Source organism: Nelusetta ayraudi, unplaced genomic scaffold (assembly GCF_046127955.1).
Source record: "Nelusetta ayraudi isolate G7.1 ecotype Tasmania unplaced genomic scaffold, CSIRO-AGI_Nayr_v1 ptg000076l, whole genome shotgun sequence".
Classification (NCBI taxonomy): domain Eukaryota; kingdom Metazoa; phylum Chordata; class Actinopteri; order Tetraodontiformes; family Monacanthidae; genus Nelusetta; species Nelusetta ayraudi.
The window spans coordinates 1,537,938-1,609,232 of NW_027466126.1; the positions used below are offsets into that span (position 1 = coordinate 1,537,938).

General features: G+C 46.9%; 1 protein-coding gene across 1 annotated transcript; it reads left to right on the forward strand.

The window, feature by feature from the left end:
- The first annotated feature begins 409 nt into the window (after positions 1-409).
- Positions 410-45,389, forward strand: eng (endoglin). The gene is made up of 13 exons (XM_076043560.1): positions 410-560; positions 1,614-1,839; positions 16,102-16,253; positions 25,405-25,518; positions 29,725-29,902; positions 33,077-33,245; positions 33,346-33,448; positions 35,060-35,392; positions 36,332-36,562; positions 36,674-36,740; positions 41,304-41,414; positions 41,517-41,564; positions 41,674-45,389. Exons 2-13 carry the CDS (start codon positions 1,782-1,784, stop codon positions 41,793-41,795), a joined length of 1,686 nt encoding a protein of 561 aa, XP_075899675.1. The 5' UTR covers positions 410-560; positions 1,614-1,781; the 3' UTR covers positions 41,796-45,389.
- Positions 45,390-71,295: the final 25,906 nt, after the last annotated feature.

Consider the following 71,295-nt stretch of genomic DNA (forward strand, 5'->3'; position numbering starts at 1 on the left):
GACAAACTTTTTGTTTTACTTTGTGTACAATTCAACGTGGTTACAACAAAAACGGAAACCAAACAAATAATAAAAAATTCGACGTCTTTAATTTACACTCAATAAATCGCCTCCAGGCACCCGGTGTGGAACGGGAAGCGTTTCTTTCAAAACAAAAGCACATCTGCGCTCAACCGAAAATTTCGTCCCTTCAGCTTGGCGCGACCACGGATTGTACAATAAAATAGAACAGAATCGTGATGGACGTACCCACACGCACGATTTTCCAATCTTTTGTCATTTTCAAAAAAGGGACGATTGTTCTCTTGCAATGACGGAACTCGATGCCCGCCCTGTGTCGACATAACAACCTGGACACGCTGCATGGTGACGGCCGGGGGCAGGATGTAGCGGCGCTGGGTGGGAGTGGTGCTGAAGAAAGTGCGCGCCGCCCACAAAGAGCTCACAAAGTTTTTTGGAACTTGTTCGGGACTTTGACTTTTGCATCGCAGAGTGCCGCAACACGCCGCCCTGCTGTGGATTTACCGCGCCCGCCACGTTCCAGAAGACCGCGACCTCAAGTAAGTTTCTCTTTGTCCTCCAAACCACCAACTAACTTTCACTTTGTCATGACGAGTCGGAAGAGCGTGTTCTTTTATGTCCGTCCCGCCAACCAGCTAGCTTTACAATATAAATAAATAAATCTCAGGTTACGCTGTGTTTTCTCGTTATCTCGACGGATGTTTGAATCGAATTTCGAAAATCTGAATTGAGACCAGTCTGGTCTGAAACGGATTTAGGGTTGTGAAAGGGTTCTAATTCGGATTGATGCATATTTGTTCCATCACTTTGGTAGACACTCGGTACTGCGAGAAGCGAGTTAACCTCAAAAACATGTTTAAGTCTTTGTGCTGTACAGCAATGAAACATGTCATGTTGGAGGAAATAACGCGGCTGATTTCTCGTTTAGATCCGTATAAACAGTTTACACAGGCTCTTCCTCCTGCTGCCTCCATATGAATCGTGGAACAAGAATCCCCCTAACCACCCCCACCCCCCCCAAACGAAAAAAAGAAAACATCTTATCAGATGCCGGCATTGTGGGTTTTTTATTTAAAGAAAGCCATGCAGTAGTGCTTCCTGAGAGAGTGAGGCCAGCAGTGGAGTGACCAGCAGATAACCCCTGGGTTCAGACCCTCATTGTGCGCCAGGAAGAGGGGCCGAGACTCTGTGAAGGGGAATTGTCTGGGGAGCACAAATCCTGTCATCCCCGCTGCAGGAATTTCAGACTTGGAGGCAACATTCCTCCCCACCAGTCAGTCGGGAATACAGGTTGCGTAGGGCCAATTGTGTAGGAAAGTGTTGCTCGGTGAGGTAAGATGCTATCAAACTTGTTGTTTTTTTATTTATTTATTTTTAGTTATTTCAAAGAAAACTCGGCATCGTGCATGAAGTTACGCAACATCCCCCGAGCCGCACCGACGACTTCCTGCATTTTTTTTTTCTGTCCTTTTGCAAGTGAGCGAGCATGATGCGCTCGAGACTGATGGTCATGTCACCCGTTACATCCGCTGACTTCCTGCCACCCCTCGATCTCACTCCTCCCCTTTCCTTTACTTTTCCGACCTCCAAAGGCCGGAATCGCCGTCTCCTCTGCTGTCACGTCCAGTGCTGCTGCTCCAGCTACAAGACAAGGACACTTCAGACTCCAAACACCTCGCACTCCTGAGACGACGACCTCTCCGCTCCTCCACCACCTCCTCTAGACTCAGTCAGCACCAGTCAAGTCAGCCTTGGCAGACATGGAGGGTCACACGGCAAGGCTTGTCCTGCTTCTGTGGGTCGTCACTGCTGCTGCTGCTGCTGCTGCTACTGCTGCTGCTGCTGCCGCCTCTGGTGAGTGTCTTTTCGACATCTGTTTTTTTTCCTCTTTAAACCAGATGCCCTGCAAGACATTTGACTGCAGATGAACACCCGTTAAGAGGCTCCTTGGCGAACAGGTTTCTGTCCTGCTCTGTTTTCTGACATCCTTTTACTACCTAGAATGACATAAAAGAATATTCCGTCTTCTTTTATGTGTTCCCACATTCTCACTTTCTTTTGGCATTATTTTTATTTTTTATTTTTACCTTTTTGCAACTGGTCTGGAGAATGTGTGTTTTCTGTGCTAAATTGTTATGGCCAAGTCTTTTGACTGAAACTGTTTATCCCTACAGCAACTGAGAGATTACAGAGCATATTGTTTGAGTCGCTCGGGGGGAGATGAGTATCACAATGGGCTGAGATGAGCACCAAAACTCATGCAAGTCCAAATAGGATTCAGACTATTAAAGCAGTGAGTCATCATTATTGTCATTGTCGTCGGAAGGATTCTTTTGTTTGTGCGTGAGCTCTCCAAGTTTGGCTTGTTTGGAAAAATAAAGAGAGGACAGTTTTATTGAAACGCAGGCCAAAGGAAGGAGCTCCAGGACGTGGAGCTTTTATTGATCCTCCAGTCCCTCGAAACATCGCCTCCACCGACTACGCGTGGCTGCCCATATCGAATTCAGCCTGATAATCCGAAGGTGGCAGAGGGAGCTGAAGCCCCGTCTTTGCCCTCAGGCAATAATCTGGCCTCACAGACTCGGCGATGCTCTGCAACGCTGCTCTGGGGCTTCTGGGTCTCACTTCCCTGCAGCTATCTGGGCTGCATGTCTTTTCTTTTTAAATTAATAAGACATTGAAATGTAATTTGTTTGATTCTTTTCTTTTAAATAATTGGGTTGCTTGTGTGCTCAGCTTCCCTCCTGAATATTTTGTCCCTTTCCACAAAATAAGCAGCGTAGTTTAAATAACAAGCACAAAAAATGGTCAGAAAATGCAAATTTGAGTTCTTATTCTTTTTTTCTTTTTAATGGAACATTTTCCCAAATGCCACATCACGGTGCCCCCTGCTGGGATCTACTTCAGCCTCACTAAACTCCCAGCAGAGCCAGACACTGTCCGCCTTTCATTTCCCCTCCAGTGCATCTCGATATATAAACAAAGTATAAAAAAAAAAAGATGGCGGGGTGGCTGAAAAATGAAACCGCCTTTCCAGGCTGCCTCTCAAACGAGACAAAGACCGAACCCGGCAGCCATACATCAGCATTAGGAGTCGGAGCCGCAACATCGAGCCTGTCCGCTCAATGCTGACCCCAGTGAGCGACAAATCACAATATTGCCACCGGTTGTAAACACTCTCCCCGCAGGGCTGCTGCTGCATGCAGGGATCCAGGCGAGTCGTTTTCATTATTTTTATTTATTTCTCTTATTTATTTATTTTCGGGGCCAGACGGCAGACTCGCCTGCGAGTTGACCTCGCGTGTCTTGCCGCCGCGGGTGGGGGGAAGCGGGTGTGCGCGTCTGAGTGTGCGAGGAGCCGCTTGGCTCACACTTTTAATTGCCACCCAGTGACGCACAGTCACTGGATTCGTCTTTTTCTTTTTTTCCTCTCTCCCGTCTCCAAAAACGTTCTGAAGATTTTTTTTTTTTTGTCTTCTTTGCATGTCTGCTGCACGATGGATGCAGAGGAAGCTGCTGCGCTGTTGGCAGACAGCAGGGGGGGGGGGGGTCGGAGGTGGCGCCGAGGCGTTCATCGTGCAGCAGCTGTGACGTGTGAATTCCTCCATCTCCGAAGCCGCTCTTTGTCATTACTCAGTCCTGCACTTTTCAGACTAATTCGTCATTTCCTTTGTTTTGATCTCCTGAGGTTGCGACCGAGCGCGGCGCTCGCAGCGGGGCGGCGAGCCGCACCGCTGCAGACAATGGAAAATCTTGAATTTTGCACCGATTCAACGAGGAAACGAGACGGGCGCGCGTACATGCGTGCGTGCGTGCGTGCGTGCGTTCGTATGCCCGTCGAGGTTTATTGATATAACAATTTTTTTGCCGTCTGCGGCTTCTCCAGCGGCCTCCTCGCCAGCCTCGCTGCGGGGACGGGCGATGATGTTGGAAGATTCACAAACGTAAGAAAGTAAACTGAAAATGGAGGAAAAGTAAATCAAAAGTTGCCCGAAGCTTTCTGCAAATCCCGCGACGCCGTCGACTCGCAGTAGTCGGGCGAAGATTTTTTTTCATTTTCTTTTTATCATTGGGTTTCCTGTCACGGCTGGTTCTTCCTTGGTCTTTATTGAAACTTTTATACGTTTGACCTCCCGTCGCCTCCTTTTTCCCTGACATGGCGAAAAACGCCGGCGATGTTTGAATGAACGGCTGGAACGTGCGGCTGCTGTTCTTGTTTGAAGTCGTCCTCTGCCACGTCCGCCATGTGGATATTAAGGGAAAGTAATAAAGGACTCGACCGTAACACGGTGACTCCTGCGAGCCAGGCGGCGGCGGCGGCTCGGTCTGAGACGAACCCTGTTAATTTCCTAAACTGGAAATTTAATTATTCCCAACAGAACCCCCACCACACCCGGTGGTCCGTGTCAGGCGTTTATTATTTTCTCGGACAGATACAGAGTGGTGATTAGTGGATTAATAGACGACTCGGTGATATGAGCCTCCAGCGCTGTCATTTGGCAGCGGAGACTCTGGGATGCTCCGGAGTGGCCGCTGAGCTCACTGGTGGGAATATTAGTCGGAATAATTCAGTCCCTGCTGCCGCTGGATGCAAACTTTTCATTCAAACACATTCGTGAGATGAAAATTCGCCAACTATATTGTTCTGACTCTGCAGTGCCTTGCTTTGACCTTTGAAGCCTTCGTGATTAAACTCTGAGCTGTGTTTCCATCAATCAAGTTTGTCTTTTACCTTTTATCTGTTCCGGAGTTTATCTTTGAATCTGGCTTCTGTCCGGCTCCAATAAAGCAGATAAGATCACACCTTGGTTTCACGGCGCTGCTTCTTCCACCCCGCGAGGTTAATTGTGTTTAAAAAATGTTGCCGTTTGTTTGTTTTTTTTGAGTTCCTTGCTTGGTCGTCACGGTCTGCCGGATCACTCCAAGCCACCCCTCCCCCTTGGGGAAATAACCCGCCAACATCTGTTTTCTCTTATATTGATTGAAGGACAGAAAGAAAAGAGACATTTTCTTTTATGAACTTGTAAGAGTATTGCATCTTTGCAATAATCTGTTAGGACAGGAATCATTTTGGCAATTTTAGTTTGGTGGATGTAAAAAGACATGGAGGGATTTAAAAGTTCCATATTTAGTTTATTTAGAATCATTTTCTCACTATAATGTCTCCTACCTACTACTAAAATCCATCTTTGACTTCTTTTGTTTGCTATTTTTTTTTTTGGAAATGCGCCCTTTGTGATCTCACAAAGAGTGTAGATGCCCATCAAGGTGAGACTGCCTTTGTTCCTTAAAGCTCCCAAACAAATGTGGGAGTCCAACCCAAATGGGTCCAGCTTCTCCAGCCTCTGGTAGTGGGAGGGAAGTCGAACCAGTGACCTTCCAGTCTCGGAGTCTCAGACTCTCAACCACCGGGTGGCAACAGCTGATGACGATGTTGAGTCAAAGTCAGAAGCTGTGCACGTTTCCCTGGTCTGATGATCCATACCTGGATCGACGCTGTGTCAAAGTGTATCCTTGTCACAGTGGTGAACGACAAGAAACCAGGTGGAGCTGCTGGAATGCAGCCTGCACCTTCACTTTACATAAAACCTGTCAAATCCACCCGAGAGTTGGTAGCTGCAAAATGCAAAGTGAATTTAAAGTGACTGGACTTTGGAGTTGCATCACTTCCACGGACGCATGACTCAGCAGCCGCCTCTGTCACACGGCGGCGCCTCCTCTGAGGCGTTTTTTTTTTTTTTTTTTTTTAGCAATCGGCCAAAGTCCTACTGGGGACAAGTTAATCCGGCTGCACAGCACGCAAACAGAAACTCTCACATCCCAAACTCTTTCTAACGCCGCGCGCAATAATAATCGCTCCCCGCGTAAGCCGCCTGAAGCCGGAGGAGTCGCGGCAACAATTATCTACGCGTCTGGTCTCAGCCTTTGTATTTAGAGATTTTTATCCACCGTCTACGCCGCATTTCCTGGAAGGGAAACGGAAGAAAGCCTCCTGCAGCAGCGGTGGCGGCAGCAGCAGCAGCAGCTCCCCCTGCCCCTCCTCCCCCGGCCCCTGGTGGGAGCCAAGGCATCGCTGCGCTCAGCGCCGGACCTTCAGCCGCCTCGGCCACCGCCTCCTTACCCCAGAGTCTCCCTGCACGGGCTGGAGGAAAAGCACAAAAGTGATTAGTGAGCCTCAGAAGACGGAGGAGGGTCGAGGGGGGAGAAGGAGAAGGAGAGGGAGGGGCGGGCCTTCTGAAAATGAATCTTACAGAGGCGAGACAGACAGACAGACAGACAAACAGAGATAAGAGAATTCATAAAGATTTGTGGAGACAGCAAGGGAGGAGGAGGAGGAGGGGGCGTGAGGGGGGGGGGGGGGCAACTTTTTTTTTGCGACCGTCAAAGAGCAGATAAGTGGCTGAGAGGGAAGATGCAGGCAAAGAGAAGTAAATAAGGGATTAACACGCACGCACGCACGCACGCACGCACGCACACACACGCACAGATAGGGGGGGAAAGGACAAGGCGGAGATAAAGACGCGGTGGATGGAGACCCAATTAAATTACGCATTTTGAAAAGTGGTAATGGAGCGACTTGAGTAATTACACAGAGGAGGAGGACCAAGGAGGAGGAAGATGGGGTGTGTGTGTGTGTGTGTGTGTGTGTGTGTGTGTGTGTGTGTGTGTGTGTGTGTGTGTGTGTGTGTGTGTGTGTGTGGGGGGGGGGGGGCGCAGTTGCAACCAACAAATTAATTCATATTAAGAAAACAGCGTCAGGGATTTCACAGAGAGAGATTTTCCTTTTCCTTTTTTTTTTTTCTAAATCCTTGGAGGGGTTTTTACAGTAATAGAAGAAAGCCCAAACATAGAGAGAGAAAGGAAAAAAAAAAGGCCTGTGTTAAAAAAAAAAAAAAAAAAAAGCGCTGCCGAGAGTCAAAACAGTCGACTTCCCCTGTTTGACTGCGTCCAGCCAGCGCCGCTCGCCAGTCCGCAGCAGCAGACTGGGTGGCAGGGAGACGCGACCACTTGTCGCTGCCTCAGACCGATTTCAATCTGCTCCAGTGTTATGCCCCGCCCAAATAACAATCCATTTCTGACTGCCGGGCTTTTCCTCCGTTTGAATGCAGCGCCAGAGAGCCTCACTCACTAGCAGGCAGCATTCCTCCTGTTTTGTTCCCACATGGACCTTTTTTTTCTTTTCTTTTTTTTGTAGCGTTTATAATTTCTGGCTGTAGTCTGCTGGAGGAGGAGGAGGAGGAGGAGGAGGAGGAGGAGGAGGAGTGCATACAGATGCTGGTATTTGCATTCCACCCTGGCAATAAAAGGGAAGATTGTTTTGTTTATCTGATCATATGTGCACACGCACAATCAGATACACAAAGCGCACAATGTTGGATGGAAAGAGAGTAGGCGGAAGCTATGAAGCTCATATTTAAGGAAAAAATATCCTGCATCTGAAGTCTTACGTAACATGTATATGGGAGTAAAAGGCCACAGGTTTATATGAATATGGTTGATAAATGGAGGAGACGCTTTCAAAGGCTCAAACAGTTATTTATTTATTTGTTTTTGTTGCGTAACTGCGCCTGGCTTGAGAGGGTGACCGTCCAAAGACCCTCTTCAGGGCATCTTGTCTGAATTCCCTCTCCAATGGCCATCAGCTGGTGAATCTGACACATCAGAGGGCTCTTTCTTTTCCCTTTCTTTTTCGCAGTAGCATGAGTGCGGCGGAATGGCTCATTAGCAGCTGCTGAGATAAACGGCCGGGCAGCGCGGAGACCTCTGCTGCTCACGTCAACAGGCCGATGGAGTCACGGCAACTGGCAGCCTGAAGCCCCTCGGGGGGTGGGGGTGGGGGTCGACGTGCGCTACCTTCACGTCTTTGGCCTGGAAATTGTTATTGTTGTGATTAAACCTTTCTTTCTTTTTTTTTTTTTTACGTCAAGTCATCAGAAATGGCTGCGATTTGACCGAAGAACTTGCTTACAGCAGCAGCGAAGCAGGAACCTTTCTTTTTCTTTTTTTTTTTTTCCAAAGAGCTTCCTGATCTGCGGCGACGCGATAGTGAAGGTACTCAAGGACACGTCGCCGGGAGAACATCACGTTTTCTGCACGAAGGAAAAAACTCTGCAGGGTGTTTCTCCCACCACCTCGCCGCCCCCGCAAAGTGCTCTTTGTCTGGGCTGCCTGCTCCCGAGAAATAGTGTGCGGTGCTGGAAACTGCAACACTGTCTTTTAGCGCAGACAAAAGCCGTTCTCTTCAAAGGCTCTTCTGGGTCCGGTGAGGGGAGCAGCGCGCGGTTCAACTGTGTTGTGTAACGGTAGAAGCTCTTGATTCAAGCACTGGGTGGGCAGTTTTCCTGTTGATTCAGGTGCCAGAAACGGTCGGGGCGTATTCAGGCGGGGGACTGAGTCGGGCTTAGGATCTGCCTCTGATGTCTGACTCTGTGTGCGCGTTCACTAAATGTGAAAACCTTCACTCGCTTTTTTCTTTTAAATTCTGCTCATGTGCCTGTGATGTGCTAGAAAGCAGAATGTGTGACTGGAATAACTGAAAAAAAAAAAAAGAAGAGAATTCTCCCCTTCTCCCCATCCTCCTCCCCTCAAGACGGCTGACAGATTATTTTAATGCCGCTCATATCCTGCAACTACAACACATCCAGCAGTCAAACTCGGGATGCTTGATAAGCCTTTAAACACGAGCCGGAGAGAATAAAGCCGCACTTGTCAGAGCAGCCGTCGCTGTCCGCACTCTTTCATCAGTCCGAGGGCGGCAGTGAAATCACAGACCTGAAACCGCTTCGGAGATCTGCTCGATTGTTTCTTTTTTTTTCTCCTCCCAATCTTTTTGTTCTTTTTTTTTTTTTTGCAGGCGCCGCGTCAATTTAAACTATCCCGACTCGTCTTTGAACTGGAGTCTTGTACATTCTGTGTTTTCCTACACATGCTAATGGGAAATAGATTCTCTTTAAGTGAGGTCGACGTACTGGTCGTGTGAAGGGAGTTATTTTTGAATTTTATTTTTTCTTGAAAGCTGCAAATCACAGTGGGAGGGTGTAGCGGTTTCACGCCCGACTCCTTCATCAGGACGCCACTGAACCCCACTGACCTCTGCCGTTTGCATCCGGAAAATGAATCTCGGAGGGCCCGCGGTCCGCTACGTCTTACCCGCGGCTAGCATTTCACGCTATAGATTAGCTTGTCTGCTCTGCAATTAAAGCTTTGATGATGAATTGTGTCTCGCCGGTGAGGCAAAATGGAGAAAAAGTGGCGCTGTATAGTTGCTATGTAACATGACGGATCACCTGAGATTACACGTGAAGCCGTGACAGCAGCGATGCATCTCTCTCATCTGCGTGTTACACGCTAAATAAAAGAAGCCCCACTGCACATGCTCTTGCGTTTCTGCGACGGAGAAAGACTATCTTTTGTGGCTTAACATTCTGTCTGCAGTGGAGACGAGAGGAGACCTTTGATCTTTAACCATCCCGTCATTGATTCAAGTAGTTAAGTAAAACAAAAATGATCATAGCCATGGTGATGGCAATCAGAAGCTTAAGGTCAAGAGATTCCAAAGAAAGACAACTTGATGCAGATCCAATTCCTGTAAGTCCGTTATCAACTTTTAATGTGGAAACTCAACTTTCAACCCTGCAGCCACTAAACTCTTAAACCTCAACTTTAGCTCTGTGGCTTCTGCTACTTTCATTTTGTGTTTTTTTTTTTTGCTTGTTAGCCAGATGCAACTTTTTGCCAATTAAAAAAAAAAATTGCCACAGAGTAGTTGGAGCCAAAAACAAACGAGTGGTCATCCAGATTGAGTCCTCAACCAGTGAGTCATTGCACGTGTGCGTCGGAGGAAGAATTGCCTTCTGTGGCTTGATGCTCGAGCCAGCAGAGGAGGACAGAGGAGGACAGAGGAGGACGGCGGCGGGTGGAGGAAGTCTGCCGCAGACCTTCCATCCACACGCCGCCGCTGCTGCTGGACTTGATGTTCAGACGACTTCCGACGACGGCGGCGAGACGACGGACGAATGGCTCCCAGAGGTGTAAACAGAGGTGGCGTGATGTGGGCGGAGGGGAGGGGGGGCGAGACCCGGCGGCTCAAGGCAGCGGCGACGCCATGCAAAACTGACAAGACTAATCAGCAAGAAAAAGAAGAAAAAGAAATTGGCTGTAGGGGGAGTTGAAGGGGGGAGGTGAGATGGGCAGGAAGCTGGTGTGTAATGTGCAGTGCTCACTGGGGTGAGAGGCCAGGGGACAGTGCAGGCCCCTGCAGAGCACTGATAAGACCTTGTTTACCTTCCTGTGGATGGTCAGGCCTCAATCTGCAGCCGCGGAAACGCCGGGACAATAGGTGTGTGTGTGTGTGTGTGTGTGTGTGTGTGTGTGTGTGTGTGTGTGTGTGTGTGTGTGTGCGTGGAGCCCAGTAGGGAGAGGGAGACTTGAAGCCTTGAAGCTGGCCTGGCTCCCTCTCCTAGAGACTGTGATAGGGTCGGCTGACCCCACCCCCATGGCGACTCCGTCATCTGACCCCAGACACAAACAGTTTACTCCGTCCCGAGGGGCCGAGGGAGACAGTTGGTCTTGGCGGTGCCTGCCGTCAGGGTTTCCCCCCTCCGGTGTCTCTCCTCCACTCTCTCTCTCCCCCTCTCTCCCTCCTTTGAGAGGCGGCAGCGCTCGTCGGCTCCGGCTTCTAATGGTTCTCCGTTCTTCTTCTTCTTCTTCTTCTTCTTTTTCTTGGAATCTTGCACCCCGGCGAACGGCCGCTGGTCTTTCGCACGCCGACTTAACCGTGGCTTCTCATTCTTTGCGTTGAAGTTATGTGGAGGGGAAAAAAAGGCAGTAGATTTTTTTTTTTTTTTTTTTTGCTTCTTCTGGCACAACGTGGTATGAAAGAAATTCGAGGGCCAACAGTGTGCTGCCAGCTTCCGGCTGGCATCTCAATGCAACGCTGAAGCACCACAGCAAGGCGGCGGCGTGCTGGTCGGACACCTCCAGGGCTGTTGAGAAGCAGCAGCAACAGGACTACCAGCAGATCCGCAATAACACTTTGTATTTCTTCTTTTGTTCCGATCCGTTTGCCGTTTCCCATTGATTTTCGTCTAATTTTGCCCTGACAAATTGATCATTCTGCCAGTCCCCCCCCCCCCCCCCCCCCCCCCCCCCTGCTGTGCGAGGAGTGGACGCAGGACACGCAACAGGCGTCGCATTCTGCATCTGTCTGTGCACCTGTTGCTCACTGTTGGACTTTTTTCTTTTTCCTTTTTCCATCAGTTGAATTTGTCTTTAACAAGTTCTTCTGAAAACACTGTGCTGTGGCGGTGGTACTGTCTTGCTGAGTTGCTGCTGGTTGATCTCTCGCTAAGAATGCTAGTTGCCTGTGCAACGGTGAGGAACAGACTCGCTCAATTTTATGTAAGAAATGCACAACATAAAGTAGCTGAACAACATTTCTGCAGAGCTCCTGCAGCCTTTATTTCCTCAAAATACTCCCCCCCACCCCCACCCCTCTCTCTCATGACTGCAACTTTTACCCACGTTCATTCATTTTAGCTTTTACCCTGAAGTAACTCAACCAGTCACACTCTGGCCGGACAGATATACAGTGGCAGTTTTTTATCCATTATTACACTTCTGCTTTCTGAGCTGCTCTAGACAGAGAGGAGCCACGCTGTCATTTCCTGAAGCCGTAATGTTACTTCTCAGCTATTTCCATTTTACTGCTACATGTATTAGATTTTTTTCCCCCCTCCACACCAGAGTTGCTTCACCTTTTTTCAATTATGCTGCACGCAAACGGGCGGAAGAGTGGCAATTTAATCTTTGTCGCCACTCCACATTTCCTACCTGCAGTTCGCTCTGCCCGCTCGCGCTGAAATAACACCGATTCCGGTTTGCTCCCTTAAAGTGGGCAGAAATAAACACTCTGTTTTTCTCATTAACATAATGTTAGCATGCGAGACCATAATTGCGTTATGCGCTGTTTGCAATAATTCAGTGCGCTTTGGTTGTTGGGTGGGGTGGTGCAGTGATCGGGGGCGAGGGGGGCGCTGCTCACGTGTTGCAACAATTTCGTGCCATCTTCCCCTGTAATAAAAAGCTCCTTCAGGTGTTTGTGTGGCCGCTGTCACAGATTTGCGCGATGAGCCCCAGAAAGAGGGAAGCGGCCGTCGGTGCCAGCGGCCGGCAGCCTGCTCGTTCTCGAGAAGGCAGCGGGAGATGGGGAAATACAGGATGTCGACACCGTGGGGGCCTTCCCAGAAACCTCTCCATGAAGATTAATCGCCTTCAAGTCTTGAGCAATCCCTGGCTGAGTGGCTCCAGCCCTCAGCGAAGGTCCTAAGAGTCTGGAATACATGAGGGCCGAGCTGCGGAGTGCTTCTCCTACCCCCCCCCGCCCCCCGGTTATCACAAATGACATTAAAGTCTTGAGCAACCCTTGAATGAGACGCTCCAGCTGTGCTCTGACAGAGCTCAAGCTTGCTTGCTCATTTTTTTCCTGGATTAGAGGGTTAAAGAGAATTTTTTTCACAAATGGAAATGTCTCCCACGTGTTTCTTCTCGACTGGTGGAGGCCGTCCATTCTGTCCTTTTGCCAATGCAACAGAAGCTCAGCGTGGCCTTGCCCTCAAACTGAGGAAAATCTTGATGTCTCTGCAGAAGATAAAGGAGAAGAACTCGTCTCAGAATGATATTCCAAACTTGATGTGACCCTCTGCAGTTGGTCCAACCTGTCCTCCCCACAGCAGCTATATGAAAACATGCCATGGTTTCTTCTTCTTCTTCTTCTTCTTCTTCTTCTTCTCTTCTTGTTTTTTGTATGTGTGCATGGCCATTCCACGCTTGACTCCATGGCCACTGCGGTCTTCCTGGAATTCTTTCCCTCCGTGGAGACTCCAGGTGGGTGATGTGGATTAGAAAATGTCACCATCACATAGAAAAGGAGCGAAATGCCAAACACTCCTTCAAGAATAGCATCACCCCGCACTACGGAGGTGTGAAGTTGCCAGACAGGGATCCCAACTTTCCTCGTTAGCGCCAACTCCCGCTGCCTGGGGAGCCCGACGGCGCTGCACGCTGCGAGTCAGGCCGCCCGCTGACACCAAGAGCGTTGGCCTTCTCCCCGAAGAGTGCATCACTCTGCAGCAAAGTGTCAGCTATTGATTTCTGGCTTAGCACTTGGCCTTTTTATTGTACGAGCTATTTATCAATTTAATGCGGTGTTCCATTAAAAAAAAAAAAAAAAAAAAACAGTTCTAGGCTACAATAAATGTCGCCGTTTAAAATACCGATTTTGCCGTTCGGCGTCGTTAATAAGATAATTAGCAGAAGCACGTTTGGGCAAATCAATCGACTCGATGTGGCGGCTGGAGCGGCTTAAAGAGAATCTGCATCAGGACTGAACACGGAAAAAAACAATAAAAAAAAAAAAAGAGAACCTCTGGGTCAAAGCCGGTTGGGTGCACTTTTTTATGAATCGTTGCCATTTTCCACGCTCCCTAATGGCCCATTATGTTTTCAAATTCGTATCTCTTTGCCCCCCTCCCCCACCGCCGGCCGTCATACCTAACATCTAAATGGAAATCGCCGGCATCCATAAACATGTCCTCTCATGGAAGGGGGGAGGGGGCGCCAGGGAACTGATGTGAGGAGATAAGAAGGGGGGTGGTCGGGGGGGTTGGAATGGTTCTTCTATACCTCATTTACCAGCAGACCGCTTAGCGAGGCCATTGGCATTTCCGGGGTCAAGGGGGCAAAAATGAATGTTCTTCATATTGGACGGTGACTCTCGGAAAACTGGCAACACACACACACACACGAGCGGCCTCACTCTTGCGCAGTGGCTGTGATTTATGGTGAGACCTCAGGGGCGACAGACACGGGCTGTTGGCTCTGTCAGAGAGGCGAGTGGTGGTGGTGGTTGGGGGGGGGGTGGGGGTAACTTTACGGCGGTGGACACCGAGCAACAGACATTAGCGTCGAGCGGCAAAGCGGGAAAAACAGGAAACGGTGCCGTGACCTTTTGCGAAGAGGCAGGAAAGGAAAGGATGGAAAGGGATGACTCGTCCGTCTTAATTTGCCGAGAAAAACATCTGAAGGCCCCTGGAGGCCCGAGGGCCCTCCAACATCCCGCCACTCGCCTCCGACTTTCGTGCAAAATGCCACAAAAGTGGTTTGCTGCCGTGCCGCTGCTTCAAACCAGAGGTAAAAGTGCTTCCAAGAGGACACAAGCACAAAACCAAAACAAACACAGAACCCCCACAAAAAAAGGCAGCGCTGGAGTTATTGTTGCTGCCAAATCTGTGCTAATCAGATTAAAATATGATGTGGGCAGCACTCGTGTGTCTCCGGCGGGGACGTGGTGGGTCAGAGGTCTCATACGGACAAACACACGAAGCGAACAAAAGGGCTCCACAACAGCTTGGGCAGCCAGAAAAGAGCAGATTATGTAACGTGTTCTCCCTCTTGAATGTGTGTTTTTTTTCCCTTTTTTTTGAAAAAGAGACTGCATTCATCACTTTCTATCTGCTCTCTATCTCCCTCTCTGTCCACTCTAGTGGTGACATTGCCTGCACCCAAGGTCTTTGATTAGCGCGCCATTCTAAATACGGCACATCCTGTTGACCTTCCAAACTCTGCAATTTCCTATTAACCCTTTCCTTCCTTCTTCTCCTCCTTTCTGCCTCCGACGAGACGCTGGCAGAAACTGATGTTTCTCACTCATGATGGAGCGATTTGATGCAGCACGCTGTAAACAGAGGGCTAAACTAAATGTGCATTTCCCCCCCCCGGATAATTAACTGCACATTGTTCTCCACTGGGGTCAAGGGAGAACAATAAAGAGATAAAGACTGATTTAGTTTGGCACCGCTGTAATATTTACAGTGCGATGCTGCAAGTTCTCCTGCTGGTGGAGCAAATCCAGGTCACAACTGTGTCCCAGTGTCAAGACGCCAGATGGCCCACTTCCACCCTTTTCCTATCTTATCGGCAGAAGGTGAACGATGGGGTGGGTGGGTGGGGGGGGTTCCTCTGATTGAGGCTGGATGGAAGAGACGGTTGACCTCCTCGCAGCTCGTTGGCAGGCTTTGCCCGCTGCCGAAACGTCTCTCCCGCCAGCCAACTTCAGACACGTCCTCATTCTGAAGCGCTCGCACACGTACGCACGGCGCGCCACGGCTCGGGTCAAACGGCAGGCGTTTATTTCCAACCCCGTCCATGACCGAGCAGCCTCGGCTCGATTAATTCAGCCTCCAGAGACGTGAATTCCCGGGTTAAACAGCCGAGTGCAGCCTGATGGATGACTGCGGTCCGGGATCCTGACGTGCCTGATAAACCTGAGCTGGCAGACTTTTGTTTTTCTTTCATGTCATTTTTTTCGTCGGACATCCATACAATAGGAGCGAAGGGAGGCCCTCTGACAAACCTTGACCAGCAATATCTTTAAAGGGCCCGTACTGGTCCTTATTGTTCATCCTACACTCCCAGAGGAGACTAAAAATCATGTTAGGATTTAGCCCTCTGTTTAGAACCCCCGATGCTAAATTTGATGCTTTGATAAAGCCTCCATGTTTGAGAGGAGACAAAAACCATGTCATTTTGGTGGGCGTCGCCGACACCGAATGGTGGGGTTTGTCGCTAACTTCAGAAAGAAAACCTGAAGTCTAACCTTGCTGATTTCGTTTTTCTTTTTTTTTAAATGGGATATTTAATTTCTGGAAAGAAAAGCAAGCAAAAGGTGGACATTTTATTATTATTTTTTGAAAAACATTGGACTGTCTGTTTTTTTTTATAAAGGAGATTGTTTTATGTCTTCATTTAACTCTCTGATTCATGCAAGTCTATTTATTATCTTTCACCCTGAAATTTCCCTGCTGTGTCGACGCTTACAGCAGTGTTTAAGTGTCAAATGAAAATCCTTGAATTTTTCTTCTAATGCATTCGTCTTGCTTACTTCCAGGTTGGCTCATTGAATCAATAAATGGAAACGACTGCTTCTTATTTGTTTACCGTGTTGCAAATTCTTCAGAAGAAACTGACCCTGAGATCTCTCGCTCTCTCTCTCTCTCTCTCTCTCTCTCTCTCTCCCTCCACCTTCTTTTCCAGCCTCGCTCCAAACGTGTAATCCGAAGGCGGCCGCTGAAAACCCCTGGATCTCCACCAGGCGCATGCTAATTGGCTGCTGGACCAGCTTCGTCCAAGACAACGCGGTTGAGGTCCACATTCTCAAAATGATCTCCAACATGGTGAGCCAAGGTCAAGGTTATATAAATGAGGTGGCGAGCAGGCCGCAGAAATTACGCAAAGGTTAGAAACTGGGTCTAAGTTTAAGTTTTTGCGTCGAGTTTGTGCTGCGAGAAAATGTTTTGTGGTTTTTATTTTATTACAGAAAAAAACGATTAGAATGGGAAGCAGGAATTGGAAGCAGGGCCAAACCTTTGTGCCTGTTTGTCATTAAGTATACTAGGTGAAAAAAACACAATAAATATGCTGGTATAATATGCAGGTTTGATCGGAACCGGATTACGGCTCCTCGCTGGGACGCTGAAGATCATTTGAAGTCGGTCTGTGTTGGACCTGTTGGAAGGCGGGAAGGCTACATTTAACAAACGCCACTAATAAGCCTTCCCTCCTTCAATAGTTGGGCAAAGTTCGAGAAGGCGGACTGAATTTTCCTTAGTCCTCCACGGAGAAATTTCAAAGGCGAAAACCCTGCAAAGGAACATTTAAATTGCCGGCTAATCGACAGCGCGGCTGTCTGTCACGCTGACATTTCGGCTCGCCGGAATCAAACGCCGAGCTTCCCCCGTCTTATCACCTGCTCATTAAACGTCCATTCCGGCAGATGGTGCGGCGTGTCGGGAGGGGGGGGGGGGGTTGGAGACCCAGGTGGCCTGGCCACATAATGGTCAGCGCATGTTTAACACAAATCAGAACGTGTCACTCAGAGTTATCATTGGTGGGGGGGGGGTCTGTTTGAACTAGCGGCTGTCGCACAGCACATCTTGGACCGCATGAAAAATTACTCTCGGCTAAAGGTGGAGGTGAGTTCACGAGAGTAATCTGACCGTTGCAGCATTTATTTATTTATTTATTTATTTATTTATTTATTATTTTGCCTCCGGGCTGTAAAACATGCCAGGCTGCTGACAAGCAAGGTGACCAATTTATCAGAAAAAAATAAAATACAACTTGGAGGCAGAGTCGACATAACGGCGGCTAGCGCCCGCCCGGCAGATGCAGATGGCCACGCGAGCTCATGTTTTTTATTGGCGGGAAAGGCGGGATGAGATTGTCTGGCCGGGTTCTGGCTCCGTAATGAGGCCGACCGCAAACGCTCCGCAGCTGGATGGGTTGGGGGAGAGTCGGGACGAGCTGACTCGACACTGCGGGAGGAATGACCTTTTGAGAGGTGCTACAAGCAAAAAAAAAAGAAAAAGCAGAAGGGATGCGACCGTAGGCAGGAAAAAAAGGGGAAACAACAGAATTTAATGTGACTTTGTCCGTTTCCCCCACCAAACTAACGAGCGTATTTTGTGACCTCGAGACTTCGGCTCGGAAGCCTTTCGCTCGTCCTTTGCCTTGGCCGAAATCCAGGCGTTTGCAATCGGCCTTCGTTTTTTCTTTTCCTCCTGGATTCCTGTACGCATGAAGAGGCGGAATGTCGTGAGCAGTTTAGTTGTGAGCGAAGGAAGGAAGGAAGGAAGAAACGGTGGCGAGACGCACGGAGGAATATGGGAAAGACATTAGCATGGAAGCCTGGACACAGTGAAACAAAAACAACCTTTGCATACAAGTGTCTTTGGAACCATAGGGGCGGTGCGGGCTAGTTGCTAGTGTTGCCTCTTTTATCTGTTTATTTATTTTAAATTAAAAATGACTCTGGCTCTGTGACACTCCAGATACTGTCGATGCTGGATAAAGGATTTGCAATACTTCGATTGAATGCGCCGCGAGATAGCGTGACAGTATTGCGGCGTTGCATAAATTCTAATAGACCATGTGACCTTGTAGCTGAACTGAGAGGTTACATCAGGTTTTTGAATTGTGGCCAAAAAAAAAAAATATATATATATGTTTAAAAAAGCGAGTTCTCCAAACTTCTCTGGCACTCCTCCTCTCCGCTTAAGGCGCACATTTACACAAGAGGCAGCTTTAAAAACTGTATCTGCTTAAATCTTTGCCATCGAGTTTCATTTTGCTGCATCGGAGTTGACGGCTTCTCTCGAGGAAGTAGGTTTGGATTGGGAAAAAAAAAAACAGTTTCAGACTGTCCGCTGTGACGATGGATGTTTTTTATTTTGTATTTTTGACACAAAACTGCCGCACTAGATAAATATCCTCGCAAATCTATTTGATGCGGTTGTTCTAGGTGTAGCGCCTTTTTTTTGTGTGTTTGTGTGCAGAAGTTGCCTGTAGCCAAAAGCCTCAGCCCACACGCTTGGAATGTAAACGTGCTCGATGCCCATGTTCAACCTTTATCTGCCAAAAAAAAAAAAAACCCAGCTAACTCTAAACAGATGCCAGACAAGAGCAAGAACATGAATGTTTCTCAGCATAGCAGGCTTTTTATTTTTGTATTTATGTATTTATGTACCGGACGGTCGGTGTCAAAGAGAGAGTCTGTGAAAATAACGTTTTCATTTCGTAAAACTCACCCAAATGTGGCCAGGAGAGAAACTTTTAATCTATACATTGTTTTTCTTTGCGTCACCGTCTCCAATTTTTCACTGTCCAACGTTTTTGATCAGCCCACATTAGTCATTTCTTTATCGGCACGTCCCGTTTTGTTTACTCCACCAGTTTGTCCTGAGAGTTGTTTATGTAATACTTTCACATAACTCCTGTCAGAGCAACTGCCGCGCGTTCGTTTTCGTTTTCTCTTTTTTTTTTTCTCCTTGCCTCCTCTGTTTTTCCACTTTGCTAGTCATTATTTTTCATTTGCTCTGGATTATGAAAGAGAGGAACAGATGTGTGAAAAGTGCAGTCTGGCATCAGAAGCAACAACACGCTTGCCCGAATCCGTAACCTCTATGAATCCTTTAGTTACTCCTGGGAAAGCTTACCGAGAGGTGTTTTTTTTTTTTTTTGTGCAAAATTCTTTTTTCAAACGTAAACCCTCGACGTGCTGAAGGAATAAACAGTTGAACCCGACGCGCCAGATGGAACGCTTTTTGTGAATTTATCTCGCACATCCATCTGGTGACGAATCCAGTGAGAAGTGTCACTTGGGGCGACACTTGGGAGGTGACTGGACGAGATCATATACAAGCAGACCAGTTGCATTTTGTTTTTTTTTATCCAGCAATAGCAGGAGGCTTCCTATTGGTGTGAGCGGTGACATTAAGAGTAATGAGAACACCGTTTTTCCCACATTTTTTCCCGTTCTTTTAATTGTGGATGCACACTAAATCTGGCAATCTGGCAGGCAGAGACACGCCCATTATTAATGCATCCAATCATGTGCGAGTACTGCTTTCAGATCAGTTGGTTCTGCCCGGTGGATCGGTGAGGCGTCCACGGTCTGGCACTTGCAGGAGATGTGAATTTCTCCATTATTTTCTCCGTAATTAAGAGTTCCGCCACCGCACAGGCAGGCACAGTCATCTTTCGCCCTTAAAAGATTTTTGGAGAAATATTCCTCTTCTTTTGCCGAGTCACATTTAATGGACTTCACTGTTGCGTCGTATTTAATGGCCCAGAAAGAGCGAGAAGAGGAGGGGAAAAAAAACAAAACAAAAAGTTCTCTAATGACCAAAGAGATTTAAAGCATATTTATGAGGGGAAACGGCTGCCTGGCTCCGCTCGGCTCCTATCAGGAGTGAAAGCACTTTGCGATGTGTTGAAGAGCAAGAAAAGACAAAAAAAACCCCAAACAAAACGTTTGAGATCGAACAAATTGGTGTTGGTTCCGTGGGAGGAAGTTGGCCGCGGGTGCGTGCGATGCAACGGTTGGTGTGCAGTGTTAACAAATTCCGCTCTCTGGTGGAAAGGTGAGTGGGTGTTGCGTGTTTTTTTTTTTATCAAATGGTGGAGAGGAAGTGGACGAAGATCTCCTGACACGGCGCTCTTATCTGCTCTCGACTGTCTCCTCCAAGCAGAGTTTTTATTTGTGGAGGATGGTGAGCGTCTTCAACCCCTGCCAAACTGTCTAGTCAGATGGGGGGCGCTCCCCCCCCCCCCCCCCCACCCCCCCGCCCTTTAAAATCGCACTCTTTCCTGCCTCTTTTTTTTGTGTTGTGCCTCTTGTTCCGACTCCCAGACACAGCCGACCGGCTCAGTTTGACTGCAAAGAGAATCAAGGAGCCGCCGCACGCGAGGAGAAACTCGCAGGGAGGAGCCGCTCGTACAAAAAAAACCCCACTGATGTCACATGGCGACTCCGGCTACCGGAGTCTTGGCGTGAGGCCAGAGACTGGACCAGCGGAGCCAATTCAAGTGAGGGCGAGAGCGAGCCAAAAGAATAACTGGAAACTGCATCAGCAACGGACGGCCCTTCAAGGAAAAAAAAAAAAAAAAAATGAAAGGAGACTGAAATGAAAAAAAAAAAGACAAAACAATTGTATCTTGAAAGCGCAGGGACAAAAAGTAGCTAAAGGTGAGTGATCAGGGTCGAGTCATCACTGGGAGTTTTCAAAAACTGGAAGAATGAGTGTGGCGGACGAGTGGAAACCAGGCAGAAAGACAATGAGGCTCATTAGGAAGGGGTATTCAGGAAAAATGCAAGCCGGGTTATCTCGGCGTGAACTGTGGAGGAAGCGCTATTCACTCGCTGGCTGCACGCCGGAGAGAGATGCAAAAGTGGAGTAGGTATTTATAGAAAGACAAGACTTTAGTTTAAAGGCTGTTTTGTGCCTCCCGGCTCGTCTTCGTAGCCCTCCGGTGGGAAATCTGTCCGTCTTCGACGAAGATTGATGTTGTTTTAGCGTCAGATGGGGATGAGATGCATCGATCTTCTCTGTTGAATGAAAACCAAAACGCAGCGTCGTCTGTGAAATATCTTTTGAAAACTTTTCCAGACAACTGATGGTCGGTCTTCTACCAAAAAAAAAGAAAAGCCTGAGAATGTCTAAAGCCAATAAACAGCCAACCCAATCAAACCCAATCAGATCATCGGTGTCAGATAACGGTTGATGAAGACCTTGAAGATTGATGAAGGTTCACTTCCGAAACATTGTCAACCGTCTGCACTCCACAGTCCACGCTGGGTTGGTTTTTGGATCGATTTCAGTTGGGTGAGAATCAGGAGGCGGTTGGTCCACGTCACAATCCCCCCCCCCCCCGAATGAAAAGAGAAGAAAACGATAAAACATCACAATGACTCACAGGAACAAGAGGCGAGGCCCAGAACAAGCAGCCAGTTGTTTTCCCTCTGATGTTTGCTCCATCCCTGACAGCTCGGGGAACAAATGTCAGTGTTTGCTCCTGGGGATGCAGCGCCACCTTTGGACATTGTTTCTTAAAGAGGACAAGAGGCGTTAATGAGGTGCAGCAGCCATTATGCAAAAGCCGACTCCTTACAAGACATCGGCGATACGATGATGCGAGCGCGCCCGTGTGCGTGCTTGTGTACGTGCGCGCACGAGCCTCCGCCTCTTTGTGCTGTGGTGACTGATGACTCCCTCGCTCTGCTGCGCTGGGCGTGCCGGCCTCTCTCTCCCTCTCTCCAATACATCTGTGTTTTGCTAATAGGCAATTTGTTGACGTCTCCTTAGACCTAATTTGTTCTGTTTCGCTCTGAAAACTTCCGCCGCCCTGGCTCATCGCCGCACTCTCTCGTGGAGCCCGCGCAGCGCCAGGTAGCCGGGAAATGAATTTATTATTCGGGATTCGCACTGTCTCCTCCACCTCCCCCCTCCTCCCCCGCAGCAGCGCGCTCATTGTCTCCGCAGCAGGCCACGGCTCTGGAACAGGTCCACCTCCGAATAAATGGAGCGCAAATGGGTGGAAGTGAGATTAGGAATTATTTTGCGAGGGGTAATAACCGAAACGGCCGCGGCGGAGACGTGTTGGGTCTCTTGACTGGTGCGAGTCCCGGCCTCCCACCCAAATAAATAAATAAATAAAAGAATAACGGCGCCGGTTACGAATCCACGAGACTTTTACTCGGGCAAACCCAATTATGGTCTGTATATTACAGAAGTAAAAGTAATTAAAAAGTGTGGATTTATTTGAAGGAAACCTCCCAGACTTATTATTGCGCCGTGAAAAGGTTTACTCGCCACCACTTAAATCCAAACCCGGCGGTGCTCGTTTTACGCTCGCGACGCGGCGAGCATAGCAATTAAGGCTGATTCATGGAGTGACTGCGGTGGTGATTAGCAAATCACATCATCATTGTGTTACCCTCAGCTGTAAAGTAGCTAATGAGCTATTACATTATGTGTAAAATTAAGTAACAAAAAAAGTCAATGCGGTTCGCATATACATAGAACGTCCATGTGCAGAAGCGCTAGTTTGGCTTGACCTTCAGGGAGACCAAAGGTCCAGAGCGTCCAGGAATATGTCCTGGACACACACACAGAGGAGGAATACTTTTAAATATATTGAAATCTTTGAGTAAACTTTCACTGCCTCATTGTGGGGCCCAGTGTCCCGGCTTTCGGTAATCAAAACGTGGTCACCCTGCGTGACCTTGCAGCTGATTTTAGCTAATCTGGCTCATCTGTCTCGCAAAGTCAACAACCAATTGGCTTCCTCCTCACAAAGGGGCGGGATTTGTGAGGCCTAGGAGCCACAGCTCATTGCTGGCCCATTGCGAAATCGCCAGCAAGAAGATGCTGAAGGCGTCTGCTGCTAGAGACATCAGCCAGTATGTCGAACCTTTAAAAGCATTGCGTCTGATTGGACTGCTGGAATGCAAGAAGTTGCATTGGCTTAAGCCAAACTCTCCATTTCCATGCGCCTATTTTGCGCTCTGGCTCGGTACCTTTAATCCAATGGGATTGAGGAATTATTCCATCGGCCTAGTTTGTTGGTAAAGCTTCATACTTGAACCCAAACAACCCCCCTCTCCCACACGGAATTTGTGTCCTAACTGGGATTTATCGCATTTGCCGCGACACAAAGACTTTTTTGCCCAGAACGTGTATTAAGAAACGCTGAATGTATCTCATCCGCGTGTTGCATTTTGATGCCTCCTGAATTGCTTTTGACTTTATCGCCGTATTGACTGGCACCGCCGAGGCGGGAGAACGGGAACCGGGCTGCATTACCTCATTAATGTCTCTGTCAATACGGAGGCAGGAGGCAACGGCGGCTTCGCGTCTTCACAGGAAGAGTCCTCAGATGACTGGCAACGTCTTTTTTTTATTGAGGGGAATTGTCGGGTGGGAGGAGGCGTTTTGTGTTAACATTTCATGGCTGTGAGAAACAAGAATAATTGTCACATGGCCCACGAAGTTTTTTTTTCCCCTTTTCTTATTTTTTCTTTTTTAACAGTAAAATAGGGCAAGAAAAGGAACTTGCGCGGCGCTAAGCAGCAGCAGCAGCAGCTGTGGGAACTATTTTTAAACTCGACGCTTGCTGCGAGCAAAATGTCTCTCGACACCATCAACCCGAGGTCTGTTTGTTTAATGACACTCCACCTGCACCGGTGGCTTTACAAGCTGCGGAAAGCATCCGCTCTTTTTTTACTCTTCATCATCCGGGATGGGTCGAATCAGGCCGTCTGATTGGGTGTTGCCGTCTTGCTGAGGACTCGCTAGCGCTTTGCCTCGAGCGTTCTCCTGCACGGCGCCCGAAGGACCGACGCTCTCCATCGGTCTTATTTAATAAGAAAGGAGCCCCTTTGTTTCTTCCTTCTGCTGCGGCACCTTTGAAGGCGGAATCACTCGGCGCGTCGCATCAACATCCAGCTCCTCTCCTCAGAAATCCTCTGCTTCAAAAACTTGTTTTTTATCAAAACCCTTCACATTTTAATTTTTTATTTTTTGCTGCCTAAACGCCGCAGCATATTTGCTGCAGTGACACCGGCCTTTCCACGTGGATTGAAGAGTTTGAAACGAGTGATTTAAAAAGTATCATGACATTATTGCAGCCGACGGTGAACAAATCACCTGCGAAGCTGCTGCCGCTGCACATCGTCTAATTGGCATCGTCGCCTCCGGGGAGCAGCGGAGGTGCGGGCGGAGGATGCCTCTTGCCAGCGGGTCTTAAAGTCAAAGAAACAGGAGCCTGTTTGGATGTTCGGTGGATGAATGCGGGGTTCGGGTGAATTGGGAATACTTTCTTCTTCTTCAGCCAATCAGGATGCTGCTGTTTTCTGCCCCGGCATTGAGCTCAAGCTGTTGTAAAACCGTGTTGCCATCATGTGCAGGGATTCCATTAGCAGTTTGAGGGAAGCATAAGCGACACTTTGCGAAATGTCAGTTACACAAAACCGTGAAATGCGTCTGCGCTACTATTGAGCGGCGTGATGAAACAAAAATAAAACTAGTTTTTTTTTTCTTGCCGAACGTTGCGTCAAGAAGCGGTGATTCCAAATTCAGAAAACTTCATGTTCGTCTTTGCAAATTGATGGCAACACAGGCACGTCGTAGGTGCTGCAATGGAAGGAACTGTTAAACTTTCCAAGTAGAACCCTTAAAAATAATACTCATTAAAAAAAAAACTACTGGAATCATTTTCCTCTTCTCAGGGAGTGACTTTAGTTTCACTCCTCACACAAAAGCTCATTACCGCCGACAACGGTGGTGCCCGTGTGGATGGCTTTGCTGTTGGGAAGGAATCATTGCGCGACACGACTTGTTTGTGTTCCTAATCAGACCCGGGGCTCCACCTGCAGATTTATACGGGCCGCTAAACTATCTCTGCCTTTCGACGCCGTCGTAAACGCCAAGACCCCGGAGCTCGCGGGCAGATTTGGAGCCTGTTGCGACATTTGCAACGTGTCTGAGCTGCTGCTAAATCTGTGTGTGTGTGTGTGTGTGTGTGTGTGTGTGTGTGTGTGTGTGTGTGTGTGTGTGTGTGTGTGTCGTCAGGGGTTTGCACTGTTGCGTCATTGTTGGATACTGCAGGAGTGGAAAGTGTTTATATTTGCGCAGTTAAAGCACAGGCGGCCCTTAAAGGCTCATTTCGCCCCCCATGACGAACTTTGGGCAAGAGTTTTGTTAAAGTCTGCCACCAGGGGGCGACATGGGGTGTTCGTCATTGCCAAACAAGTGGCTCCAATGAAGGTGTAGAAGTGTGATTGGCTCGTTTTCTGTGACTGTGACGGACAAAATATTAGTCCAGTCACCTTCAAAAGTTCTTTTTGAAGGGCCCTCCCCTTTTAGGCGTTGTCCTTTCTTCATGCCTGCTGCTTTACGCTTGTAGATGTGAAATATATTGGATGGATTTGTCAAGCATCCTTTTGTTTTTTGTTTTTTTAAACAAATCTTTTGTTTTTTTTCTCAGGATAGCATCATTTTGGAACTGAACATTGAGAGCGCCCAGCCGACCATCCTCATCCTCACCTCGCCGGCCAACTGCTACAGCACTCACAAACTCAACGACAAAGTCCACGTCTATGTAAGTCGTCAAATCTTTTTTTGTTATTTTTTTCCTGAGTCATCTAATTCAACGGTCGGTTCATCACGCCGTCAGAAAGCCACTGATATCAGAAATCACTGAATCAATCGACAGGTTATTGTCATTTTTATTATTAGTTCATTTTTAGATTGTTTTTCAGTGTTTTATGTTTTTCTCTTCCCCCACCCAACCTTCTGGTTGTTTAAACTCATGAAACCGCCCCAACTGTCTATGCATTTGATTTTTAGCGATGGTTTGTTTTTGCGTTTTTATTAGCCACACTATTAAATAGACAATAGAAATTATAAGTGGCCGCCGGCGACGAGGGTTCAAGGCTGCGCCTCCGGGATTCATGTCCCAATAAAACGAGAGATCCCACTTTGGTTTTTGTTTTTTATTTTGTTGCTGCCCGCAAATTTAATGCAGTGCAGCCACAAAGGACTTTTGTTTTGCTGCTTGTTAGAATAGAAGGAGGTTTTAGCTCAATCAAACCACTGCGCTGGCAAATTTGTTGTTCAACAGAATGCGCGCAGGCTTAATTTTAAGGAAGGGTTTTCATGTGCTTGGAATTTCCGTATCGATGTAAATATATAAAAATATCCACTAGGTGAATAGAAGCCACTTGCAGCTCTGTGATCAAACAAGCAATCAGGCCCTGCTGTTTGAATCTTACCAGAAGTGTCCTTTTATTCTTCTTCTTCTGCCACTTGTTTTTTCTATTTACCACAAATTGAAAACAGGTGGTGTGAAATAGCTTCCACTCACCCACTGTTACATTTCTTTAACTTTCATTTTATTAGCTCCCCCAGAAAAACAAAACAGAAAAAAGTCAGGTATGATGGGGTGGTTATCCAGCCAGCTGTCAGTCAGTTTTAGTGGGAACACACGTTGAAGTGTGATTTCTTTATAAACTCTGCAGATATTGACATTCATTCTCTTCCGCCAATCTTTTTAAGAGATGATTCAACTCTTTTTCTTAAGGTTAACCAACACCAGACCTTTTTTTCCCCTTTTGCCCTAGATTATCACCTTTTATCCTGCTGCTGTTTACACAAGACAGGCGTTGGCGCTCGTCATCGCCCGTCAGTGTCACTTTCCTCTGACGAGCCGTCGCAGATTAGAGTGTTTTGCTAGTCTGCCGTCGTGTCATTTTGACATTTCGCAGCCGAAAAACTTTCCCAAGAGAGAGACTCGCGGCGGGGGTTTATTTAGTGGGCGTGTGTTTTCTTCCCGCGAAGACGATCTATCGGCGCAGAGTCCCGCTTCCCGGCCGTCGGCTGCTAATCGGTGACCTCTGAGGTGCGAGAGGCCGCCAGATTGCCGCCGCCTCTGTCAGGGAGTTGCTTTTTGAGTGAGTTCGATGTTTTTTTTTTCTTCTGCGACGAAATGGCTCATAAGTGCAAAGCTGTTTGGCGGCATTTTAACGGCTTCTCTGTGCACCTAATTCCACCGTTTCATAAGCTCCCCGTTTGTCAGCCGCCCCATTTTACAAGACTAATTTGACAGGCGGTGAAAAAAAAATTGCATTTCACTTTGTTTGGAAGGGAAACGCCGCACGGGGTTGAGCTGAAAATTGGAGAAGACAGAAAAACTCTCATTTTAGATGATCAGCAGCGTCAAATGGCTGTTACGCGGCCCGACAGGGGCCTTGAATTAAGGAACTAACAATCAAAGCGGAGGCGTCTACCCCCTAAATACTCGGAGTGTCACCGAGAAGTGATTCGCTGACGGCAGCGGCGACACTCGGCGGGACGGCAGGATGTTTTTGCCAGGTCATCGGGGGACGATGACGGCGTGTTTTACTGCTGATTAGCCGCAGCGGCAGGAAAAACAGCATCTGCCTTTTGTCCGGGACGGAGCGCCGGCGGCTCGGCCAGCTGGCCAGTGTCACCGTCATGTGACCTTCCGGAGCGACGTGCAAGAAGGAAAAGACGAGATCGGAGGCCTTGAGATTTGGGCTCTTCCCACTTTGATAACAATTAGTCGGTTGTTTAATATTTCTTCTTTTTTTTTCCCATTTAAAAATATACCACAGTGTATTCAAATAGTCCTATTATATTAAAAACACTGCAGCCTTCACTTTTGTGCTGCACTAATCTTGACAGGATAATATTGTCCCAATTTTTAGTGACAGCTCCTCTTTCCGCTCTTCTTCTTCTTCCTCTGCTTTATCAACTTTTTTTTTGTCACTGCAAATTGCAAACAGAAGCTGGGAAAAAGCAAGTTCCCAGACTCTCTGAACATCTTTGCTCCTCCTCACCTAAAATAACTTATTGCCAAGGCCGTTCCTCCAGAGTGGAGGTGGAAGATGAGCTGTCCTGATTTTTGTATTTTGGCTGAAAATGTTAAAACCTCGATGACTCAACAGCCGGACGCCGTTGCACTCGCAGCTCTTTCCTTTTGACTCTCTTACTGACTGACTTACTCACTGAGTGTAGAAGGCAGTTATTTATTTATTTATTTATTTATTTATTTATTTGCATTTTCCCCCACTCATAACAATCGCTGGGCTGCTAAACTGTTTTTTCTTGCACTTCTGTCCAACGTGCTAATGGTTTATGTATCCTGCCGACCTTAAATCCTTTGCAAAGTTTAGCACCATCACCGCTTTGTCTCTTCGCCTCCAGACACAGATCAACTTTTTTTCTTGAAAAAATAAAGTTTGAATTTCCTGAGAGCCTGCAGAACACCGAACCGGGTCGGCGGCGACTAATCTGACTTTGAATCCTCCGTAATCACAAAACGACTGACTTTGTTTTTTTTTTTGTTTCCTCCTCTTCTCCTTCCCGTCTGTGTCTGTCGTGACTGTTTTTTTCCTTGCCGCTACATTTTTCTTGACGTTTTGTCCATCAAACGTTGACAGCGCCAGGACCGGGGACTCCCCCAGCTCCCCTCTTTACCTCCCCCGGCCTGCTTACGTACTGTGAAGTCCCGCTTGTGAGAACGTCGGGTCAGGAGAGGAACATTTGTTTCCAAACAACCGCATTCACGCCTAATAAACAAGAAAGGCATGATGCATGATTCACACGGGAATTGCAGTTTTTTTTCTTCTATAATTACACATTTGTGTTGGCTGCTCTAAATATCCATCTGTATTAAAGCTGCAGGATGGTGCATAAGAGGGACGGCAGCACCAAATAACACTGAGTCACAACCCGGAAATCATGTGTAGAGGTATTCGAGCTTTGCGCTCCAAAATGAATACATGAATGAATTGTTTTTTTGTTTTTTTTGGTGAAGCACAAAATCCTGAAAACGCTAAACGAGTCGCTCAGTTTATGCGAGTACAAAAAAAAAGCTTTTAAAGTTGCTCACTGAAAGTCTTTTTTTTTTTTTTGCTGTCGAAAGTTTTGTTTTCATCGCTGAGTGTCCCTTTGAGTGTGTTTACTCCTCCAAGAGGCGCTGGAATTGTGCACTCTGTTTTTTTTTTCTTTTTCCTCCATCTATTTTTCTCTTCCCGAGCTCCGCCGATGTGTTCGGATCGCTGCACAACTGCAGCACAAAATCTGTGCCCGACATCACAATGAAGGGTTGAGTGCGATAGAAAAAGAGTTTATTTCTCCAATTGTTGCGCCCGGAGAACATTTTCCTTCTGCCGTCTCCTTCCACTGTTTTTTTTCTTCCCCTCCGTCTATCACCCGCTTCTTTCTAATGCCGCCCCCCCTCCGCCACCGCCGTCTGTCTCCTCCTCCTCCACGCTGGGTCTTGATGTAAACTGCCCCATTATTTCTCATTGGCCGGGACGAGGAAGCGGCGGTGTCTCGTCGACGGGGGTGGATGTATATATTTATACCTTGTATGGAGCCAGATTCCAGCCAACTGCGGTGACGCACAAAGCCAAAAAAAGGTCCCATTTCCTGGCCCCGCTCAGGAAGCAAAGGAAAGACCGTGGCTCCAACAGGGTTGTGCAACCGGGCTCGTGGACACTTAACCATAATAAACATTTCTTTTTAACGCGACCCTGCTCGGAGAATAGCGGTGGGGGGGTGGCTGGGTGGAGTGCTGGAGGAGAATGAGAGGGGGGGGGGTGAACACGTCTGACGTGACGGAATGCAAGCAGGCCATGAGGTGGATTTAAACACAGCGCTGACTCAAGGCTCTCTCTGGCTGTACAATTCTTTTTTTTTTGTCATTGCCGCCCAAGATCTCCCTTAAACTAAAGTGCAATAGAAGTAATTGTGTCTCCCGCTCTGCTCTGTTCCGCAGTTACACACCAACAGCACAATCAACCTGTACGGCAATGAGCATCATGGAAACATCCACAAGGAAACCTTCCCCACCGCGGAGGAGGATCTGGTGGAGTGGGCCAAGCAGAGGTTCGGGGGCGTCACTTCCTTCACCACCATCCGAAACCCGCAAGTTGTGACCTGGATGGCGAGCAACGGTGAGAACTGAAGCGCGTGAGCCTATCGAGGGGGCAGAAGAAAAACAAATTTTTGCCGTGCGCAGAACTTGCGTTGTCGTTGGCGACTGCTGCAGGAAGTGACGTCGCAGTGTGATCATGTTCCTGTGTGCAAGTCTCCCCGAAATACCAAGAGGGACGTGCTCTGACTCGCAAAGCAATGACCCAGTTTGTCAGCAGATGGCGATTGTCTGGTTTCAGTCCTTGAGTCCACTCGTGGCCTGCGGGCAGACGGTTTGTTTTGGTGCAAAGCCTTTGCCGGTGAGTTGTTTGACCGAGAGTTACCTGGTTGACGCGCCCACTAAAGTTTGCTGTGTTGTGCTCGGGAAAAAATGTCCACACGTCCACCTCTCGTGATGCAGATCGTCTCCAACATTTATTCTCCACGTCCATCAAAATTCCGAACAAACAAACTCAAACATTTCGCAGCACAGCGTTCAAAAAAACGTTTTGCCCTTCCGGGTCAAACACCTGACGACAACAGTGACACAGCTACTTATATACACACCTGAACAGACAGAAATACAGCGACACCCACAGCATAAATAGTGAAACAGATAGATAGATGGATAGAGACTTTATTGATCCCTTGGGATGACTCCCTCAGGGAAATTAACAGCACCTCTGTCTCAGTTCAGATGAGCACAACAACATTTTGGCTGCTGTACGATGTATAACTCAGACATGCAGTGATTAAAGTATATCGCGGACAGCTCCTTTATTTACATTTGACAAACCAAAACCATAATAATTTTCTGTCTTGATTTAATCGAGAGAAGGTTCATCCAATCACCCACCAGGTTTTTGAGATTTTGCACCAGCACACACAGACTTTTTGCTCTGCACAAACGCTTTTATATTTGATGTTTGATTCATCTTCGTCTGGGAAAATGACTTTAGCATCTCTGGTCCCAAAACATTATCTGCTGCTGCTTTCAGCACTGAGTAGCTGACCTGCCGTGCAGTAATCACGGAGGGTTGGATAATGCCATGCAGTCGCCAGGGCTTCGTCTGGTCTGTTGGCCTCTTGTCTGAAGTGTGTCAGAAACGCAGAGCCGCTCGTGTGGCTTTGCAGCGTGGAACACTATTATTCTGCAACTACAGGCATTGACGGATTGTGAACAGGTTTTTTTTTCCTCTCTCTTTCCTCTCCTCCAAACCTGACAGCATCACATCAGCCAGGATAATAACTGTGACATGATGCCAAGAAGAAGAAAAAAACCTTGCAAACCTGGATTTGGTTGTAATATGTTGCAGTTTCTCTTTGGTCTGAGGCTTCTCGCTTGGCTTTTCTTCCTCCAAGCGCATCTTGAATCAGCTGAGCTCGAGTGTGAAAATACATCCCTGGTTTTAGAACCTTTTTTTTTTTAACCCTCTCTGAAAGGAGGTGAAAGCAAAAGTTGAGTTAACAAATTGACTTTTCTCATCTCTGTCGGCTGACAGGACAGATTTCCGTCACCTATCAGATGCTGAGGCCGGCTGCGGTGCTGAAACTTCAGCAAAAGCCGCCTGACGGCTGCATCCAGCATGGGTATTTTGAACTAACACACACTGAAGCTGAAATAATTTCTGGCAATTTTTTAGCTCGGCATGATCTCAAGGCAGCCACCTGCACTCTCTGAAGGTTGCCAGGTCTCTAACAGTCGGCACCAACCGCAGTCTGCTGAGGGACTTCACTTAATTTTATTAGCGCTGCGCCGGTTGTCCTTGCATCAAGAGGATTACAAAAAATAAAATACAACAAGAAATCCCCCCAAAAAGGGAAGGAAAAGCGGCGGACAAATGGCCACTGACGCTGGAAGATGGAAGCACGCAGGCGCCACAACAGAAGGCAGCAGCATTAAGGGTATAATTTGCTGCCGAGGCCGGCGGTGGCAGAAGCAGTGGGGATGCTGCGATGCAAGCACAATTAATTCCTAACAAAGCCCCCTTAAGGCTGGTTGAGCCGGAGCAGAGCCTGATGTGGTTTCAGACAAAGTCGAGCGCCGGAGCCGATGGACCCGCTTCTTTTCCCATTTTTTTTATGTATTATTTTTGCATTAAAAGGCTTTAATCTCTTTCATTTTTTCTTTGTCATCATCTGTTCTTTAGGTCTATCAGCCGCAGAGTCGTTTTGAAGTTGACGCTAGTTTCATGTCTGGCTGCAACACGTTGCTCTTTCACCATTTCCAACACGCCTTGATTAACTTCTTAAAAAGGTTCTGCCGCTGCTGCAGCCGCTCAGTTTTTTTTTCTTCCGTCTCTTTTTTCCTTCTCTTTCAGCCGACTGTTTTCAGTGACTCACAGTCGGCAAGGACATTCAGATTAGTCGAGCGGCGGAGCAGTTTTGCATGGCTGTTTTTTTCTTCTTTTTTCATCATATCCTTTGGCCCTTAATGAGGTGCGAGGTGAACTCGCGTAGGCCTCGTCGTAGGCGTTCGGAAAAAAGTCGGCGCCGTGACTGCACAGCGGGGCGCTGCCAAGTCGAAGGGCTGACGAGTGTAAAAAGAAGAGGAAAAGAAAAAATAACCGTGATCCTCAGGTTTCTCCAAATGTCTGGACGCGTCATTTGAAATTCCGCTCATGCAATGGCCAGTCTAATAAGAAGAGCACTGAGGGAAGCGGGCTTGTAAAAAAAGAAAAAAAAAACATTAAAGAAAAAAGAAAAAAAAAAAATGTGGTTGCCACAGTTACAAGCCAGCCAGGACTGAGCCCAAGTGAAAGTTGTGTTTTTGAAGTTGAAACCGAGCTCGGAATTATTCTTCACCCCTGCAGGCTTTGAAAAGGACGTTGTTAGGAGCCGCTAACACCGCGCTGTTTACACCCTCGCTTTTCTTTTTTTTCTTTCTTCGTTTTTCTGTCCCAAACACCGACACATGCGTTAGTACGAAAAGCCAACAAGTTTGGAGTTACTGCGGCAGCACACATCCCTCGCACATCCTCCCAGCGCTTCGGCTCCCGTACGAACATCACTAATTGTGGTGAGGAGGTGACTTCCAGACCTGTTTAAACACCTGCAGTGCCAGTTTACTTCAGAGACGTGGCCCAAACTGTTTTTTTATTGCCATAAATTGCTTTTAATTTCATGCTGGGTCGGCTTCTGCCGGCAGGTTTGTCTAATGATTGGAGATTAAAAAGGGGCTTCTTCTTGTTCTGTTTATTTCTTTGCTCTCGCAGGAAACAAACCCGGCTCTCCCGAATGCACACTCAGGCACGAAGACGCCTCTGAGAAGCATTTCATCAAGTTTACGTCGACGCCGTCGCCTTTCAAGTCGTGCTTGCTGCCGCAGCAGACCGGCCGAGACGAGTTCCACATCATAAACATCCCTGAAAGCGCCGGCGTTTGGTGAGAAAGCTCCCCGAGGTCGGCGGGACGCTGCGTCTCCGTCTCTGTCGTCCCGCTGCCTCATCTGTAAAATCTCTGTCTCCTCTTTAACCCGCCGCAGCAACGTTTCGCTTCGAGTGGAAGGCCAGAAGACCAGAGTGTTTCTGAGAGGCCCTCAGGGCACCAGGTGGACCTTCCTCAACTCGCTGCACACGCAGTTCATGGTGAGCATGCATAAAACACAGTGACAGACTTAACAAAAGGAGAACGACTGGATTAGAAACGTCTGTTTTGAAAGATTTTGAGATATTGGAAAAATGCTTGAACGCTCACTCAATGTGGTTTTTGGCTGTATTGGAAACTGAACTAATCTGGTCGGGCTGCTGAATTCAGCCAACGTGCACAATGAGCTGCATTAGATGAATGAACACGCACGTATCCTGCACACTCATCAGTTCCACAAGCTTTTTACCGTGGCCTGGTTAGCAGTCACTGAAGACGAGAGCGCATGTGTTTATTTATCGTCAATCGATCACTGAACCCAGCGCTGCAGCGGGAACTCGGCGGCCCCCGTTGTTTTCAGGGACAAACCCATACGTGTGAGAGGCGGCCGCACCACCTTTCTCTTTGCACTGGACCTCCTGTTGTGTGGCAACGAGGGAGGATGTTTTCCATGCACGCCAATAACATGGTTCAGATCACATTCTGAGCCGAACGCTGCCATGTAAGCAGCGGTTTATCCACCTTCACTGCAGTAAAGTCGCCTGAGGATTAAGCGACCGGCAACATTAAGACGATCCCACTGGGATTACAGAGACACATTAGCGCCTCAATTACATATTTTGAATTGCAGCTTTATTTTGCCGTTTGTTTTTTTGCGCTTTCTGTGTGTTGGACTGACGTGTGGGCTGTGTCTCAATTCAGGGTCTGCAGCATTCGAAACCTGCATTTGAAGGCCAGTTACGTCATAACCCTGTGCGAAGGCCTGTTCACTGAAATTCAAAGGATGCTCCAAATCCGCCCTTCAAATGCGTCCTATTTTTAGCTGATTCGAAAGAATGCACCGCTGCTATCCTTCGCGGCCTCCCGCATCCCAGGATGCCTTGCGTGCCGCTGCAAAGCATCCTGGGATCCTGGGATCCTGGGAAGTCAGCTGAAATGGCGGCATCTACTGGCAAAGACACAACATATACATTTAAGTATTGAAATTTCACATGAAGTCTTACGTTTTTAACAGTAAGGTTTTTACTTATTTAAACATCCAACGTCATATATGTTAAACCAAAACCCCAAAATTCAGTTAAAATATGTGACTGCTAATGCTGAGTAGTGGTTAGCTTGTTGGCCAGCAGTAGGGACCGGTGGTGAAGCAACCAGGAAATACGCCAAAGGTTAGACCGTCCCATTTGGTTACCGGTGGAGGCGGGTTTGAGTTAGTCCTCCGTCGGCCGGGTCCTCCAAAGGACCAACCAGCCGACGGAGGACCCGACCAACGGAGGCTGCAGACCCTGAATTGAGACACAGCCATTGAGTGCGTTATCGCTAGATGCTAGTTCCTGCCGTTGCTGGAGCTAAAAAAACCCCCGATGCAAATAGACGGCGCAAGCTTGCAAAGCGCGTTCAGCAACGTGCCCGGCCGCTGACGTCACTGTGCTGCTGCTGCTGCTGCTGCCGCTCGTGTCTCCGTAATTGAATATTGTCTCAAACCCGCTGCGCCTCTAAATGCCGTGAGTGTTCTGGCGATTCCCCACAGAGCTGCGCGCGCCTGCCTGGTAAACTACCAGCTCATTACCGAGCAGGCTCGTCTCTGACTCCATTTATATCCTCCTTTGCAGTCCAACAACGACGTCACGTTCCCTCCCTTCGGCATCTCCCCCGAGCCCGTCACGCTCGCCGCCGACGCCGCCGACATGGTGCAGCGCGAGGCCCTGGGCTTCTTCCAGGACACGGCCTTCACCAGCTACACCGAGCTGCGGCCGGAGGACCCGGCGCTGCTGCTGGTCCTCCGAGCGAGGGACGAGGTGGGCGGCGCGGCCACCGTCGGCCCCGTCACGACGGCCCCCTCGCAGCCGATGCCGCTGATGATGCAGCTGTACACGTCCCCGGACTACCGCTCACTGCTGGACTCCAACTTCAAGGTGCAGAGCGACAGGAGGATTTATGCCGAGGTAAGACGGTCATTGAGTCAGTCGCTCTCGCAGCTTCTCACAGTCACTGGATATGCGGCGCATCAACCAAAATAAGGGATTAAACTCCAAATTTGAGCGAAACGTTCAAAAATAATCAAAGCTGCGGAATGACTTTCTGATAAATTTTGGTTCTCTTCCACTCCAACAAGTGCTCATGCGACCCGTGTGACTAGTTGTTATACACCATGTAGATGACCTGTAGATGAAAATAAAAGATAAAAAAAAAATCAGCAGTATTTGCAATTTACAATTACAATATCATTTTCGTAAAACTTACTTTCATTGTTAGGACAACTGTTCATAATGAGTGCTTTATCATATTTATATACATAACACAAAAACAAAATCTCCTCCTCATGCTGGTCACCAGCCTGGTCACACACTGCTGTGGGATGACATTTAAGATGCCAGGCTGTTGAGGCTGTGCATGGTTATTCCACACGCTACTGAGACTCCTTTTTTTTCAATTAATAAAATAGTTAAATTGCCAATATGGTTTGTTTCTTCAAATTTCAATCGTCCAATCCACCAAACAAGAGTCAACAGCATAAGTTGGGCTGTCAAACGATTAGTTTTTCTTTTTTTTTTTTTTTAATTGCGATTGACCACAGAGTCTTCATAGTTTTAGACTAATTATTGGTCTATGGATACTGTTGGTACCTTATGTGACTGTGTCTTTCTGTCATTGCCACTGTCGTGTTGTGTTATATCATGTTTCATGTCGAAGCCCCTTGAAGACGAGACGGTTCATCTCGAGTGGCTGTCCGTGGAAAAAAAATGTGTTCCATTTATGTACCGCCACCTCACGCACGCTTACCCATGGCTGTCACGTAACGATCCGCAGAAACTTGCGTGATAACCAGAAGAAGAAAAAAGAGACACATGGCACATTTTTTTTTTTTTTTGCGTTGTGTGCAGATTTCTCACGCCGCTTGCGGCGACGTCACCCTCACCCTCAAAGTGATGGGATGCACGGTGCACTCCAAGGGCTCCTGCTCCGAGGCGAAGGAGCTGCCCATCATGATGGAGGCCTGCTCCCTGGCCGCCTGCCCCAACAGTACCCGCCTCAGCTTCTCCCTGGACCAGCTGCAGGAGCTGACCTCCACCAGCGGGGACCTGGAGTGCTCCGTCAGCGTCTGCTTCAAGGAGGTGCCCGCTGTCTTGATTTGTGTTGCTTTTGTTTAGTGTTGTTTTTTTTTGTGTGTGTGTGTGTGTGTGTGTTGACCGTGTTTGTTTCCCTCCCCATGACGACGCCACCAGAAATGCGCATATGGAGGGCAAGTGAGGAGGAACCTGGAGTTGACCCAACCGTGTCCGCAACCACCAAGTGAGTTCAGTCTAAAATCCAACACAAGGGTTCATTTTGCTTTCGAGTCAAAGTTCAGTCTTAATAAGTCTGACTTTGATCTTGTTTGAAAGTGTTTGAAACAAGTGGGGTCCATTTTTTGTGTCATTTGCACATCATTCTGCAGCTTTTCAGTCATGTCGTCTTTCAGTATTGGTCAAAAGTCCGTGACTGCTTGCGCATTGTCATAGTCAGCTGTTCAACCTTTTCACTTGCAGTTCGGCATGTGGCCACTTTTGAGTGGAGATGCTGCTGGTTGTTGCTTAACTACGTACCTATAGCTTGAAGCCATGTCTTTTTTGTTGACTGGCTGTAGCCATAGTAACAACATAGTAATAGCAGTTTCATGACATTCACACAGAGGTTTTGCTTAAGAAAACAGTGTTGGTCCCAATTCGCGTTGCACAAAACGACTCACGAACATCCAGACTTGCACCAAGGCCTCTGTGTTGAATTTCTGTGCGGCTATATTTAGACTTTATTTTTAGAAATAAAAATGATTGAATGATTGAAGTCGTTTCTAAAAACTGCAGGTAAAATGATGGATGGGATGAATTTATTATAACGCTGTCTGACAAGATGAAGGACAATTAGAAGGTCAGACGCAGGGCTGCTGCTTAATCTGCTCCTTCTACCATTCAACAAGCTCAAAACTAGATTTTTTTTTATTCGCCAACAAAACAAAACAATCAGTCACGACATGGGCAGCCGGTTCTAGCGAGCATCTCACCGACGCAGCAGCATCAATCTGCTGGGACGACCCTTAATCCTGCTGCTTTGCAGGATTAATTTGCCACTAATTCACTGTTTTGCTTCTATAATTTTAATTTTTTTTCAAGTTGATTTATTTATTGATCAAATTCATTTATTTTTCAAAAAAAAAAAATATATGTTCCTGTTGTCGCTCGAGCTGAACAACGAGCGCTCGCGCCGGCTGGTTGTCATAGCAGTGAACTCAGGATGTGCTGCGAAGCCGGAGAGGCGAGGCAGGCCCCCGTCCTTTAGGAAGGTCTGCAGGCTGACCTTGTGGCCACAATCACAAGTAATGGCCCTCAGGGGAGGGGTGGGGGGAGGCAGGAGTCCTTTGTGTTTCCAGGGAGGGGGGGGGGGGGGGGGGGGTGGAGGAGGCGGGAGGGAGGCCGGCCGGCCCGCCGTGCATGTTGTCCAACACGGCCGCAGGGATGGCTGCTATTGTTGGGCCGTTCAACACAATCGGCTCGCGCGGTGGGGGTGGGGGTGGGTGGGGGGTGGGGGGAGAAAGGGTCGGGGGGAGGCAAAGATGTCTTTCTTCAAAAGAAAGTCCAGACTGCAGCCGGATGATTTCACCAGGAAAAGTCCCATCGTTCAATATCTGGCAGGAACGTCGACGTTGATGAAAAGCGGGAGACCCCCGCAACCCTGGAGTCGGCCCGACTTTCTCTCTCTGCCGCACTCAGCCCGTCCGTCCGTCAGTCCGCGTGTTTTATTTTTCGGCCTCGCTTTGCCCTCCACTTCCCCCCCTGAGAGGAAAGATAAAAAGCGACTCATCCATTCTTTTCTTCCCGCGTCCTGTTTGTCCTCCTCCTCAGCTGCCCCCTGGCTGGAATAATGGGGGTCGTTCCTCGGGACGCCGTGGACGACTCGTAAAAAAAAACAAAAAAAAAAGGGAAAAAAAACTGAACAATGTGTGTTTTTCTGGCGGAGATGCGAGGGTCGTCCTGAGCGCTCCTGTTTGCACGTCGGTGCTCGTGGGGGGGAGTCGGAGCGCAGGCCGCCGCTGTCTGTATCCTCCTCTCCACCTGCACCCGAGCCTCCACTTCCTGCCCCTGTTTACTCAGCTTTGCTGTCAGAGCCCAACTTATATAAACCAACAGTGGGAGTGATTGCAGCGGCCCGTTGTGAAACACTGAATGAAACGCTCTGGAGCTCGAATTGCTGTGGTGTTTCGGGGGCCTGCTGAAAGACCAACAAATTGCGTGTGTGTCTTTGTGTGTGTGTGTGTGTGTGTGTGTGTGTGTGTGTGTGTGTGTGTGTGTGTGTGTGTGTGTGTGTGTGTGTGTGTGTGTGTGTGTGTGTGTGTGTGCGCTGTCTGGGATGCAGTTTGCCCCTGATGCCCAGAAGATGTCACTGTTTCTGTCCTCTGGCTCATTTTAAACCCCTTGGCATGTTATTTTTTTTTTTTATTATGAATTAAATAATGTACACTTTTACAAGTGTATTAATTCTTTACTTCTCAAGTCATATTTATCCAAGTGCGCGTGATAGTGCCGAGTTCCGCCGAGCTTTTAAAGATGCAAACTCCAGTCCGCCGTGTCCTGTCCTCGGCGCTCGGAGCGGGAAAGGGAGAGACTTGCTGTTTCGCGAGCGGCTGGATAATTCCTGTTCTAGCACGTTCCACCAGGAGGCAGGAGGCGGCGGAGGCAGGTGAGAGGAGCTCCTCGCCAAGGTGATGATTAGTTTCTTTCAAATGTTTCGGGTGCTGCTGCTGGTGCTGGTGGGGGAGCTCCGCTAGCGTCAGAAGAAAAGAAAAAGGAGGAACAACAACAAAAAGCTTTATTGTGCTTTTTGTACCTTTTATTTTTTTTCTTGACACGTGTCACACAACAAGACAGGTTGTGGTTCCGATTGGAAACAGCACGGTCAGGAGCAAAACCCACTGAAGTGGTCTGGGGAGTGAATTTCAAGGGCTTGTTTTGAAGGGTTGGGCGGTACTGGTGTATCGATGGGTATCGATGTGGTATCGATCCCGTACTAAGTAAATACGACTTGAGAAAAGTGTCGCTATCGGCAAATTTGGGCTACAAGCCCCAAATTTGACGTGGCAGTGTCTTGAGGGATCCCGATGAACCTGCAAGTGGCCCCATGTCTCTAGGACAAAGTTGACTTTTGACCCCATAGACTTGCATGGCATTAGGGTTAGCAATAAGGCTGGAATTAGGGTTAGGGTTACTGGTGGAATTAGGGTTAGGGTTTTGGGGTTCCTCATGGGCTAGAAGCCCCAAATGTGATGTGGTTGTGTCTTGAGGGATCCCGATGAACCTGCAAGTGGTCCCATGTCTCTAGGACAACGTTGACTTTTGACCCCATAGACTTGCATGGCATTAGGGCAAGTGGTTCTCAAACTTTCTCTGTCATGCCCCACCTTGGAGGAAGAAAAATGTTCACTTTTCACTTCATTTATGAAATCATTTATTTTGTACAAATAACCAACTAGCTAGTATGTCTAGCATAGCCCTCTCTCTTGCTTTACTTGGACAATTTACTTGGAGAGAAGCTGTGAGAAAGTTGGAGTCGTATGCTGGACGTCTGGAAGAGAAACTGTAGAGGTGTTGATCCAATACCAATACTCACCTCAGTATGCACGCACTCACTCGCTCATACACACTTGTTTGGGGTTTGGTTTGCAACGTGAAGAGGGAAATATGGTGCACTTGTCGTGTCTTCGTCTCTGGCCTTTGACACACAACACCTGCACGTCATGGTGTTTCCCTTTTCTCTCTTCACCAGCACCTCCACATGCTGCAGCTGAGAGAAATATGATTTTATATTTCCATTTCACCAGCTGACAGATTTCCATGCGCTCTATTAAGTTTGTTAGCGCAGAAGCACGTTGTGTGGAGCGAGTTGGCACACTGCATGCCCAGAGGACATTGGCGAAGAAAGACGTTTCTTTCTTTTCTTTCTTTTTTTTATTTGCATTACTATTATTGAATTAGGAGCAGAGGAAGTGATGGAGGAGTGATCTTTTTTTTTTAATTTTCAAACTTTGTTAGTTTGCAGGAACTCTGTGAACTCGGCTCCTGCGCTCTCTCTCGTTGGCTGTCGATGGTGTGAGGAGTTTTATTGGCGGCGCCTCGGATTGTGCGACGCGCACGCCTCTTATTTCACCGCTGGCTGGTTTTCACGACCGACGGTGGATTCTCGGTTTTGGAATTGACCTTGCAAACCCACAAATTTTCAGGTTGATGAAACGGGACTCCAGTGTTATTTATTTATTTAGTAAGTATTTATTGCAGTACACTGTATCGACGTGGCGTGCCAGTGCAGGCAGGACTCTCTGGGAGACAGTCGGTCAACCGCTAGTCATACAAGCCAGCACAGCAGGACTCCTACACCTGGATCGCCTGGACACACAGGAGCCGCTGGGCGCCGGGACCGTTGACCCCCCCATTTGTTTTTCTCCTGAAAAACTTGCAAGCAGATTTTCTGCTGGCAGCTCAGGGCCTTTTTTGTGTTCGGCCGAGGGTCCCTGCAGAAATCACACCCTTGGATCCGAGCCAGTCTGTGAACTTGGACTCTGCACCCATGTGAACCTCACAGTGGGGCGGAAAATACCTGGACAGCAACGCCGCGCTGCGAGATTTACGGCGGTGTTCTTGAAGGAGGAGAACTTGAAACTTTGGGAAAAGTTCAGCTGGCGTTTCACAAACTATTGCTTCCAACTTTGCTGCAGCTTTCTGCACAAGCTGGTTTTGAACTGTGCTGATTGTTGTTGATGCGATTGAAGTTGAAAGCTTGCATACGTTTTACGTTTTTTTTTTTTTTTTTTTTGTCTTTACGTTTCAGCGCCACCGTGCTTTGACTTTGGCCTCCCGGGTGTCCTGGGTATCGCCTTCGGAGGCTTCCTGATCGGAGTCTTACTTGTCGGAGCGCTGTGGTTCATCAAAATTAAAACAGGTGAAGTGCGAATTCTTTGCAAAATAAGTAAGTTGACACATCTGAGGCCTCAAATGATCACGCTTTTGATTTTTTCTTTTTCCCCTCCTTCTCCTCCTCCAGGGAGCCCAACTGGGCTGGATATCAGCTCTGCTGCTGCAAATCTTTCTGGTGAGAATGCAATTTCTTCTCTCCCCTCCACTTGTTACATTTTTTTTCTCTTTCCGTCTCTCTTTCTCCAGCTTCTTTTTCTCATCACTTTTCCATCACGTTTCTCCAGGTTGCCCCTTCTCGGGAGCCAAGCGACAACCCGTTTCCAGCAACCCCGCCCCCTCTGAGAACAGCAGTGCCAACGGCAGCTTCGGAAGCACCCAGAGCACGCCGACCAGCAGCATGGCGTGATTGGGGGGGGGGGGGGGGGAAATCCCGCAGCCTCTGCTGCTAGTAGGGCCGTCATCTTCCTTCAGAGTCACCAGCGTGGGGTTTCATTCATGTGTCATTTTGAGTGACGATTGGAAGAGGGGGAAAAAAAACCCTGCAAACAAACAAAAAACAAAACAAAAGCACAAATAGCCGCTCCTCCCCTTTGTCCCGCCCCCTTCTTAAAAATTCTCCTTAAAAGGCACAAGCCGCGTCTTTGTCAAGCCCCCAAGCCTAAAATGGATGTGATCTGGTCTGGGAGTTTGTTATGGTCCAGTAGTCGGGAGGCGAGGGAGGGGGGGGGGGTGTTTACTGGGTGAGGGGCGACACGAGTCCAATCAATGACTTGCGACGCTCACCTCCGCGGCCTCTCTGAAAGAGTCGAGCTCCCAGACAGGAAGTTAAAGAGGGCAAGAGGAGGGAAGAGAAAAAAAAAATTGGCTCCCAGAAACAGGAAAAACAAACCATATCCCCCCCACAAGAGCTAACAGGAAATTCGCCGCATTCCTCCCGATGAATTGTGCTGCTCGTGTGATGGCAGCACAATAATAGTCAGAAGACGAGCCAGCGAAAGAACGACGGCCTTTGAAAAACAGATGAAAAGCTCTTTTGCCTTCACATGTAAGCCGCCCCAAAAAAAATGTGGGGAGGACAAAAATAAAATAGATAAATAAATTAAAATGGCAATTTTTTTTTTGGCTGCCAGACGTTTGTCGTCAGAGCTCTTTTCGCCGGGCCAGACGGCCAAACGCTCGCTGGGTCTAAAATTGGAGTTAAAGGTCACTGATTTCCTGCTACCTCCGCTCGTTGTTGTTGTTGCTTTGAAGTTCAAACTTGACACTGGATTCCACAGGTGAATTGGTCTTATTTGAGTATTTTTAATTTTTAATTTTTTTCTACTTTTAATTTCTTTTTTGCGTCACAACTGTTTTTTGTTTTTTGTTTTTTTTTACCCTCCATCATTTTCAAACTTCACTACCGAGACGCCTCAGAGATTTGGAAACCGTTTTGGATCGAAAACATTTTCTCAATTCTGCAGAGTTCACGTATTATTAGCAATCTCTGGCAAGGTGAATCCCCCCCCCCCCTCCCCTCTCCCGTTAAGCAAATATCAAGTCTCCAAGTGGTTTGTACATATTTAGTGTCAGACACTAATCTCCCGCCGCTCCGTCCTCTGATTTGACTCCGGCAGCCAGGCGATGCTACGGATCGCCCACGCTCCACACTCCGCTCTGGTGGCAGCGCTCCGACAAACAAGTCATGCCTGATCCCCCCCCCCCCACCCGGCCACCCCCGTAAAAAGAAAGAAAAAAAAAAATCCTGAAGTCTTTGCCGCCTCGGCGTGACCAAACTCCAAGAGACTTGCATCATTTGTGGAGGCAAAACTTCAGGTCCAAAGGAATTGGCTAAAATATGAATCGAATTCATCGTTAATTCCTCCTCCTTCCGCCAAAGGAAATGAAATTTCTGAACCTGAACCCGACTCCTACGAGCTCCCGCCTCCGCTCTAGTTTTAAAACTTTCCTCATCATTCAGTATATATAGATATATAATAATTGTATGTGAGTGTGTGTGTGTGTGCGTGCGTGCGCGTGTGTCTGTTTAAATATATATAGATTTCATTTTCAGCTCCACATTTGTTCATGCGTGCTAGGACTGCGATTACGTGCCGTATAGGGGAGACATCCGGGGGGTTGTCAAAGTTGTGAGTGTGCGATCTCTGCCGCGGAAGGATGGGCTGCATCAGCCCGCCCGCTGTGCTAAAGCTGCAGAGAAGCTGCCTCAGATCCCCGATGGAGGCGTCATGAGGGGCGACATCGGCAGAGTGACACTTGATCCGTCGAGCCCATTTGTCTTAATGTACAAATGTAAATGCATTTCTTCTTGTTAATGTCACTTTTTTTTCAAATTGATTACATATACAAATATATAAATATAAATATATATATATATTTTTTTTTTTTACCTCTCAGTAAATAAACATTCCCTGTGACGCAAGTCGACTGCTTGTATATCCAAATTCAACTCCGTGGCTTTTTGGTCGAGACACACAAACACTTGCGCTTAATTTGCCGCCGTCAGTGAAGAGTAACTTATTTGTCCTAAGCGCAGTAGCATTTAGCCTCGCCCCCCCCCACTGTGCGTTACATGTGCTTCTCCCCATGCACCCAGAACACAGCCCTCCCCATCTTCTTGTATTTGTGAAGAGATGGAGATGGAGAGAGAGGGAGGGAGAGAGAGAGAAAGAAAGGGCCAGTACAAATTTCCACTTGAGTATTTGTGCAATATGATGAGGTAAACCTGTATTTAATGTCTATATTGTTTTTTTAATCATGTTATTTTTGTAATTGTTGCTTTTCGGTTCTGTAGAAGGAGAACTGGGATGATTTCTAATCAAGGCACTTATCTTTTCCACTTCCTGTGTTGTAATATCTTTTTTTTTTTTTTTTACCATAATAAATTAAGGGCTTAAAACATTGTATCTCCAGAAAAGAAAAGGGCGAGTCACCATCGCAGGTCACAAAGCTGTAGATTTATTTCATTGGTTGTGTCCCCCGCCCCTCCCTCACCCCGCCTCCCTATGTTTGACATCCACCCTCACCCTAAGATTCACCCTGCTGTCCATAAAACATGCCGTGTTTCCCCCGACATCCTGACATTGTGCTGTCAGGACTCTTCACCGCCCGGTGGGGTGTTGCAGGGGGGGGAGGTAGTGGGGAGGAAACCTCCCGGTGAAATGTTCAACAATCACAAATTAGTGGCGGTTAACGCAGCCCGAGGAGTGCCGAGTTCCTGTCTGAGGCTGACAGGCCGCCTGGTCTCACTGTCAGTTCATTTGCTTGTTAACCCGGCCGCCCACTCCTAACTTAGTTCTTCGCCAGCGCACACAGCTGAGGAAATACATGTGCGTGTGTGCGTGCATGTGTGTGTCCGTGTTTATGTAGCTACATTTTTCTTTGTGTGTGTGTGTGTGTTTTTTTTTAAAAACTATGTTAAAATTCTTCATGTTTAAAGGTCCTGCACGGTAATTTTCAGATCTTTTTCTCCTCCAGGGGTGCAACACCACGACTGATTCTCTAAAAGCCACAGATCTCAAATACACCATATTTAGCCCTCTGTTTACAGCCTCCTCTTACAACACAGTTTTAGCTTCCTGACGACAAACGATGGTCTGTTGGACTTTCCCGTTCTCCTGGGGATGGAGAACAGTGAGATATTTTTGCCCTTTGTGACGTCACAAATTGCATATTTTAGCACTCACTTTCTAAAAAGTTGGAACCACTGATGGAAGTCAAGGCGGCACTTTCCTCATTACTGAAACAGGACAGAGACACGTTATTGGTTTAAATTGAATTGAACTGAATTTTACTCAATGTGGGACCTTTAATGGAAAAAAACCAAAGCCTTAAGAATCATGTCAATGTGGCAACTTTGTAAAATATAGTGCCAATTGTTTCTGTTGTAGTCTTTCACTGTGGTGCCTGTGTCTGTTTGACAGTAGCCTCGCAGTTCTTGTCTCTGAAGAAAAGTATATGTCTTGTCCAAAATAATCTTAATAAAATAAACATGAACCAACTTCTTTCTCAGTTCGTATTTTCTGCTTAAAATCCCATTCACGACCAGTGCAAAAACAATGAGGCAAAATATTCATTTTAACCAGAGGTTTGAAATGTGCACAGCCAACTAATGCACATTTATTACATACAAAGTAGCATGTGTTTTTGCTATGTGTTCTTGTGGTTGCACATAAAGGTTAGTGCATTTTTTTTCCAAGAAAAATCTTTATTGATTTAATACCGAGATTCTTTTTTCTTTTTTTTTTCTTTGTGTCTTTATCTGATGCGGCAACTCTGGACTCGCTGGTAACCCGAAACACAACCAGCGCCAAGAATAATAATACTAGGAAGATGAAGTCTCCATAATGATGTTATGAGACATCATACCGAACCCTCATTGTTGTCTCGGCTAATGAGAATAATGGTGTTTTCATCCATCCAGAGACCTTCCGGGTCCTCGAGTCATCCTCCACATAGAAGGTAAAAAAAAAAAAAGAAATTCAATCGTGCTTTGCTTTCAGGACGGGAGCCAAGGCACACAATACGTGTTTATGGTCCATCATCATCTCCAAATAGGACTATGGAACCATTTGGCCTTGTGCAGGATACATAATGTGTCGTACGTGCGCACAAGTGTGTGTGTGTGTGTGTGTGTGTGTGTGTGTGTGTGTGTGTGTGCGCGCGCATGTGTGTCTCTCTCCTTTCTTGGCCGCCTCTTCAGGTTGTTTACGTCTGCAGACAAATCTGCGCTCCTTTTCAAAAAGAAAAAAAAAAATGTTCCTGCCGCAGTGTGTTTGTTATCCGTGTATAAAGCAGGCAGGCAGGCAGGCAGGCAGGCAGGCAGGCAGCAACCTGAGGGGCTCCACTGATCTCCTCTGTGGAAATGAAGGTGTGAGTCACTCACAGAGATGTGTTTGTTCCCCGCTCCGAGCGCATTACGCCACCGGTGCTGATGCTCTTACTGTACGTCTGTTGTTAACGCTGCTGATGTTGTCTGTATTTACCCCCCCCCCCCCATTCTGCATTTGCAAATTGTCCATTCAGCGGCCCCTTCATTGAGTGAAATATTCAACCGCTTGTTGACGCAGTTGTCCGGTCGGCCAATCACACGGCAGCTTTTGGACGTGATGATGCAGTGAAGGCATTATTCAGTATATACAGTAGTGTTTTGCTGGAACTTGTGTTGAGGCTCCAGCAGACCCCAGTGACCCTGAGCTCAGGAATAAGTGCGTATCGAAGATGGATGGATGGAACTTGTGTAACATTTAAATATGTCACGACATTTTTTTTCCCCTCCTGTTTGCAGACTGCGCTCTAATTGGTGACTTCAAACTCTGTAATTCATTTAAGCTGCCAACTCTCTGTTTCCTACTCCGTGTTGACACTGGCGGTTTTCCAGCGTGTATTTTGTACCTACTCTTCATTGGCTGATATTCATATATATTTCATCGGACGGAGTCGTTGCCGTGAGAAAGATTCTCTCCCTATGGGGAACAATAAAGTCCAAGGTCATTTATTATGCTCATATCTTTAATAATGCAGCCTCATATATTATGGATATCCCAAAGTGCTGCCTAAAGTGTAACACTTGACCGTTTTTGAATATGTTTTTAAATCTCTCATGTAAATTTTCACGATTATGTAATGGATGTTTGCCATTCAGAGTGTGAATATTTATCCACCAAACGTAATGTCGCTGCAGAAGCTGGAAATACGGGTCTGCTGATCCTGATCTTCTACCTGGAAGTGAAGAGGGGTACCAGTGGGCTGATTGGACGAAGGCACCGTCTGTCCTTTCACCTGGTAATATTGATGCTTTTCAGGCTTTCGGGTGACAGTGAGAACAATTCCACACCGCGTTGTTCTGGCTCAAATTGCGGCGAAGAGGCTGACGAGATGTACAGACGAGCTGTTGCAGCGGCTGAGGAAGGAGGCCGCAAGGAATAATTAATGTTGGATTAATGTCCCACCTGTCTTGAAATCAAGTGACAGCAGCAGCAGCAGCAGCAGCAGGTCTGTCAGTTCAGCAGACAGACTGTGCTTTCGTCCAATCAGTGATGACTCATGCCACCCTCTGGTACCTCCCCTTCCCAGGAATAATTCATGTTGTGTTAAGTAATTTGCTTTTCTGTGTGTGTGTGTGTGTGTGTGTGTGTGTTTTAAACTTTGTTGTTTTTTTGCACTATTTATCTTTATTTAACCCCAAAGAGGATCCGCTCCCTGCTGCAATACCAGTGAAAGTGTAATGAAATATCAGAGAAAAAAAAGCGTGTCCCTGAGTTCCTCTTTTTATTCGAGTCTAACAACGACCCCATTGTGGTTTATATACTGCAAAGGTCAAGTATTTAATTGCGTGTCCCTGAGCGCTGCCTAAGTACTCTCGCCACTGTCAGCCGCGTGGAGCTGTCTGGCCGTGATGATGAAATTAAAAAGATAAACCATCCCAGAACTGCGTTCATTACAGCGTTAGATTTCTTTAGTATCGCCGCATAATAAGTGGCTGCAGGCAAATGGCCCATTACATTTAATTACTCTGATAGGTGGCTTAGCAACGGCCGCCACCAGATGGTGCTGTATTTTTTTTTCAGCTGTTTTTTTTTTTCTTTCTCTCCTCCCTGACTGCATCGGCTACGACCGCCAGCATCATAACGCATAAAAAAAAAAAGAAAAAAAGAAGGAGCAGCCGATTGTGGCTGAAATAATTGAACGGGAGTAACGGAGCCGAAAGGTGTAGTGACAGAGTGGAAACAAGCTGGTTGCCATGGGAACGCCGCCGGGGCCTCCTGCACACACACAGTTTGCACTTCCCATCGTGGCAGGACTACATTCTCGCGCCTTCCACTTGGAAGCTGCTTAAGAAATCCCGATCCTGACGAGATGCTCATGAAGCCCGCAGGGCTTGTGTTGGATTCTGGGAGTGAGCAGGGGAGAGAGAGGGGGAGAGGAGGGGGGGGTGGGCAGCTCTGAGTGAAGCCGCCTCTGCCTTCAGACCTTCGCGCCCCGAGGCGTCGTGCCGGCTTGTTTACACGCAGCCAGAGCCGAGCCGTGCACGGCCTCCGCCGTGCCCTCGGTGCTCGGCGCAACCTCGCCGGGTTTTTCCCGCCATAATCCTGCAGTCTAATCCAGGTGGCGCGCCGGGTGCTCCGGGCCAATCCCGTTGCTCCGGGCGCCTCTTGAGCCAACATGTGGCTCGAACACCTTCGAGGTGATGGAACAAAGCCGCATCCTCCTCTAATGTTGTTGACTCCTCCGAGCTGAAGCCTCTCGGTTGTCATTTTGCCAGAAAATTTGGATGTAGTTCCACTAATTTCACTCTCTCTTGTGCGGTGAGTGGGGGAGAGGGGGAGGTGGGGGCAACTTGTTTTATAATCACGATAGAGTAAATGGGGGAAATGTGTTTTCACAGAATTAAACTTTGACCATAATTACATCTGTTGTACATGATGAAAATGGAATTTTATAAGCGGCAAACAGATGGTTTTCTGGTCCGTTTGCCTTTTGTGTGTTTTGTTTTTTTCTGTGGGGCCTAATATCACTTAGCGTGTGAGATGCAAATCGCAGAGGGATAAACAAGCCAACCAGGCCAGCCTGTGCCTTCCTGATTATTTGGCGAAGAGCATGGCTGATTTCCGCGCTTTCTGAAGGGGGTAATTTTCTTGTAAACCCATTTCATGAATGCTTCTTTTTGCTTTCACGACAGTGATATGTAATTTCCAAGCCAGGGGTTGTGCAAACATTCCAATTTATTGATTTGAAGAAATGTGGATCCACCAAAGAAAAGAGTGTGTATTTGACGCCAGCTGAGAAAAACATCAACCCTCCGGTGTTTCAGCAGACCTCCCAGCGGTCTCCCCTCGGAGCGCACGAGCTTCCAAACGCTCTCCCACCAGCCGGGAAGACGCCCGGGCAGCTTCCGACAGGAAGTGAAGGACACGGGATCTCACGTCTCTGCTTCCTTGTCTCGCCTTGTCATTCTCTCGCACGGGCCTCGCCGGAAGAGCCTTGAAACGAGATGTTGATGCCACGTGCTTTAACGGCAGCAGACACGTATACTCGCGTTACCAAAGCCTGTCGTGGCGTGAGGCCACGTGTCTTGTCAGGTTTAAGGATGGAGAAGCAGATTTTCTGCACTAGAACAGGAAAAAATAAGACCAATACTTTCTAATACAATTAAGAGCTGCATTAAATTCAACGTCTAGTAAAGTGAAAGTGTTTTAAATGCACACTTTGCTCGTGTGAACACGTTTCCTGAATCCGATTTCCGAAACCTACCGCCTAGCTAGCAGCTACATGTTGCGGCGGCTAGCAATACTCTCATTCATTCATTCATTCATTCATCTTCTGTACCCGCTTATTCCTATTCAGGGTCACGGGGGTCTGCTGGAGCCTCTCCCAACTGTCTTAGGGCGAAAGCAATACTCTCATTAAAGCTAATTATTGTGCTGTGCATCGCGCCGGTAAAACGCCTTCCAGTCTGGTAAAACTAGTGTGACAGCAGTAGCTTCTACTTCCTGGTCCCCTGTTTCTGGTTTTACAGACCAACTGCGGCAGTTTGCTGGTGTATGTCCTGCCTTTTTAAAAGTTCAATTCTAAAAGGAAGCTGATTGGTAAAAACCGCAGCGCTTAAATGTTTTGCTGTGGTCGGCTTGGCTATTGGTGTACAGAGGACCGACTGTCTGCGCCTCTGACCCGCGCCACATTCGCTTTTTGTCATTTCGCTGGAGTATTTCCTTTTTAAATCCCCTTTGGAAATCAAGCTGGGGGGTTTGAGTGGGGTGGCGGAAAGTTCTGGAGCTTGTTGCCTGCCTATCAGACTGATGTGTAATTGGACACAGCTAAATGCTTCACAGGTATTGGGTTTTTACTTCTCCTCTGGGTTGGCTCTGCGCTGCGCTGCCACAACAGATTATAGCTTTCTCATCATTGACACTCACTCTCCTTTTTTAAGAGCCAACACGGGTCTCTCTTCATGTTTACCGCCTGCGATGAAAATAGGCCATGGCTGCACCCACCACGCTTTAAAGAGGAACTCACACACACACACACACACACACACACACACACACACACACACGCACACACAGAGTTGTAGAGTTTTTTCTGGCATGTCACACGTAACTAAAACCGACCCGACAACCTCTCAATCTGGCTATGAGCATCACTTTGACTTTTTTTTTTTTCCTCCCCCCTTTTTATCTTCATTGAAAAATAGCGTTCCAGAATGCTTTGTGCCAAGCTCTTTGGTGTTTGATCTGTTATCAACCAAGTGGTCAAAGAGATTCTCAGGATTTGATGTTTCCTTTGAACCTCCCTGGCAGTCTTAAATTTTATTTTTTGTCATAATTTTATTGTTATTTATTTATTTTATGCTCATTTCGCACTTCCTACCAGAAATCATTGTTGACCTTGTTTTTTTTTTTCTCTTTGGTGACGACAGTGTTGCATCAACGACCCATCTCTAAAGTGTGCTGCCCCCTTGTTTTATTTTTTTATTTTTATGGCGCTTCTGGAACTGCCTGCGTTCGTTAAAGCAGCGAGTGTGTGACTGATAAATTTGCCTCTGTGAAGGCGGCTCAGCCTCGCAGGAGCAGATATGGAAATAAGTGCAAAGCGAAAACACAAATATGAATTAGTGTAAGCGCTAAGTGTGGCTCCAGATAAACCCCTGACCGGCTGTATAGACGGGTGGCTCCGTGCACAGACTGCTGAGCACAGCTAGCCCCTTGTAAACAAAGCTTCTGCTATTTAGTTTCAGTTGGCTTAATTAGAATGAATGAGGGGGCCTTGTGCAAAGGAGATAGTTTTTTTTTCCACCTCTTTTAGTAGGTGGAGAGAGAGCGAGAGGAATTGGACACGGTGGATGCAAAGCTGGACTGAGAGATAAAGTTACTAGCGGGTGGCAGCAACCAATTGGACAATGACAAACAAAGCTTTTGGCCAAAAACGCTGCCGTAATAAATTTACTGGGGACTGGCAGGGGGGGCAACATACATGTTAATCTGCGGAAACTGAATTATTATGATTATACCTCATGTGTTATCTCTGCACAGCAAAGACAGAAGAAGTGCGTGCGTGTGTGTGAGAGAGGGAGAGAGAGAGAGAGAGAGAGAGAGAGAGAGAGAGAGAGAGAGAGGAAAGAGGAGTGAAATGTGATGCTGCGGTGCGCTGTTTGACTTTTGCAGGCTAACAATGGGATGTAATGACACACACAAGAGGGATTATTATTGCTTTCAAATGTTTTTAAATGCCAGTGTCGAGATCTTGAGAAATAAATTGAAAATTTGCAAAATAAGTAGAAGCTAATTATTATTTATTTTTTTTATTTTTTTTTACATCAAGCGGTAGGTGTGAATAAACTAATAGCTACCAGCTGGTCTTACCAGTAGATGGCAGTATAAACAACACTGGCTACAGTAATATCTTAAGTTCCAAATGAAAAAAAAGAAACATGTAATTGCCACGCTAACACACATGTTTACAATTTGTTATTGGGATTCGTGACTTTATTTTTAAAAAAATACATATTTCAAGGAACGCTTCATTTTCTTGCAGGCTTGGTCCATTGCCCCCTCTGACGTAGATCTACTCCTGTGATTGAATAAAGTGAGAAGACATCAGCACCAGAAACAGCCACCATTTAAGTTCAGTGTCTTATATCACTTTTTTCCCCCTCTTTTGACAAATATATTTCCATTTTTCAATTTGCCATATAAACCAAGTAAACGTCAATTAACTTTTTTTTATTTTTAGATAGATCTATAGATCGAAAGATAAGATATGATTTGGCCTTTTTATCATTTTTTTTTTTTATGCAACACCCCAAAGTGCACAATAACAATGAAACAAAACATGCAGATGGGAACTCTGGTGGCCAGTTTGAGAATTCCACCTTCTCCTCAGATGTTGTTTTCACAGGGCATCAGTTCCCGCTGATTATCAGGGACCCGAGGTTCTCATTTAAACACAAAAGGTAACCTTACCTGTCAGCTTTAATGTCGCATCAGTGTAAACACCAACACCCCCTCTCAGTTTGACACCATCAAAAGAAACCGTCACAAAGTGGAAGAGACACAGTCTCAGGAGGGGTTGAGAGGGTCAAGGGTTGGATGTCGCACTGCCTGCCGATACTCGAAATCAGGGAGCAGAGTTTTTCTTCAGCTAAAGCTTGACAGAGGTCTCTTTGTAAAAAAAAAATGGTTTGAGGAAGCACCTGAAGGGTGTTGTATTTGTCTTATTAATATATGTGAATAATCAAGAATTTTAAGATACTTAAAAATTGAGAAACATACACAGTGAATAAACAATCTTCCATTACGGTGAAATTTCAAACAAGTCCACTTTACCTGAAAAGAAAGCCAAGTTCAAGTGGATCACTGGTTTCTAGGTTACTATAGCAGAAAAGTGAAGCAAAAACCTTTGGTATGCTGAACAAAACCTATGTAGTTGGCAACAATAGGTCAGTACGCACTACTTATATTCGAGTTTTAAGCAGTATGAGAAAATAAAAGTTATGGAACGAGTTAAAGTCAATTGAGGCAACCTACTATTCTGAGAGAGGTTCAATGTTAGCCATCAACTTTTCCCCTGACTCTGCCACTACCTGACAGTAGCGTCACTGTAGCATTGTGTGATTGTGTGTGTGTATATACACACACACATATATATATATATATATGAGGATTGTTCCGGTTCCTGCTTGCTGACAGACACAATATATTGTGGGCGAGGGGTGACCACACGTAGGAGGGTGATAATGACCAATGTTTGGGTCAAAGATGGAGGTGGGAACTCAATCAGGTGCGTGTCACATTGGGTCTCGTCAAGCGTCGGGGGACTGGATGATGGAGTGCCTTCGGTTCAGTGTGGATTATTAGCAACAACAACAACGCCGACGGCGCCAACAAAAAACGGCTGAAAGCATGCGAAAATGCTAATTTTAGGTTGCAACCCCCCCCCCCCAAAAAAAAACCCAACGAAAAAAATCTGGCAATAATTAATGCGGCTAATCAGCATATATTTGGAAGGGCATCAAGCTCAGGACATTGGCGATTGATCAAAATGCCTCCGTTCAGGTCCCCCATATCTGGCCGCGCGGAGGACAGTAGCAGAGCGGTTACTGTGCGACGCCTCCAAAACACGGACGAGTCGCCCGTATTGACTTTGTGTCACCCCACTACTTGGCCTTTTGTTTTGGAGGTGGGATCGCCCGTCACTGGGACGGCGGAGGAAGGAGGGCGAGATTTCTCTCAGGGAGGATGGGAAGGGAAAGGTCACGGCGAATAAAAGGCTTTTAATCTGAGGAGCGTTTGTTGTGAGCCCAGGGAATATCAAAGTCATCCCGTTTTTTCCGGGGAGGTCATAGCGGGGCGCCTCTTCCCGTTTGGCCGCGCTTTTCTCCTGTGTCTGTGATGCCTAAATACCAGGGCTTGGAAGGCTTTAAAGGAGGCTGAGGGGCAGAAGGGTGTTTTTGTTTCCACGTTTTATTTGTGTGTGTGTGTGTGTGTGTGTGTGTGCGTGTGTTTGTTTGTGTTTGTTTTGGAGGCCCCACAGTCTGGAAATAAGACATCAGTTGTGGTTCCAAAGCTCAGGGCTTTGGGATGTTGCTCTCCTCAAACACGGAGGGGAGAAACCGTATTTGCTTCATCTGGTCATTTGTACCATTGTTTTCCAATAGTCTGCAATTTACAATGAGTTCAGTTGAGACTCTTGCGAAAAAAAAAAAAAAAAAATGTTTTTGCTGACGGAAATCTCGAGTCTGTGTTGACACAGACGGTCAATCATTTTTTCCCCATCATTTACTTCTTTTGCTGCGAAACCTTTCCAGTATAAACAGCAAAATTCTCATTTATTCAAATCAGATTTTGGCCACTTTCACACGTGGCTGTAAATCAAATCAGATTTTTTTCTTTCGAAATGCGACCTCGGTCTCAACGGGCATGTGACCAGTTTTAGAAATCCAATCAAACTCTATTGTTGATCTGCACGTCATTTTTCGATTGCCCTTAAAAACAAACGTTGCTGTCAAATGGTCGTTCCGGCATTTTTGGACCAACGCCGACAGCATCTGCGTCACATTCTGCATTGTTGCACCACAAAGAACCCTAATTATAACATACATTGTCCCTCCCCTCATTCATCCACGCAGCTGCGTCCCATCACACCTGTGGCCTCCCCGTCCCTGTTTACCTCACGCTCGTGCTTCTGTGCGTCCTGGCCGGTCGGGTCCGTGATCAGATGGCAGTGGCGTGAACGGCCACCACGAAAACTGGACACGGTGTGCTTACACGACGCGAGGCAGCGGTTTTGTGTTTTTTCTTTTCTTCCTATTTTCTTTATTGGTTGTCACGCCGCCTCAGCGGAGACAGATGGCAAAAGGTCTAATTCGGTGTCACAGTTTGCTGTCAGCTCCTCGCAAAAATGTCCAGCTCTTTATTTAGGGGTCGCCCTGCCAGTTCATTACGTGTGAAGTGAAATCACGTCTGGCTCCGGGCATCCATCATGTCACACGTTTGTAGCCATTCATCTCCACGCCGGTGCTCCCGGGCCGCTGCTAAAGTCGGACTCTGTGATCCGGTGATAAGCAAAGACCCACCCACCCCCTAAAGAATCGCACAACACAACAATTTGTGAGGAGGGGAGGAGAGATAGCGAGAAAGAGAGAGAAAAAAGAGAGAGAAAGCAATCACCGGCTGGCGGCTGTAATAAGAACAAATGTGTTGGATCAGTAGATGCAGCTGTGAGGACAAAGCAAAAGAAAAACAAAACAAAACAAAAGGGAATCTGAAAAAATGGAAACGGTGCCGCGCAACCGCAAGACGACTGCGTGTCTTAGCCGCCCTGCGATCTGGCGCAGTGCCACTCAGACTGAAAGTGGAATTTATCCGGAAGGTCCAAGGCCTCTTGCGCTGAGCAAGGACAGTCAGTCAGGCATTTTATTGTCACTGACAAAATGCGAGAATGGAGGTTGAGTGTTTGTATCAGAATGATGGGAACATTGTTTGTTTCTCTCTCTCTCTCTCTCTCGGTCTCTCCCTCACAATGTTTGATTGTGTGTTGGGATGGCAACATTTTTACAATCGGATGATTTGAGCCACTTCAAAGATTTCTCTCTTTTCTATTTATGGCAAAAGAAAAAAAAAAAAAACAACCCTAGTTGCTGCCAAAGTTGAGGCTTGTGTGCAGTGCAAAAGCTAAAAAATAAAAGAAAGGAAAGAAATGGTAATGGAAATAAAACCCAATTAATAATTGGTTGCACCTGCAATGGAAGTGGCAACACTTGTGGCCTGCGCTTCTGTTGCCGGTTGCTGTCTGTTTTTTTTTTTCCTGTTGAGCCACAAGCCTTCCAGGGCCAGCCGGAATCCTTCCCTTTGTTTTCATGCTACAACCTCAGAAATCTCCCTGTTTTTGCATCGTCGTGTATTAAATCCCCGCTCTAACCTTTAAAGACAGGACAACGTACCAGAATATTTGATCATACAGAAGTGCAGGTCAAATGAGGCCGAAACTATATGGCCACCACTGCAATATGTCCAGAAGGCCAAACAAGTTGTGGCCAGTGACAGTCTTAACGATGCCCTTTGGGGGAAGATTCCAGCAACCAGGAAATAACCACAGCAACTATGGAGAGCACCACTTTATTTTGTTTTTTACCCGTCTTAACCAGAAAAAGTGGCGACAGGATTGTGAGCAGGCAGCTCATTACGACCTCAAGTATGTTTGCTGTTGAGTGACAACCTGCAGTGGGTAATTTTTTAGAGTCGAACTGACGGGCTGGCTGAGTCGGGGGGTTTGGGATGGGCGGGGGAGAAAGAAAATAATAAAAATTGATTAAAAAAAAATCTTTAACATGGTCAAACATTGAGGCATAGATTTTCTTTTTTTCTGCCGCTGCTTTTAATTTATTTCCATTTACACAAACCGTCGATTTTGAAGAGCTTGAGTGTGAGCAGATGAAAACCCGGCTGTTGAATACTTCAGGGATGAAGCAGCCAAGAGCCTGGTGCTAATCGATCAGCTGTCCTCAGTTTCCAACGGATGGATTTTACAGTTCTAAAAATAAAAAAAGAAAGAAAAAAATAAGCTATTGGGGAAGCGTTGAAAAACTGCATTATAGCCATTGGCCAGCAGGGGCAGCAAATGTGGTTGTAAAAAGAAAAAGAAATGGCTGTCAATGCAAAAAAATTGGGCACAGTTCATAATTGTAAAAAAATAAATAAATGGGTGGGGCTACAGTTTGATTGACAGGCGATAATTGAACGCTACATGTCGTGCTTAGCTAACGGTCAAAGCCTTCTCTCCTGTGAGAGATGCTCTCTGATTAAAATAATTTCCCACAGTGGATGCCAGAACCTGTTTAACCTCATTTGCGCTAATTTGTTGGATAATAATGGCTACATTTCCCCATCCATAATTAGATGCACATGCGAAATACATTAAATCCATTAATTATTATTTCGAGGTCTTTATGTTCCCTGCATGCCTCTTCAGTGCAAAGCCGTTGCATTCATGCAAACATTTCCATCGGTGAGGTCAAGGAGCTTCCAAATGCCGACAAGTGGGATGCCCCCATTTCATTATGAATTTATTCATTTATTTTTATTCATTCATTAATTTTTTGTTTAAAACCGGCAGCCACGGATCCGAGCGGCTTAGCACTCAAGTGCCTTCGACTAAATGAGGGAAGCCGAGGATGACACGCGGGTCAGGACTAGTCGATGTCTCAGTTACTGTGCCATGAATATTCACTCTGACAACGCACTCTTCCCCCCTCGCCGACCCGCTCCGAGTCTCAGTCAGCTTGCCAGGCCGCCTTTTATACAACACAATTCAAACAAAGCGCTTTAAAGCGCCAAAGAAATCAAACAAAAAAGTGGAGCTGGCGAGTCATCAAGCGCGCCGCTCATCCCGCTTGCTTCACCCCCTCTTGCGAACGTGCTGGTTTTTCTGGAATCGGCCGGAAGGGCGGCACCTGTTGCGAAACTCGTCAGGTTCACCCCTTTGTCATTCCGTCTTGTTCCTCTTGCACAAGGCCACTGCGGTTGCCTTTCAGATGTTCTTGATAAAAAGAGGGACAGGCGTCAAAGATCGATCTGCGTTGCCAAGTGGCCCGGCACGCCAGATGGAACGCTTCCGAAATTCTTTCGATTTCTCTCGGCTTGATCCAAAAAAAGTTCAAAGAGGCCACCCGGTCTTTCCAAACGTCTGGCAGAAAGTGACTCTTAATCTGATTCAGAATACCTCATCAATTCCAGAGGGCAGGACATTTCTCCTCCACGTCCCATTTGTATCGCTGCATGAGGAACGTTAATCTTCCGTCTATCACATCGGAGCGGACCAATCAGATTCCTGCCAGCTTAGCCACTGGGCTTTCCCATTTGCTGGCGACAGTAGCTCTGCATCATCACCCTGTAGGAAGCCAAGATGCACCTCAGGGTTGAATTTGTCTCTTGCCAGAGACCTTTTGGAAATGAAATGAAAAAACAAAACAAAACGTGTTCACCAGATTTTTTTTTTGTTCTTCTTCAAGTGTGAAAATGCTTTAAAAAAAAAAAAGAAAAGAAAAACTTCCTCTACAGCAGCTGCTGCGGTTGTCTAATTAGCAGCAATCACTTCCTGTTCTTTCTTCCTCTTGGGAATCTAAGCTAGCAGTCACTGCTTCCCCTTTTTGTCACAGTTAAGAGGAAGTTGACCGATAATGAACTTTCCAAGACTTTTTACTTGGATGTTGGCAATATGTGCATGCAAAATTCAGAAGTGAAATCCCAGTTGAACAAGCATCTACTTTTGTTTGTATTCTAATTTCATTTTTGTTTTGTTTTTTAAATAAAACTGCCACCACAAGACAAGACAGCTCGTCAAGATTCAGAACTTCAAATTCTTGGGTGGTTCAGCTGCTGGACGAGGTTAGAAGTTAGTGCTTCTGAGGAGAAAAACTATATGAAAATAAACTCCCCTTCGATGTCCTGTCAATCTGAAGCCGAATATGTCAGGAGCCCCTTTCTGAATTAATCCCTTCAGAACTGGAATGGGTGAATTTGACTCTGGTTTTTAAACAGCCTTCAGCGCGCTGACAGAAATATATTGCTTGTTGACGTGCAAGGGCATTGATTACCACGCCGGGCCTTGAAGCCCGTCATTTTAATGGGCCGCGCTTGTGAAGTTGTTTAATGAAGAAATGACTTCACTGCAGAGCGCTTCCAGAGGTAAAAGAAAAAAAAAAGCAGAGTCGACGCCGGCCCCTCGGAGGGATAGAAGACGCAGCGCGAGCCCAGCCGAGGCTTAGGAGGACGTGTCGGACGCGTCGTGTTTGATTAATGGCACCGCAGGCCTGCTCATCAAGCGCTAATAAAATATGAGGGCATAAGTCAGGCGTCATCCTGGGCTTCTGCCGTGCGTTCGCCTCTTTAAAACGCAAACTCCTCCAAGGTAGCCCGCGCCGATAGATCCGTCTCCATCCAGCTCCTGACCCGTATCAAACCGCGGTGCTAAATTATGAATCTGTGCAAATTATTCCAGGTGCGTCGCGGACTTGGACTCTGTCAATATCTCAGCCGCCGCGTGGCAGAGGAGCAATCGTTCGGCCAAGAAAATACAGAAAATAAATAGATAAATGAGACGAAAGTCAAGAGAATTCAGTGCTCTGTCCTGAGTCGTGAAATGAATTGGTCCTCCTGATGTCTGTCGTCGTCACAGAATGTCGTGATTGAAGACGCAAAAGCCTCGAAGGCCGGTGTAGGTACAAAATCTGTCCGGCTTTCAGAATCTGTCCGGGGTCTGCCATTTCCGGTGATTTCAGTCACGATTTCCGGCAAAAAGGTTCGGGGGTTTGGCGATTGTCGACGACGTCACATACGGCACTTCTATTAGGACAAACTACGTTCGATCGATCGATCGAGCTACATCTATCTAAGCCAGTGGTTCTCAAACTTTCTCTGTCACGCCCCACCTTGGAGGAAGAAAATTTTTCAAGCACCAAATGGCGTGGCTGTGTCTTGAGGGATCCCGATGAACCTGCAAGTGGTCCCATGTCTCTAGGACAAAGTTGACTTTTGACCCCATAGACTTGCATGGCATTAGGGCAGTGGTTCTCAAACTTTCTCTGTCACGCCCCACCCTGGAGGAAGAAAAATGTTCATGCCCCCCCCCCCCCCCCACCCCACCCCAACACAGCTTTATGTTGTGCTCCCATCTCCTCACAAAGTGCAGAGAATAGCAGCGCTTTCAGGGGTCTTGTTTTGATGAAATTGACCATATCAACAACATCGGTCATGCGACAACATCACATTTTCTACCTGCCACACGGGATGACGTTGAGCGTTGCGTGCGCTAAGTCATATTATCGCGCCAGTCGCGGCGTAGATCACGCACTGATGCAAAGGTGTTTGATTACAGCATTTTTCTTAGCTACAACCTACTGAACACTTTTTGTTAATTGTTCCGACGTGAAAAAATATGTTCTCCCGGTCTCCCTAGCGGACCAAAAACCAGCAGCCTCCCACAACATAATAGAGGAGAGACTGACTGACTGACTGACTGACCTCGCTGCTGAGGTCTCATCAAGCTAAAAGGTTCAGAAATGAATAAAAACATTTGTGTCTGAAGCTGCTGTTTCTGGCCATATATCACCTCGTATCCTTGATTCTCTCTAATGATGTATTTAGATGAGAGAAAAAGGTTAGTATCGCGCCTTTATTTATTTTTTATGAGCTTCATAATGATGCATTTCATTTGCGGGGATTTGCATATTGTACAGCCAGCGCCTGCTGTTACGTATACGAAGACCACCGGAGTTTTATTTCTCAGAGCTTTTCATTCCTCGCCGTGGGTGTATACTCCCCAGAGCTAAACGCTCACCCAGCCCCGGCTGTGCAAAATCGCAGAGAAACCTGCCTTCTGTTGATTGGCCAGCGGGGGGGGCAATGGGGGAAAATGTAGCTGCATGAAGGTTTCAAATGAAAACGCTGTCAATCCTGAAAGCAGCAGCACTGAGTCCAACGCTTGCTCTAAATCACTGGCAATCTTTTATTGCGAAAATGCTCATAAATTTGTGGGCGGGGCTGCAGTCTAACACGTTGACACGTGTGGATAATTTAGCATTGCTCGTCGTGTTCATGCTATAATTTGACGTCACTACATTCTCCAAATTCATTCATTCATCTTCTACACCCGCTTATTCCTATTCAGGGTCACGGGGGTCTGCTGGAGCCTATCTCAGCTGTCTTAGGACGAAGGCAGGGTGACACCCTGGACAAGTCGCCAGTTCATCGCAGGGCCGCATAGAAACAGACAACCATTCACACTCACATGCACACCTACGGACAATTTAGAATGTTCAATTGACCTCACGTGCATGTTTTTGGACTGTGGGAGGACTGTATTACGACTGGTGGCAGCAGCGCTCAGCTCTCTCAACAGTTGGTGGGTGGGCGGGAAAGCTGCCCTGTGACTCCACCACTGACACGCAGCTACCTCCGAGAAACCGGACAGTTTGGGAATGACTGACTGAGCCTGAACCTCTTCAATTGTGTACTTAAGTAAGACTTGTTTGTAAAAAGAATATACGTTGAATGAGGAGCTTTTCTTTATTTTCACAAGCCGTATAATGAAGGATTTAATTTGCGAGGATTTGCATATTGTACTGGAAGTGCCTCCTGTTATGTATACGATAGTTGTCTCAGGTGCCAGTGGTTGCCGGCAGATATGCAAATTTGATGCGCGCTCCGAGAATCATCATATACACACGCACGCACACATTAGGCTGCTGTCGAACGCAGCAGAGGAGTTAGCGGACGCTAGCACACGGGGGAAGCTAATGAGGCACAAGCTGAATTATACAGATTCCACAGATATGTTTATATATTTACATATATAAATATATACATATTTTTTCCTGCTTTAAATTCCACCATAATGCTTCGCTTGGGCTTGTTCACTCTTACAAATGTGTTTGTCTTGTGTTTCTAATGAATCTCTGGGTGGAAGGAGACGCCGGTGGGCATATTGATGCGCCCCCCCCCCCCGTCAATGCTATGATTCTTTCTAGATGGATGTGTAAAATATTGATGTGACCATGGGGCACGGCGAGGTTACCCAACCTGCCACAGTATCACTGCTTTTCGACCCAAACAACAACAACTTTGGATTGTGAAATGGACGTTTTCATACTTTGCCGATACGTTCCAACTCGCAGAACTGCCGCCTGCAACTGAATCCGCTAGCTGTCAAACTTGTGATTGTTTTTTTTTTCCCCTTTTTTTTGGGTCCCCTTATTTGGTGGCTACGGTTGCATTTCCTGAACATATTGCAAACACGGTCGTCTAGATGATGTCGAGTTTCTTCCCCCCGCTGCCCACATTGTTCCACTCCCACCCCGCGATACGAAAGTGCAACTTCTCTCACAGACTTTAACTTGCGCTTTGCATATTGCTCAATATCTGAGCATTAACGCTCCCATGCCACTGGCCCCCGCCAGTTGTGCAATATCGGCAGCGAAAGGCTGAGTGAATTATGTCTTAAATTTCCTGCTTGCGGAGAGCTCTGCGATAGCAGCCGGTGATAGCAGCGTGTCGCCGGCAGATCATCCGGCCAGATAGCGGTGAAATTGACTCCGTCGCAGGTCTCTGTCGCCTACCTGCCGAGGCAGCAGCTCAGGCTGCACTGCTTTGCCAGTTTTACGTTTGGCCATCTAATGCAAAGTTCTTATCGATTCCTTTTCCCCCCTCCTTTCTTTTCAAAAGCGTTGTTGCACATTTTTTTCCTCCGTGTCAGTGTAGTTGAAGCTCATTGACAGGTTTGACCTTTCTGCATGCCAAGATGATTTTGAATAGTTGTAAGTAGCCTTTATAAACGTCAGTCGACCCCCACGCCTCCCTCCAAAGTTACGTGTTTGTCTGTCAAGTTGGGAAAGCAGGACACCAGTGGTTTCTTTTTGATGAAATATGTCAAATTTGACTCGGCAGGATGAAAATGTGAACAAATATGTATTTTACTGGGTCCGAAAGAGCAGAACAGAGCTCGCTCAGATCTTGCTGCAGGCACTTCAGGCCTCAAGGCTGCATCAAATGCGATGCACCCAATGAGTGCAAAAATAATTGGACGTGAAAGGTTGTAATTGTGCTGATATTTGAATTTAGTGTGGAAATAGTCTTATGTGCAAAGGCATTCATCGCTATTTTCCAATCTGTGGCAATGTATGCTTCTCTCTCTCTTTTTTTTTTTTTATCTATCTACCTACTTGAATCTCTGTGAATCTGTATTTTTTTTTTTTTTCTCCCTCAACCGATTGAAAGTTTTCGGTCTGGTCAGATGCTGAGGCAAGCGTTGCAGATGAGGAGCTGAAAGTTGCATCGTATCTAAGACAACGGCGGGGCGGGAGATTGATGCTCTCTTCCATCCAGCGGACTGTAATGGGCTGCTGTCAGAACGACTCGGTGTCAGGCTGTCACTCGGAGCTCGGCTCAGTCAAAGCGAGGCGAGTCGCTGCGGCAGCCACCGCCACTCATTACATAATAATTAAGCACAACGACACAGAGATGGTGACGTGTGCCGCTGAATCAAAGGGCTGCTGCGCTCTTATTTTGAAATACTGCGTCGAACAACAATCTCTCTCTTTTTTTTATTTTATTTTTTTAGATACGGTCCTTGGGACAGCTTAAAAGAGTTTTTTTTTTTTGATTGTTTATTGTCTCTGACGAGCCCGCAGAGATCTGAGCCGTAGCTGAAGCTACCATGGGACTCAGCGAGCGACCAACCCAGCGTCGCAATACTCTGCCCCTGTTTCTCAGCTTTAAATAAGGAGCTTGTCACTTCCTGGCCCAGGAACCAACTACACTCTACTGATTTTCAATTAATCAAAGGTCACATTTAATTATATCTGTAAATAATTGTTCCCTCTCTGGAGTGTTGTTTTCCCCTCTAAATTGAGGGCTTTTCAATTCTATCAATGCCTTTGGAAATGTATTGCTTTTAAATGACTATTTGTCTGAGCGACGCGACATCTAGGTAATTAGCCCCATTCACCACTCAAAAAAATAAATAAAATAAAAACACCAACATGTGGAGGCTCAGTATATTCTTTGAAAGTGACCACTTTGGTTTGACTCTAGCATTTTATGTGGACTGATTTTTTTACATTTTACTCTATAAACAGGAGAATGAACAGGCTTTTTAATGGTTCATTGGAAAGAAGTGTTATTACCACAAAGAAATAATTTACCAAATGCTAATTTCATTGCTTTTGCCTGCTGAATTTATTTTTATGAGTTCGCCTGTAGGTTTCAGGGCTGCCGGTTTGTTATTGTAATGTTCTCAGTGAAAAGGTGAGTTTAGCACTGTGAAATAGTTTAATGCTGTTTTGTTGTGACAACCCTCCTTCTCAGAAATTGAATACTTACTACCACCTAGTGGACCTGTTGACTTTCATTATTGCAATACACACAAAGTCGAGTTCGCATTTGCAACTTTCTCCTAGAGGTCGGTGCGTATAAATACTGGAACTCTGTGTCTATACGTTTGTGCAGTCTTGCTAAGCCAAATATTATTCTAATTTTATTCGCCCATATCAGGAGCCCAGGGGTCCAGGAGAGCCAGGAGTTCCTCCTAAAACATTGATAATAAAAACAAAACAAGAATATTTTTTCTGTAGACACGTAAACCGTAAAGGGGACCTTGCTGAAAACCCCCCTTCCCCCCCACTGCCGCCTCGCTCTATTTATAATAGGGCCATTTATTTAATGAACATGTTTCTGAAATTTTCGAAAACGACTGCCTCAAAAATCCTTGTGAAAAGTGTTTTTCTTTTCATAAACTGAGGAGAATTACAATTTACCTGCCATCACTGGTCCTGAGCTAAATCGATGTAAATGATGTACAATCAAGCTAAGATGAATGCTTGATGGTAGGCAAAGAAGAAAATTTTAGAAACAAATTTTATCTGAGCAGCTCGACAACCATCGATGAGGAGAATTATCACAAATACAGAGGTTGGAAAACTGAACAAATCGACTCTCACCAGCCTCTGAGTAGGAGAAAAAGTCAAATATTTGTTTTTAAGCAGTGCTCACCAACGCAAGCAGCCTTTTCGGATTATGCACCTTCCTCGCTTCTTTTGTTTTTAATGATTTTAATTTCAAATAATTCACCAAGTCTTTTTACTTATCAAAGCTGAACATGATTTGCTTTGAACAAGCTCTCTCTTTTATTTTTAATCTCCGGGAGGGCAGAGCGTGTGATGGTTGAGACAAAAGGAACACTTTTGACCTCCCCGTCATCTCTCGCCTATTATTTATAATAAGTAGTGGCACCCTTTTGAAATCCCCGTACATGAAAAGAAAGCGTGTCAGAAGAAATGAAAATCCTGAAATATATTGTTTCTGTGTTAAAATAATTCCAATGTTGGTTGAAACCTATAATTATAATGGTAACTTCTGACTGGGTTAGGGGTTACAGGCATGGGGGCAGTGGACAACCAGAGAAATGGCCAATTAGAAGCAAGTAGGGCTGTTCCTTGCTGATCTGTGCACTTGTACTGATTCTCACTCTATAAATCTAAATAGTGATTGATGCAAGTAAACATTCATGTTGTGTGTTTGTCATTCATTTTTTTAAATTTTATCTATTATGTTATCAGTCAGTGCGTCTGCAGCCACAAGGGGGCATCAAACAAAAATCGAGTGGGTGTATTGCCCTGAGGTCAGAGTTCAATGAGAGCAGATACAGGTCCTGAGGTCAGCAAGTCAGTGATGCTAATGTAGAAGTTGCGTAGATGTTGTGTAGCTCCAGGCTGCACAGACCAAGTCAGAAGTTGCTTTCGCCACGTGTGGTAGAAAGTGGACTGTAAGATGAAGGATTGAGTGGATTAGCGCGGAGCAACCAGGCAGCCTGGGTGGGCGGAGCCCTGATGAGAAGGATGGATCAGATGTGTCAGAGACTGGGGGAGGTTCAAAGTTTTCTTTTAACTTGCAAATTAAGGTTAACTTGCTAACAGAGCGATACAACCAGCTACTGTTGACGGTGAGCAAATGAGAATTTCCTGCATCTCATCAAACACGAACGTGCACGTTGGTCTTTCCTACGCTCCGGCGAGGTTCTTTTATAGGCCATCCGATAAAAGCAGTTCCCTGCTGAGGGCGGGTCGTAACTTTATATAAGCGGTGGGACGGAAATGTACGAGACAGGTCAAAAAATAAATAAATAAATCAAATTAAAGTAGGCCGGCGGAGCTTAAGCGCCTCTTTCACGCCGTTGCGTCTGCTCCCATGTGTTTCTATTAACGGATCCGTTTCGGCCACATTTAGCTGTCTGGACCTGCACCAGACTTTTCTATTGATTGACCAGCTGACATCCCCGCCTCCCCAGACAGGAGACGCGAGATCGGAGCTGACGTGTTAACTGCAGTGAAAATGAACGCAAACAGTGGCCGGGCAGTAATGCATCCCGCCGTCTGCTGCATAAAGGACCTCCTAAATGATGGAGCCTTTTAGTGGAATCAGATTTGCCCCTAATTGGATGACGATCCGGACTCCCCCAGGATGGCGATGCATGCACATACATGCACACACACACACACACACACACACACACACACACACACACACACGGGGTGGATAGAGTATCACTTTAACTCCACATCCCTCGCCGTAGTGCCGTCCCACAGCAGCGGGGGCGCTGCAGTGAAATGCGATTATCGGCCGGCTAAAAATGTTTACCTTGTTGCCAATTCAATTCCCATTCAATGCTGGTAAATTATGAGGTCACAGTTGATGGGTGTTGAGAGGTGGACAGGACAGGAAGTGACCGGCGCTGATGGGTCTATTTGTCCAGGCTCTATTTAGCTTCTGTCATGTCTGGCACATGGGATGAAGACATGTTGGAGTTATCTATTTATTTTCATCATTATTTATGTTTTTATATCTAAACATAAAACATATGTTGAGGAATATTGAGGTTTGGGGAAACGTGCAGAAAACGAGCATAGATCAGAAGAGCCGTAGGAATAATCCGCAAATCTGGTCGATGTGAATCATTAATACTTTTGTCGACTGAGTCTTGCACCTTCAAACTCTCGTCTTAAAACATCATTATATCATCCTCTTATAAAGAAATCCTTCACCCAAAACTTGGGTTTAGCAGGTTCAGAACAAACCATCATCAATAGAATGTCCTTGCTGTTCTCTCTCTCTCTCTCTCTCTCTCTCTCTGTCGGTTCCTTGGTCTAAACAGGACAGCTGAGACTCGGCTGCTGCTCTGAATCGTCATCATCAGACAAACGATCTTAAATCACCCTCACACTGAATGAAATCACAGATTAGCGCGGGATTATCGCTGTCCCGTTAGCGCCTCTTGCTCCTCCACTGCAATCTGATCCCACTCCACTCTGGCGCACAAGCACATTGTGCCGGGAAGAGCCGGAGCCCAGGGTTAAACCGGCAAACTGGCGCGAGAATCAAATCAAATGCCACTGTTTACCCAAGTCATTATCTGCGAGACCGATATCAGGGCACCTCCTAACAGCTTCGGCTCACATGAACCCTGTGCCGCTGATGGAAAAAAAAGAAGAAAAAAGTCTGTTCCCACTCCTTGCAAGAGGCCTTTAAAGGGCCTCCATCTGAGAAACTGGCCCGCTGCTTCCCCAGGTGGAAGATGCAGGCAGTACGGTCCCATGAGCGGCTTCAAACGGGAGCCAACGCATGAGCAGTGGGGCCAGTTGGGGCCAGTATATCTCTGTCGAACATACCTGGTCTTCAAATGATAATTTTACCTATAGATTCCGCTGGGGAACAGTATATATAGCCATCTGTTTGCTGCTTCCTGCAAAAAAGAAGCAATAAAACGCTGGATTTTAGCTTCCTGTTAAAACTGACATTTTGTCAGACCTTCTACATGCGGACCAAATCTGACCTCCATATCTGGACTTCTCTCATTGGTGGAAGAGACAGTCGCACATTGAATTTGCATGATATGGCGCTTCTAAAAATATGAATTTAATCATGATGAAGATAACGATATTATGAAACCGGCAAAAATCTAAAACCAGCGGGCGATCTGACAGACAAGCGTCCTCCCCAAAGACTTACACTCGGGTTGGCCCACAAAGTAGAAGACGAGGAAGAGGAGGAGGAGGAGGAAGGGCATCTGACTGGGCGCCGCTGCAGTCCATCGACTGTTTTCTTCAGAGGGAAAGGTCAGAGGATACGGCAAGAGGGGACACCTGCTGACTGTAATGATTAATAAGCCTGCTGTCCTGTCAGCGTGGCCAGATGTGTGTTGAGAAAAAAAAAAAAGAAAGGAGGGGGCGGAGGGGCGAAGCTGCTGCCGGGAGCTCCGCACATCATTATTAAAAAGCGGCGGCCGGTCCTGGGGCGGACGTGCAGCAATGCCGGGGTGTGATATTGGCGGCCGAGGCCACGCGGTGAAGACGAGGTTTCGAAGAAACGCCTGGACTTCGCGCCGAGGCGGCTGTTCATTAGCGCCGTCTCCGCTCACCGAAGCGCCTCCAGGCGGTGTGACGAGTGGGAGACTGTTTCAGTAATATGACGGGAAGTAGCGGTGGTTTGAATTTCAACTGCGGGGCTGTTGCAGGTGCGATCGGAGGGACCCAGATTGCTTATTTTGCAGTGGGGGGGGTGCGGAGGCGTCGCATGCAAACGCAGAGTCGCATCGGCTGCGGCAATTTATCGGCAATTTGGCATCGTGACCCCGTCCCAGCGCGCGCCTCGCCTCTTTTCCTCCCTTCTGTTCGTCTGTCCGACGACGATTCCAATTGCGCGGCTCATGCAAATGGTTCTCTCGCAGTTCTGCGGGTGGATGGAGAGAAGCCGGGCCACCAAATTGGATTGACTGTAATTCAGTTCACCAAGCAGGGAATGAATCGATAATGCTGAGAAATTGCTTTTGGTGAGAGAGAGAGAGAGAGAGAGAGAGAGAGAGTGACCGGCCACCTCGGGAGAGGGGAGTCGTCTGTTTACAGCACGCCGGGCTCCGCCTCCACCCGCGTGCGTACGAGCGCTGTGCGTATATGTGTGTGTGTGTTTTACGACGGGTTAATCAGGAATCGCTCTTCCCATCGCTCCCGTTCCCGACACCTCTTTCAGCACTTCAGAGAAACGCTCTGCTTCTGCGAGCTCTCGAGTGCGATGGGGAGGAGGCCTCAGTGATTTTTATTTCTTTATTTATTTTTTATTTTTATGCTTCCCCCCGTCGACTGCAGATTTGCAGTTCTCATCTTTGGCTAATGTGCTGTGAGTGGTGGCGCAGAGCAAAGCAGATTGGTACAATTCACGTTTGCTCTCGGGCTAATCGCTCTACAACTGCATGGATGCATTATTAAAGCGAGTGCAGGCGTCCAATCTTGAAAGACCTGACACACACAGACACACACAGACACAGACACAACATGACAATTTCAAAGGTTTCAGCCCCTGCCTACAATACACTCCAAGACTTTGATAAAACTTTAAAGAGACCTCGTGTGTGACCAGCCTTCACATCGGAGGACAATCAGACATCTTGAAGCCACGGGGCCCGGCTCCCATTGGCCTCAGCCTGGGCTTTGCACTACAACAGACTGCTAATGCCACAATATCATTGTATGCATGAATTGGGATGGTCAGAAATAACTGCTTTGAATTTGCTTGAAATTGCATCTGTTGCGTTGCACCTTCCAATTTTGGAGCAATGACAAATACGTTTGCATTTGACAAAAACATATTTTTGTGCAAATGTCTACGTGGACATTGTATAATTTTACTTTTAGCTGAAAGAAATTAGCCTCTTGCACCTTTCAGCCATTTAGAAATTGAAAGGGTTCAGGGCTGAAGGGAATGAATTAGTATTCTGGAGTGACTTTCAGTCCACGTGATTGTTGCTCTTTCAATCAAAGGAGCTGGAAACGTTACCGCGGCTCCCAGATATGGAGCCTTTTCTCTCCGTCTCTCGCCCCCTCCCGCTCTCTCTCTCTCTGCGAGAATTTCAGGCTCCATCGAGTGAGAGGACACTCCGGCAAAGCACCTGCTGGATAGACTATCATAAGAGCTCAAGGAGATGGATGAAGGATCTATAGAAAATAATTCAGGGCTTTACGGGGTTGGCTGTGTGCAGAGTAATACTTCTAGTCGGCCAGTGGCTTGAAAGTGGAATAGCTGGATGTGTGGAGCAGCTCAGACTTTATTAAAGGTGCCTGAGAGCCGGAGAGTCAGAGGACATATGTTCTGATTTTGCTGGAAATTTTAAAGGAGCCTAAAAGTGCAGAATTCACTTTACCCAAGTTTCTGTCTTCAGTTCAAAGGCTGTACATTCCTGCACAAGAAATTATTTGGGATTTTTTTTTTTTAATGCTGTATAATGGTCCAAACTCACAGGGCATATCTAGGTCTTTATATTTCTATATAGCTTTTATAACATCTTTAATAATTTCTGTTAGATGACATTTGGCTTGGAAAGTCAAAAAGGTTTGATTGAAGGGAATAAAATGGCTTTCTAACTTTGTGACACTAATGGAGTCCAGCACTTTTTGATGTCACGAAGGGCACAGGCACCCGACAACACCCGAAAAACCCAGAGAAGAATTGTGGTGAAAATTGCCACTACGCTGTCGCAGTTCTGTGAAATTGCTTTTGTTATTACCCCGGGAAAAAAAATGTCAGAAAAATCAAATTAGCTGAGGAAAGTCAAAGTTAGCTGGAAACTGTTATATTGCTTTCTCCCTTTATTTTCTCTCATATTTTCACGTCACATGAAAAGTTAAAACTAAACTGGGAGCCAAAATCAGCAGCTGGCAGCTCGGAGTGAATCTCGCAGTGGAGAGCAAATCTTTATGTTGGCCATTTATTCTAATTTCTCTCCGTCTCTCACTCGGCTCCATCTGTCTGTTATCGCTTGATTAGGGGAGATTAGTCCTCGTGTAAAAGCCGGCCACGTTTCTCCGCCGTCTCCATCAGCCCATGATAAACGCGCTGTCAAACTTTTAAATCGCCTCTCGTCTCCGCCGCTGTCGGCTGTCACTTCGCCGCGAAATGCCTCACCCTTTCCTTGCCCTCCCCCCCGCTCACCTCCACCTCCGCCGCCGCGGCCCCGAGCTCACGGCAGCCTCCTCTCATCCGTTAACAGCCCACGATTCCTCTCGTGTCACCGCCGCCGTTATTTCTAAGCTTCGAGATACGATAACGTCACACGGTGGCAATCAAGAAGATTCTATAAAAGATTGAAAAAGTGTTGGAAAAGTGATATAAAATAAAGTGGTTGATTAGCCAATGGGATTAAACAAATACCCTGTGTCAAGAATAATACAGCGAGATAGAAAATAATTCAATTTACAATCATGTCATACTATGGAAAAGCCATGTTTCGTGCAAGATTGTGATCAGAGCAATGATTTGCAAATAATCAAGGGCCCCAACAACAGCAATATTTTACATTTTGCTGTTATTTGTGATAATATAGTTATTTTCAATCATTTAATAATGACTAAACACCTTGAAGGCCCTGTCTGTAAGATCTTGTGGCATCTAATGGCCAGGAAGGGTACTGCAAAACAATGTCACTGCTTTTGTTGCGTGTTCTTCTAGAGCCTTATGACTTGTACATCAGCAAATGAATGTTTTCATATTCCAGGAAGTGCACTGCAAATTTTCCAAGCAAGACACAACATGAGCAAAAAACAAGCACCCCGCGGGTTCAAACCACCTTCCCTCTCCATATAAATCAGGCGCACCTTATAAGACGGTGGCGGACGGGTGGCGCCAAGCTGGGGCTTTGTCTCGCCGCACAGTCGCACTCCTTTGTCAGACTCTATACAGCACTTTGCCAGCCAGCCACCAGGCAGAGCCACAAACAGAAAAAGAGAGTAGGAGGAAAAAAAAAAAAAATGGGGATCCATTAGCAGACCATTAGCATTTTGTTTGAACAGTTCCTCGCTGCGTCTCTCTATC

Coding starts and splice junctions, on each gene's coding strand:
- eng (XM_076043560.1), top strand. CDS start 1,782: ATGGAGGGTCACACGGCAAGGCTTGTCCTGCTTCTGTGGGTCGTCACT. Junction 16,254..25,404: donor TCAAAATGATCTCCAACATG/GTGAGCCAAGGT, acceptor TTTTTTTCTCAG/GATAGCATCATTTTGGAACT. Junction 41,565..41,673: donor TGCTGCTGCAAATCTTTCTG/GTGAGAATGCAA, acceptor ACGTTTCTCCAG/GTTGCCCCTTCTCGGGAGCC.